This window comes from Haliotis cracherodii, unplaced genomic scaffold (assembly GCF_022045235.1).
Source record: "Haliotis cracherodii isolate W230 unplaced genomic scaffold, xgHalCrac1.p SCAF_38, whole genome shotgun sequence".
Lineage (NCBI taxonomy): Eukaryota > Metazoa > Mollusca > Gastropoda > Lepetellida > Haliotidae > Haliotis > Haliotis cracherodii.
The window spans coordinates 1575400-1647488 of record NW_027266295.1 but is presented as its reverse complement, the minus strand read 5'-3'; the positions used below and the strand labels follow the sequence as shown (position 1 = coordinate 1647488).

General features: G+C 41.8%; 5 protein-coding genes across 5 annotated transcripts; 2 read left to right on the top strand and 3 right to left on the bottom strand.

Annotated features, from left to right (window-relative positions):
• Nucleotides 1-5400: 5400 nt before the first annotated feature.
• On the bottom strand, nucleotides 5401-10925 carry LOC139477948 (ependymin-related protein 2-like). The gene is made up of 6 exons (XM_071260396.1): nucleotides 10738-10925; nucleotides 9755-9865; nucleotides 8743-8827; nucleotides 7373-7552; nucleotides 6799-6893; nucleotides 5401-5633 (listed from the first exon to the last, which is right to left on the bottom strand). Exons 1-6 carry the CDS (start codon nucleotides 10888-10890, stop codon nucleotides 5565-5567), a joined length of 693 nt encoding a protein of 230 aa, XP_071116497.1. The 5' UTR covers nucleotides 10891-10925; the 3' UTR covers nucleotides 5401-5564.
• Nucleotides 10926-14224: 3299 nt separating this feature from the next.
• LOC139477944 (uncharacterized) lies at nucleotides 14225-19578 on the bottom strand. Its single transcript, XM_071260392.1, has 6 exons — nucleotides 19438-19578; nucleotides 18844-18954; nucleotides 18093-18177; nucleotides 17126-17299; nucleotides 16293-16393; nucleotides 14225-14287 (listed from the first exon to the last, which is right to left on the bottom strand). The coding sequence occupies exons 1-6, from the start codon at nucleotides 19576-19578 to the stop codon at nucleotides 14225-14227; spliced, it is 675 nt and encodes a 224-aa protein (XP_071116493.1).
• Nucleotides 19579-28031: 8453 nt separating this feature from the next.
• On the bottom strand, nucleotides 28032-38934 carry LOC139477950 (D-beta-hydroxybutyrate dehydrogenase, mitochondrial-like). The gene is made up of 7 exons (XM_071260399.1): nucleotides 38860-38934; nucleotides 35857-36070; nucleotides 34071-34271; nucleotides 32670-32822; nucleotides 31128-31321; nucleotides 29677-29913; nucleotides 28032-28701 (listed from the first exon to the last, which is right to left on the bottom strand). The coding sequence occupies exons 2-7, from the start codon at nucleotides 36068-36070 to the stop codon at nucleotides 28630-28632; spliced, it is 1071 nt and encodes a 356-aa protein (XP_071116500.1). The 5' UTR covers nucleotides 38860-38934; the 3' UTR covers nucleotides 28032-28629.
• A 2432-nt stretch (nucleotides 38935-41366) lies between these two features.
• On the top strand, nucleotides 41367-48305 carry LOC139477949 (uncharacterized). Its single transcript, XM_071260397.1, has 6 exons — nucleotides 41367-41551; nucleotides 43326-43436; nucleotides 43955-44039; nucleotides 45673-45852; nucleotides 46518-46615; nucleotides 48072-48305. Exons 1-6 carry the CDS (start codon nucleotides 41405-41407, stop codon nucleotides 48132-48134), a joined length of 684 nt encoding a protein of 227 aa, XP_071116498.1. The 5' UTR covers nucleotides 41367-41404; the 3' UTR covers nucleotides 48135-48305.
• A 3188-nt stretch (nucleotides 48306-51493) lies between these two features.
• On the top strand, nucleotides 51494-60754 carry LOC139477945 (uncharacterized). The gene is made up of 6 exons (XM_071260393.1): nucleotides 51494-51649; nucleotides 52164-52274; nucleotides 54638-54722; nucleotides 55717-55896; nucleotides 59655-59752; nucleotides 60701-60754. The coding sequence occupies exons 1-6, from the start codon at nucleotides 51494-51496 to the stop codon at nucleotides 60752-60754; spliced, it is 684 nt and encodes a 227-aa protein (XP_071116494.1).
• The last annotated feature ends 11335 nt before the right edge of the window (nucleotides 60755-72089 follow it).

The following is a 72089-nucleotide window of genomic DNA, read 5'->3' as shown; positions in this document are numbered from 1 at the left end:
GCTGGAACATTGCTAAAAACGGCGTAAAACCATACTCGCTCTGCTTGTCCAAAAAAAATTAGGACGCATTGGAAGGGACATGCATTTCAAGACTGTCAACTCGAAATAGAAAAAAGAATGTTACGTGAGCGAGCGAAAACTGCGACACTGCTGTCATAAATGGTCTGTGTAATTCTACATAGTGCATCTTGTCTGCAATGGAGACATGTTTTCTCTGAAACTACTGAAGTTCAATTAAAACTTGTTCCCATTGCTCACACTATACATTAAATTAAATAACATGGACCAAGGGCCGTAAGTCCGCAAAAAAAAATAACATTTTTATGGAATCAAGTTTCACTTGGTCGTGACAAGTATCTCTTAGAGGAGCATGTAAACTTCTTTCATGTCACTTCAGTTGTTTCTGAGAAAAAATGCACTATTTCACGCAGTTTGCACTCAGTTGAAAAGCACGGAGCAAGGGCCATAAGTTGAATTTACGACACCGATTTACTCATTTGAGATCATAACCAGTAACATCAGTGTGTAAAATTTCATTTCTCTGGCTTTAGAATAGGTCTTCAGCAACCCATGCATGGGCAGATACAGCTTTTTTTTAAAAGGAGGTGCACAATTAAGATCTATTTATTGTCTTTGGTGGAAATGTATACAGAAATAAATATTTTCTTTATTTCGAAAAAAATCTTTATTTCTAGGTCTCCAGCAACCCGTACTTGCCGTAAAAGATGACTATGTTGGTCGTAAAAGGAGACTAACGGGATCGGGTGCTCAGGCTCGCTGACTTGTTTGATGCTTATCATCAATCCCAATATTAATCACTGGGGTGCCCCCCCCAAATAATATTCACATTGCGAAAGGAATTTAAGCTCTGACTTATCGTTATGACCCCTACAGTCTGACTATTTGTCAATATTAGTCGCCATGACAAATATGCTAATTTAGAGCCTTAATCAAGAAGGCACGAGTGATCAAGATGCAGACCCGTGAAGATTACGGGGTAGAATAGGTCTCCAGCAACCCGTACTTGCCGTAAAAGGTGACTATGCTTGTCGTAAAAGGAGACTACGGGATCGGGTGGTCAGGCTCGCTGACTTGTTTGATGCATATCATCAATCCCAATTGCACGAATCGATGCTCATGATATTAATCACTGGGTTGTCTGGTCCAGATTCGATTATTTACAGATTTGCTGAGTGCGGCGTTAAACAACCAACCAACCAGATATTTAGACTATTACCACATTGGAGACTCCCGTCATATAGCTGGAATATTGCTTAGTGCGGTGTTAAACAACAAACGAACCAACTAACAACCTTTGAGAAACCCACGGCTTTTTACGCGTTTGGTGCTGACAAACCTATCGCCCAATGTTCAAAGATCAGTTTTGTATTCGGACCCATCATCATAGGTTTTCTGCACGCCTCTGGACGCAACTCTGCACAGCGAATAGCGGGCTCGAGAAGTCTGGCCTCATGTGCCCCTATGTTATAATGAAAAATAACTCCAATGACATGTGCCCACCTCCGTGGTCTAGTGGTAGAGCGTCCGCCCGGAGAGCGGAAGGTCTGGGGTTCGATCCCCGGCCGCGTCATACCAAAAGACGTTAAAATGTGGTATTTGTTGTTACCCTGTCTGGCGCTCGGCAGTAAGGGGTTAAAACAAGGACTGGTCGGCTCGGAGTCAGTATACTATGTCTGAGTGGGGTATTCATGTTAAACTGCGGCATGGTATCTCAGTCAGCCACACACACACGCACATGCACATCGCTATATAAGTGCAATAATCTTGGACGCGACGTTAAACCCCATTTCACCTCACCTCCAACGACATGTTTCAGGTTCTGGCTGGGGCCTGTTCGGACCACAGATGCCGTCCGAAGAAGAAGTGTGTGCCCCGAGCACACGCTGGCTACCGCTGCGTCTAGACAGTGGAAGAGTTCCTATTCGCATAGACTTATGGGCGAGTTACGTCTTCGACGATATTCGGCAAGTGGCTCTAGTTCACATACTTGTCATGTCATCTTTTTCATCGGTATATATCATTCAAACGTGCGCGCCACTCTGACCTGTTATCGACTGAACTGGAGAGACCGAGATCGTTACCCGATAACGGGCGATAGATTAAGTACTTAAGTACTTAAAATACTGTATAAAAGTATAAACTTATGGAAATGAACACTTTACTTCAAAATGTTATTATCGTTTTTATGTTCAGACATTTATCTAGGGTATTTTCCGGGGGCACGTCACACCTTATGTCTCTACTGATTTTCAGTAATATGTTCATATATACACATGTACAAAAGTTAAGCGCCACCCACCATATTTGTGAGCTGTTACTTTTGGCACTAAATGATGACTATTATAACGAGATGTACGATTGTTATGAACCGTGATGTAAACATCATGTGATGCAAAAGTTGTCCCAAAGCAAGTTTATCTTGTGTTCCAAAAGAATATGAGCAGAAAGGAATTTTACCGAAGACCAGAAATTGAAGGATCAGAAAACATTGAAAAACGTCTTTTGTCATGTAACTGTCATGATATCATCAGACCATATCAGGTATAACATAGACACCCTAGGGAGTGCAGAGTCTATTGCAAGACAGAATCGTCAGTAACGTGTGTATGATCTACGGACATTGACCACAGGTTTAACCCTATGCCTCATACTCATTACAAGTCGTTGAATGCTTCTCTGAGGCAAACGGATCCATTCTTCATCCAGTCCAGCGAGATTTTGAACTGGGGGATCACGATGTCTGATTTTCCAGGCAAAAATGTCCCAGAGATGCTCAAACGGATGAAGATCCGGACTACAGGCCGGCCAAGGAAGAGTGGCAATAGCTTCTTGACGCAAATAAGCCAAAACTGCCCGAGATCTGTGTGGTCTAGCGTTGTCGTCCATGTAAACCGGTCTTGTCTGAAGAGAATGGTTGTCAAAATAAGGGACTACCACTGGACAAAGAACGGCATCTTGGCATTGTTGACCATTCAGGTTTCCACGAATTGTCACCAGCGGAAGTTTGCAGCCGAAGGAAACACAACCCCATATCATGACAGACCCCCCGCCACATGCTAAGGTCTTCTGGATGTTCCTTGCTGCAAAACGAGTGTTACGTTGCCTCCAAACACGTATTCGACCATCAACAGTTCGTAACAGCATTCGACACTCGTCAGACCAATGGATCCTTCTCCAGTTGGCCAAGTTCCATCGACTACAGGCACGATACCATATCAGACGATTCCGCATGTGCCTCTCTGTCAGTTAAGGACGTTTTTTTCTGGTCGTTATAACCAGCCGCGGTGCCTTACGGTCATCGTCGAGCGTCTCTGATGGGTAAACCGCTGCAGTCTTAAATCTGTTGAAGTGGCAAATGGATTTCGTCTGACTAACCTGAAAAGACATCTATCCTCTCTGTTAGAGGTCTTTCTTGGCCTACCAGACATCATTGGTTTGACCATGTTTGACAATCAAACGAGTGATAACACTGTGATGACGACCCATTTGTCTTGCAATGGCCCTGCATGACATACCAGCATTTTTCATGCCTATCACTTGCCATCTTTCAGCGTTCGTTAACTTTCTCCTCACCATGGCTGATTTTCAACCTCTATTGGAAGGGGAGTCTCACACAGGAGCAAAATGCAACCACGTGTCTGAAACTTGAATTTCACTATTTATAGGGTAGGGGAACTGCAGCAACACGTAAAGCACGCTTTCCTTGTGGTATCTGGACAAAGTTGGGTTCATGAAACTATGGAATCCTAATTCAGTCATACATCATCATATTTCGTATTTCTGATTCCCACACGTGAAATCAAGAGACTATGAATATGGTGGCGCTTAACTTTTGTGCATGTGTATGTATGTCGTCACCACTTTGGCTTTCACGGTGGCACGGGTGGCTCAGTCGTCTTAGGCACCGCGACCCCTTGGGCACGCCAGAAACCTTTGATTGTGGGTTCGAATCCCGGTTGGCAACGGTTATGTTTCTAGGTTTGTCAATACCATACATTTGTGGTGTCCCCCGCCGTGATATTGCTGGAATATTGCTAAAAGCGGCGTAAAACCATACTCACTCACTCACTCACTCAATACCATACCCGTCCTCGAAGGTTTCACCGAAGTGGTAAACGTCTGAGACCTGCGTCACTTCGGGCTGGAATACTGGAAAAAGCGGCGTTAAACCCAACTCAATCACTCAATCACTAAGATATTTTTTTCTGCGGGCAAGAATTCTCCAGGCACTCGTATTACTACGCATTATGCTGCTTAGTTAGAGAATGCAGAAAATGGTGTTTTGAGGCGTTTGTTTGTTGTTTAACGCCGGAATCAGAAATATTCCAGCTATATGACGGTGGTCTGTAAAAGAAAATCGAGTGGACCAGACAATCCAGTGATTGACACCATGAGCATCGATCCCAGCAATTGGAATACGATGACCTGCATCAAACAAGTCAGCGAGCCTGACCACCCGATCCCGTTAGTCGCCTCTTACGACAAGCATAGGTTGCTGAAGACCGACCCGGATAAAAAATCACCTCGTAACATCTACGTGGTATTCAGCTGCAAAGTCATGCCAGGACTTGGATCATTGGTGTCACAGACGGCGTGGATCGTTGAGCACATTTATCAATCACTGGATTGTCAGGTCTAGACTCGATTCTCTTACAGACCGACGTCACACAGTGAGAATGTCGGTGTGCGGCGTTATTCAAGAACAAATGATATGGATTGTGTAGGAAAGGCATACTACAGAGCCGGTAGAATCCACATTTGTGGATGCTAAATATGAAACATTAACTCCAACATGAAAGTGTCCATGCAAAACAACAAATTATTTATTTCGGCTTTGATATGTGTCACACACTACAGCAAGGGGCGAATACAGGCATCATCATCCACACATCACAGTGGCCACAGACACAAATATTCACCTTTTCCTCAGGTGATAGTGCTTTAGGATCTCCGCTGGTGACTATTTTTAGATATATATATTTTTTTAATCTGACAGTGTAAGCTATCTTTCAAATTGAAAGAGAAAGTGGGTCAGTTTATTCTACTCTTGTGATCATATTTTAATAATGTTTCAATCTTTAACCTATTATGGATAATACAGGAAATCAGGGCAATGTCTATGTAAGCGTTCCATGTTCGGAACAGATCAATAATGTACGTATGCATTTACGGATATAAATTTATAACATGGCGCGAGATTCCACTCACGACACAATAATGTGGTGGGAATTTTGCACCGCTGCTCGCATTCACTTTCACCGTACGCAGTACGAGGTCTGTCGTAAATGGTAATCAATTCACTTCCTTGTTTAATAGTCTGCGATTTTCAGCTCATCACATTGACGCTAGTTTGAACATATTCCGGTAAAGCATCACGATACAGCAGGGAGCATAAAGGCATATTTGTTGGCAGATCTAGACATCTTTAACAGTTTGACATACTGACATATTTGACACTCACTGATGCCACGTTATGATCTACATTGATACCAGGAGGTCACACTGAATATTCATCTCTGTGGCTGCATCCGGAGGCATCCTAGCTACACCTTCACATACTTTCCCCACTGCTGGCGAATCTCGTCAAAGGAGGGAACGTCAGTCGCCGTAGACTGTAAAAGAACAATATGATTTCTTTACTTTTTGAACTTGGAATGTTTTTTTCTTCAACATTTATGCGACCTATAACTTGAGAACTACCTCATGAATCCATTTATACCCGTGAAGATCCGGGTAGAATACGTTTTCAGCAACCCATGCTTTTGCCGTAATGGAGACTATGCTTGTCTTGTAAAATGCAACTAACGGCTTGGGTGGTCAGGCGCGCTGACTTGGTTGATACATGTCGTCGTATCCCAATTGCCAGGATCGATGCTCACTGTACGCGACGACCCGTGAATGTCCGGGTTAGAATAGGTCTTCAGTAACCCATGCTTGCCGTAAAAGACGACTATGCTTGTCTTGTAAGAGGCGACTAACGGGATCGGATGGTCAGGCGCGCTGACATGGTTGATGCACGTCATTGTATACCTTATTGCGTGGATCGATGCTCATGATGTCAATCACTGGATTGTCGTGTCCAGACTCGATTATTTACAAACCGCGGCGTTAAACAACAAACAAACAAACCTTTCAAATTTAAGGAACAATTTCTAATAGGAGATGTGCAGTTTCAAGTTTGATTTTGATGTGTGCATTTTCTGACAAATATGTTTTTTTCATGTTTTGAAGTTAGAAATATGTTGGAATATTTGCAAAATTATACGAAAAAGGGAGTTATAGAAATCACCACCTCACTCGCATTATTGGTTTTATTAATAATAATAATAATAATAATAATAATAATAATAATAATAATAATAATGCATTTATAATGCGCCAGATTCCATTCACCAAGTGGATGCTCATAGCGCTACACTTCTATTACCCCGGTTAATGGATCAGTGAGCACTCGATTTTCATTTTTGGGGAACGATGCAGTTTAATTAAGTTTTGTTTATTTTGTGTCTTTCTTTCTGTGTATGTTTAATGCCGCACTCACCAATATTGCAGCTATATGACTGCGGTCTGTAAATAATCGAGTCCGGACAAGAACAATCCAGTTATTGATATTATGAGCATCGGTTTACGCAAATGGGATACGATGACATGCATCAACCAAGCAGCGAGCCTGACCACCCGATCCCGTTAGTCGCCTCTTGCGGCAAGCATGAATGGGTTGCTGAAGACCTATTCTCCCCCTGAATCGTCACGGGTCTATAAAGCAGTGTTGCTTACCTCTGAACAGCTGGGACAGATACTTGGGATATCGAAGATGGAGTCGTCGAAGTCGGTGGTGTAGGTGCTAAAACCAGTTGATTGAAGCAAGTTGTCTGAAAAAGGATAAAAAATGAATTGGTCTCAAACAAATTTCAACTGACAACTTACATATCTTATTTGATATTGCTACTTTTTATATTTTGTTATTGTGAGGTGAAATTGGGTTTTTGGACTGCAAACCAACGCACGTGCGTGCGTGCGTGCGTGCGTGCGTGCGTGCGTGCGTGTACTAGTCTGGACTAATGCCGGTTTATGACACTAGCCCACCAGATGCCAAACCACAGTTTTACATAGATACTGACTAAGAGCCGACCAGTCCTTGGTTTATCAATCTGGTGCCGAGCGCCTGGCAAGGTAACCGTTTAACGTCTTTTAGGTGTGACGCGTTCAGTGGTCGAACCACCGATCTTTCTCTCTCCATGGAGACGTTCTATCCACTTGATCACGGACGCCAACAAATTTAGTCATGAACTAATGAACTAAAAATTCACATGAAGTCAAGAAACTCTCACGTTAGCCAAGTGCAACTTACAATCATTAAGTCCGTATATATCTGTCTTAACAGGAATGCATTCTTTCGTGACGAGCACCGCGGTGCCTATCTTGCTGTTGGGATCAGGACCAATGCCGCTGTAGTCTTCAGTGTAGACTTCTCCTGACAAGGAGTTATCCCCGAATCCAAGTTTAATGTCAAATGCTTTTTTGTATGAATCTGAAAAAGCAAAACTCAATAACTTGTCGAGAAGTCGTTGACTGGCACATGATCGAGAAGCGTAGAAAGTACATTACAAGTTGTGAAGAATAAGATGATTATTTTTGTTTTAAAAATATAATAATTAATATTATGGAAAAAATACAATAATTGCAAAAAATAATATTATGGTAAAATAAATTATTGCAAATTGGACCAATGAAAATCTCGGGTAAAATAGGTCTTCAGGAACCCATGTTTGTCGCGAGATGCTCATGGTATCAACCGAGGGATTGTCTGGTCCAGACTCGGTTATTTCAGACCGCCTTCATAAAACTGGAATGTTGCTGATTGCTGCGTAAAACACCAATAACAAAATATTGCAAATTGATTTGTTAGTTATGGTACAAGCCCACTGTGATACCATGCTGAAGTTTAACCTGGATTTCCCATTCAGACATAGTACAGTGACCAGCTCTTGTCCTTTCTCCTCTGACCCGTGAGGATCCGGGGTAGAATAGGTTTTCAGCAACCCATGCTTGCCGTAAAAGGCGACTAATGGGATCGGGTGGTCATGAGAGGCGACTGGATTGATACATGTCATCGTATCCCAATTGTGTGGATCGATGCCCCTGATATTAATCATTAATAGTTGATAATTAATAATCATATTAATCACTGGATTGTCTGGTCCAGACTCGATTATTTACAGACCGCCGTCATATAGCTGGAATATTGCTGAGTGCGGCGTAAAACAACAAACCAACCAACCTTTCTCCTCTTCATGCCGAGCGACAGACAGTGTAACAGCAAGTACCATATCTTGACGTCTTTTGGCATTAACCAAGTCAGCGAGCCTGACCACCCGATCTGGCTGGTCGCCTTTTACGGCAAGTTTGGGTTGCTGAAGACATTATTCTACCTCAGATCTTCCCGGTCCGATTATGTTTCTAGGTCTGTAGGTCTATGACGTAGCTTTCACCATTTGTGTGGTAAAAGTCTGAGACCTGCATCACTTCGAGCTTTGCTCCCACATAATTATACTGTCACGCCGTGATATAACTGGAATTATGTTAGAAGTGGCATCACAACCCAACACACTTCCTCACTCGCCTCTAAAGAATGATAATTATGTTTATTCCGGCATATAATCTAATGTGAAGTCTAAATATACATTTACAGTTGCATCGTAATATATCTAATATATTTACCTTGAATACAGAACTTGGCATATGGAAGGTTCAACTTTTTGACGGTGCACGTATTCTTCTTGAGGTCGATGGTATATTTCCGACCCTGCAATATGAGGATTTTATCTATTCATAAATTCATAAAATATTTATCCTAATACGTTAATGTTGGATAGCGATGTCATGTTAAAATGATATTTTTTCATTTATAATACCCAACAAAAGATGTTCTTCAGTCTGACATGAACTCCTTTCATGAGTCGATGAAGGAGTAAGGACATACTCAGAAACGCTGTGTTCCTCAAAATAAAGAAGTTGACATTCATAAATTATCTTCCTTATGCGTATCACTTCTAAATGCCTTTCAAAGACTTAATGTATATTGGGATTTTCACTTTAGTGTCTGTCACCGGAGTCGAAAAATGCGCATCACTTTAAATCTTGCGCGTCTGTGTTATATCCTTGCTTGACAACGGACATTGACTCAAAGAGTCGTGTACAGTATGTGTCCTGCTGGGGAAATATGATATTTCAAATTTGTAAAAAACATAATTTTAGAAAGTCCTATCCCTTCCTCTTAAGTAAAATGTGCCTGGTTTAACTGTTTTCTTATGCAGTCTAAACGATTACATCAAATCTGAATACGTTCGAACACATTTGATTTGGGTTGTTTGGTTTGTGGTTTTATGCCGCACACATTTCAGCGCTGCGGAGAGGATATTTTAGAGTGAGTGATTTTGGTTTAACGCCGCTTTTAACATTCTTCCAGTTATATCACGCCATGTCAGCTTAATGTGAGAGGAGAGCCCGAAGTGATGCAGGTCTTAGACGTTTACCACTTCGGTGAAACCCACGAGCACATGTATGGTGCTGACAAACCTAGAATCATAATTGTGGCAAACCGGGATTCGAACCCACAATCATTGGTTTCTGGCGTGTCTAAGGGACGCAACTCTGCACAGCAGGGTCACCAGTGGCCCCAGGATTGTTTAGAACCTCAGAATAAACAATAGCTCAATATGATATACATTACCTTCTTGTAGTCGGCGATAGTTTTGAACTCCCTTTGTGTTCCTTCGAGGCTGAAGTTACTGATGATGGCCAATCTCTGACTGGCGGCATCAACGTATTCTTCAGAACGCCCCTGAAACCAGGAAAGCAGCCATCTTGTCCATATCATATTAACATTGACAAGATATTAATATCAACTCCGACGGGATTCAGGGTTCCCCAAGAACCTATACTTGTTTGTTTGTTGTTTAACGCCACACTCAGCAATATTCCAGCTATATGATGGCAGTCTGTAAATAATTGAGTCTGGACAGGACAGTCCAGTGATTGACATCATGAGCATCGATCCACGCAATTGGGATACACTGACATGCATCAAACAAGTCAGCGAGCCTGACGACCCGATCCCGTTAGTCGCCTCTTACGACAAGCAAAGTCTCCTTTTAAGGCAAGCATGGGTTGCTGAAGACCTATAAAACCCGAAAAGGCGATTATTTACAGACCGCGGTAATATAGCTGGAATATTGCTGTGTGTCGTGATAAACAACGTACAAACAATAATTTATGGAGAGAGAGCGATAGATCGAATATTGTTGTGAGTCACGATAAACGACAAAGAAACAATAATATATGGAGAGAGAGAGAGAGAGAGAGAGAGAGAGAGAGAGAGAGAGAGAGAGAGAGAGATGGAATACTGATGTGTCGCAATAAACAACGAACAACAATAATTATGGAGAGAGAGATGGAAGATCGTTGTGTCACGATAACAATAATATATGGAGAGAGAGAGAGAGAGAGAGAGAGAGAGAGAGAGAGAGAGAGAGAGATGGAATATTGATGTGTCGCAATAAACAACGAACAACAATAATTATGGAGAGAGAGAGAGAGAGAGAGAGAGAGAGAGAGAGAGAGAGAGAGAGAGAGATGGAAGATTGTTGTGTCACGATAAACAATAATATATGGAGAGAGAGAGAGAGAGAGAGAGCAGAACACGAATGTACCTACCACGTCGACGAAGGGAACATTCACGCCTTCTACTTTGACCAGAGCAAGACCTGCGGAGTGTCTGTTGGCCGCCCACCTGTCGGGGGCACAACAAATATTACCCCCTGACAGACCAGCGGGCAACACGGACAACAAGGCTAAGTACACCAACATGATTCCCAGGAATGGTCAGACGTGTGGAGGAAGCGGAGTCCCGTTCCTTATAAGCAATAGCATCTACTAGGGGTCATCTCAAAAGTTGGTCCACATTTGTGTTTGTATCTTGGAATGTTTTTAGATTTTAAATCTTCTTGAGTATATGTTAATGGATCAACCGTATTCGTTTAGGCATGTGTTATTTTTTGGCACAATACACCTTATTTATATCTGATAAAGTTAAAAATACAAAATCCAGCTGAGCTCATCCCCCATGTTGAACAAATTAGAGAGAAAGTTGTGATATTAGTTTGGTTTTATTAAAAATAGTAGCGCTATCAATTACTTTTAATAACAATTTAATGAAACTATTACGATTCATTGACCTTTTACAAGAAAACGAATTTTATCCCCGGTAACCATGTTACGGTTGGTTTATGATTCATACAATCTGTAGAAATGGAGAAAAGTAATATTCACAGACTATAATAATTATATATCATTTATGATAATCATATATCATTTAATGCCAAGGACTATTTTCAAATTAATATGTTTTATATTTCTAAAAGCCGTACACGTGTTCATGAACGCTTAATCAGCGAAGACAACCATGGATGAGGTATATCTCTGTTGCTCTTAAGTCCCAAAGCAGTAATGCATCAATCACATCAATAAACTCACCGGTAATGTGATGCTTTTGAAACCTCTCTCCCTTTGTAATGCATTATTAATTTCAACAAAAAGTTTACTTTTTACTTATGTGATTTTTTGTATGTACTTTTGCAAACGAACCACGTCACACAAGTATGAATCATGCACGTATCAAACATACGAACCCGAGAAGATTCAGGTCAGAATATTGTTCTTCAACAACCCGTGCTTACCGTAAGAGGCGACTAAAGGGATCGGGTGGTCAGGCTTGCTCAGTCCCACCCCCTCCAAATTAAATTAATTGTGCCTGATTTAAATCTTTCTTATGCAGCTTAAACGATTATATCATACATCAAATCTGAATACGTTCGAACAAATTTGTTTTACGCCACACTGAGCAATATTCACGCTATATGACGGCGGTCTGTAAATAATCGAGTGGGGACCAAACAATCCGGTGATTGATATCTTGAGCATCGATCCACGCAATCTGTAAATAATCGCCTTTTCGGGGTTTATAGGTCTTCAGCAACCCATTCTAGCACCCGTCTAGGTGAAGTTAGGGTCAAAGTGGTATGTTGGGCAAAAGGTACACTCTTCTGGCTCCAGTCTATGATTGTGGGTTCGAATCCCGGTTCACCCCGATTATGTTTCTAGGTTTGTCAGCACCATACCCGTGCTCGTGGGTTTCACCGAAGTGGTAAATGTCAGAGACCTGCATCACTTCGGGCTTTCCTCCCACATTAAGCTGACACGCCGTGATATAACTGGAATACTGTTAAAAGCGGCGTTGAGCCCAACTCACTCACTCACTCACTCTGGCTCCAGTGCCCTCAATCACCAGAATCCCTTCCTCCACCGACACAGGGGCGCAGCCCACGGCAAACAGGCTGCCCAATTCGGTCCCCTTTTACGACCAGCTGTGGGTGCTGAGGACACATTCTACCCCGGGTCCACACCGGGGAGGTAAGATGTGAGATTATGTGTGTATCAGGCAAGTCGTTGTGAGATTATATGTGTGTCAGGTAAGTGCATGGTTGTGAATTTGCGTGTGTATTAGGTAAGTGGTTGAGAAATTATGTGTGTGTCATGTAAGTTGTGAGATCCCGTTAGCCGCCTCTGACGACAAGTATCGTCGCCTTTTACTGCAAGCATGGGTTGCTGAAGACCTATTCTACTCCGGATCTTTACAGATCGCTTACCCGTAATACGGAGCGGTGAAATGTAAAGGTTACAGCATTGGATAGCATGGTGCATGTCATATTAAGTGAATTCATATGAATGTCTGCCACAAGGAAGGGTATGGGCTGTTTGTTTGTTTGTTTGTTTGTTTGTGGTTTCACATTCACAGAATGAGGTGGTGAGATGGGGTTTAACGTCGCGTCCAAGATTATTGCACTTATATAGTGACGTGCATGCACGTGTATGTGTGTGTGTGTGTGGCTGCTTGTACTAGTCCGAACTGATGCCTATTTATAGCGCTAGCCCACTGAGATACCATGCCGCAGTTTAACATGAATACCCCACTCAGACACAGTATACTGACTCCGAGCCGCCCAGTCCTTGTTTTATTCCCTTAATGCCGAGCGCCAGACAGGGTAACAACAAGTACCATCCTTTAACGTCTTTTGGTATGACGCGGTCGGCGATCGCACTCTGGGCGGACGCTCTACCATTAAACCACGGAGGCAGTCCTCCACTGAATGCGAACATTGCTCCCGTCACCATGTGGCTGAGATATTGCCGATGCTATGGGATATTTTAACCCTCTCAGGCTATATTACATTTACAATCGGGTTGTCAAGCTTTGTGGCTTTGTAGATGCATGTCATCGTATTCCAATAGCGTAGACGATGTCAATCACTTGATTGTCTGGTCCAGGCTCGATTATATAAAGACCGCCGCCACAGAGCGAAATATTGCTGAGAGCGGCGTTATTCAACAAACAAAAGAGGTGTATTCATTGTAAACAATAACAACAAACTCGATGTGATGTCGACAATGGTTAACAGTTTATTCAGCGTTGACGTGTGTTATGTATTACAGCAAGGGACAGAAGGGAATGTCGGCATTGGCAGCTGGCCAGATTACAACCTGTATGAAGAATCCATCTTCCCGAGGCAAGAGAGTTAACTGACTTTAAAAGTCCAGTTTCCACCCTTGCCGAACTAGGCTGGTATTATAGAGTTATATTTCGGCTAAGGAGTCTATGCAAAGTTCAAAATCAAAATGGTGGTAAGGAAATCGAAATCCGGCTCGTAAACTGCCGTTCAATTTCGGTCGATTGCAGGATTTGCAAAGTATGTGCACTCGGCGTCAACGTATATTTTCCAAATCTTTTCATGTTTTTAATCAAGGTGCTCACGTGCTTTGATGCACTTCGCGATGTAAGACCCGTTTTATCACAATATAGATCTTGATTATTGATCAGATCGTCTTTGCTGGGCGACGCCATTTTGTTTGACGCAAATGCACGTGATACAAGAGGCGGAATCTGATTGGTCAATAGGAGGGGCATAGAAGGGACAAAACTCGTAATAACCACTGGTGGCGTTACGATCGAGCACAGAAATTCGGCAAGGGTGGAAACTGGACTGTTATAGTCAGTTAATTCCCTTGCCTCGGGAAGATGAGAGAATCATGTGCAACAATCACCACATTTCTCCATATCGGCTGTGACGCTTACAAAAGTGTTTCGTTACAGCTTCTCACTGGCGGCCTTGTAATGGATGACATCAAAGAAGTTCGTCGACATCCTTTCCTGAAATAGATAGCAACTCAACTGTTTATGCATTGTAATACAGTGAAAAAAACTTTATTCCGGAAACCTGGATGGCATGTAATAACTGATTAATAAATACGAAAAAAAAACATGAACAGTACTCGGTTATGTATCCCTGCAGAAATGCCGGGTTTAAATGGCCGTATCGCGACCAAATGGATCCAGTGGTCAAGCTCACTGACCTGGTGTATTGTCTGATTATTTACGATTGTTGTTGTTGTTGTTTAACGCCGAACCCAGCAGTATGACGGCGGTCGCTAACTGATTAGCCTTGACCAGACAATCCAGTGATGGATGTCATGAGCATCGATTTATGCAATTGGGTTGGGATGACATATATCAGCGAGCCTGACCACCCGATCCCGTTAGTCGCCTCTGACGACAAGCATGGGCTGCTGAATACCTATTCTACCCCTGATCTTCACGGGTACCGCCGACATGTAGATGGAATATTGCTGAGTGCTGCGATAAACAACGAAACACAAACACTCCGTTATCATTAATACGGGGCACGAGTGTCCCAGTAGTCTAAGGCGCCGCGATTTGCTGTGCAGATTTGCGTCCCTTGGGCACGCCAGAAACCTATAATTGTGGGTTCGAATACCTGTTTGCCTCGATTATGTTTTGTCAGCACCATACCCGTGCTCGTGGGTTTCAACGAAGTGGTGGGGCGGTCGGGTAGGCTAGTGGTTAAAGCGTTCGCTCGTCACGCCGAAGACCCGGGTTCGATGCCCGACATGGGTACAATGTGTTAGCCCATTTCTGGTGACCCCCGCCGTGATATTGCTGGAATATTGCTAAAAGTGGCGTAAAACCATTCTCACTCACTCACTTACACAACGAAGTGGTAAACGTCTGAGACCTGCATCACTTCGGGCTTTCCTCCCACATTAAGCTGACACGCCGCGATATAACTAGAATACTATTAAAAGCGGTGTTAACCCAACTCACTCACTATGATTAATACAGAAGATTTCTAAATCTGGAAAATAGTTTGGGATATTTTAGTTCTACTGGCATGGCTCCAAAGTGTTGAAGGAAACACAGTTACGTTAATGTGTACAATCAAGCCTGGCGATTATTTTATTGACCCGTGAAACCCGTGAAACCCGTGAAGATCAGCAATCCGTGTCATTCGTCACCACTCGCCCCTTTCCGTAACCATTCGTCACCACTCGCCCCTTTCCGTAACCTGCAAGAAGACTCGTCCCCCTATCGATGAATGTTATGTGCGAAAATACGACAAATAAATCAGAATGCACATATGATTTCAAGTTCTACGTCAAAGAATCCCTCAGAAATATTTTTTGATTTAACATATGTCTTGCATCTAAGAATATACCCAAGACACAGTTAAATGTGTTCAATCATATTGTATATTATCCCGATGTTCTTTAAACTGCATCTGAAATATATATAATATATGGGAAAATATATGTGAACCATAACGCAACGAGTTGACAATTGTTTTAGGTATGCCCGTTTGCGCTGAGACGGAACCCGGTCGCGAAAATGGCCATGAGAGGGGCACGAGTCGCTATTCGACTTGTCCCGGAATATCACGAGTTGGTCATGAATGAATCCGTGCTTGCCGTAAAAGGCGACTAACGGGATCGGGTGGTCAGGCTCGCTGACAGGCCGCCGTCATATAGCTGGAATATTGCTGAGTGCCATGTTAAGCAACAAACAAACAAAACAAACAATTGCGTGGATGGATGCTAAGGATGCTGACCACTGGATTATCTGGTCAAGACTCGATTATTTACTCGATATATATAGCTGGAAAATTGCTAATTGCGGTGTAAAACAACAAACAAACAAACAAACAAACAATTGCGTGGATCGATGCTGAAGATGCTAACCACTGGATTGTCTGGTCCAGACTCGATTATTTACAGGACGCCCTCATATAGCTGGAAAATTGCTAATTGCGGCGTAAAACAACTATCAAACAAATAAACAATATAATAAATTCAATCCGTACCATCGGAAGGACAACGGTGGGGCAGATCGATGGAATATCGAAGATTGAGTCATCAAAGCTGGTAGTGATTGATGCGATGATCTTGGTGTCGAGAAACGAATCTGTCAAGAAACCAATGTAAAGCCTAAGTGGAACGCTGTAGTCGTATCTTTCAGAAGCTCATAATTCAAAGCTCATTCTTTTTGTTTGGAGGCGTAGTTTTTTTGTAATATTTGTACAAACCTCAAATACTGCCTTTTAGTTTTTGTGTTTTTTACAAACCCTAATTACATTTTGAATTTGTAAAGCCGTTTTGTTTGTTGTAAAGCTATAAAATCAGTCCTTCTTGGAAGTTCGGCGGTTTGAAAAGACGTTTAAAGATGATATTTGTTGTTGCCTTGCCTTGTGTTTGGAAACAGTTTACTGCGTTTGACCATAAGTGGGATATTCATGTTAAAATGTGGTATCGCAGTGGGCTAGCATTATAAACTGGAACTAGTCCGGACTAGTACAAGCACACACACACACACACACACAAACACGCACACACACACACACACACACAAACACGCACACACACACACACACACACACACACACACACACACACACACACACACACACACACACACACACACACACACACACACGTCCGTGCAGGCCCATCGCTATGAGTGCAAAAATCTTGAATGCCACACTTAAATTTCATACAATTTCAACTCACTTTCTTATCATAATAAGATTAATACACAATTATTAATAAATCCATATCGGTTATGTTTACTTCTTGGAATATGTTCATTTTAATGACAAAATGCAGTTTTTTCCAAATGAATACGCCACCAAATACTCACGCTTGTCCAGACCAGTTCTGTCACCTTGAACAGGAATGCATGCTTCATTGACGAGGTACCATGACCCTATCTGGTATTTTCCATTCTGAAGGTTACTGGTATCATAATAAGCAGTTGCTTCGAGGGAGTTATCTCCAAAACCCAGTTTAACCTGAAACCTGTTCGTGGCAGAGTCTGAAAGATGAATGATAGATTTGTTTGTTTGTTTGTCTGTTTGTTGTTTAACGACGCTTGCCATGTGACCTCATCAGACGTTTGACGTTTTCCGTCCAAGGCAGAGTCATTGCATGTATGGAGGAGTGAGTGAGTGAGTGAGTTCGGTTTAACGCCGCTTTTAACAGTATTCCAGTTATATCGCGGCGTGTCAGCTTAATATGGGAGGTAAGCCCGAAGTGATGCAGGTCTCTGACGTTTACCACTTCGACGAAACCCACGAGCACGGGTATGGTTCTGACAAACCTAGAAACATAATCGGGGTGAACCGGGATTCGAATCCACAATCATAGGTTTCTGGCGTGTCCAAGGGACGCAACTCTGCATGTATGGAGGAGTCACGGGGTGGCCACATTCGGTATTAAAGTGACAAATTAAATGTTTAAATCATTGACTAAATGACATTGATTAAAACATGACTATGGAAACAGCTTTGTTACATGTAGTTGCTAAACAGTGATTCACGTTAGTTTTGTTTGTTTGTTGTTTGACGCCTCCCTCCGCAATATTCCAGCTATATGACGGCGGTCTCTTAATAATCCAGTTTGGATCAGACAATCAAATAATTAACACACTTGATTGATGTATGTCATCATATCCCAATTGCCGAGTGCGGCGTAAAAAAACAACAACAACAACAACAAAAAACCAGAAACATAAACATGCCGTGAATCAGTTTGAATATTTTGGACCGAAACGTTTAGCAACACTTAATTACACACTCACTAATTAGAACTGAACGACACACACATACCTGGTATACAGTAGGTTTGGAATGGGTCGTTGTTATATTCAACAGAACATATGTTCTTGTCTGTGTTGACTCTGTACCTCAGCTTCTGAAAAATGACACATGAAAGAATAATTAAATAAATGCACCAACCACGTTTCTGTGGTTTATTTGGATATAGCTCCTGCACGGAGATCGGAATGTCGGTGGTTCGATCCCCTTGCCAGCGTTATACCAAAAGACGTTAACGGGTGGCACTTGTTGTTACCCTGCCTGCCTCGGCAATAAGTGGTAAAACTAGGACATGGGTCGAAGTCAGTATACGGTGTCTGTGAGTAGTAATCGTGTTAAATTGCAGCAAGGTGTCTCAGTGGTCTAGCATCAGAGAGAGAGAGAGAGTTAAGATACGTGTCCAAACAGCTACCCCACTTCTGGCAATGTCTATGCGGTCTGAATACACACACTGCGTGGCAAAAGAAAATATACACCAGGAAATTGGTTTTGTCCAAAAAATTACAAACGTTGTCAAATGGTTACTCGTTAGGGGTCATACTAACGCTCACACTCCAATGGATTTGTTGCCTATTTATATAAATTAAACAAAGACCATCCCGACCATGACGTCAAATCATTTTTGTTAATGACGTTCCAGTTAGAGTGGTGGCACTGTCCTCCAAGGCGCCGCAATCAGCTGTGCAGAGTTGCGTCCCTTGGGCACGCCAGGAACCTATGATCGTGGGTTGGAATCTCGGTTCTAAGACCTTATATTACTTACAGTCTTGTAATCTGAGATGATTTTCAAATGTTTTACAGTTCCATAGTATCGGTTTTCGAAAACCTCAACACTTCTCTCATTGGAGGCGTCTTGGTAGAATTCTCCATTTTGCTGAAAGAAAATGAGAGAGAAAGTATCATAATCCCTGGTCTTAGTCCTCATTTTGTTATATTCCAGAACATCGTTGGGAATCGAACACGGATCTTAGGTGTGACAAGCGAACGCTTTACCCAACCGCCCAACAGTTACAAAAATATAAACAGAATCTCACCCTCTTGTATTTTGATATTAAATATATCAACACTATATGAAAAAAATGGAAAAACTCCGAGACTTTTATCAACGAGTGCTTTTCAGTTTGTATACAGTAATAAGCAGTGTCTAAGTGTAAAAAGTACTGCTAACAGCTTCAGTAGCAGAGCCATTAGTGATGTCATTTGATTGTGACGTCATGGTAACAATGACGTCACAATGATCTGAAAAGCATTGTCATGCAATTTAATTGCAGTGATATCTACAATGTAGATATCGCTTTATCTCACACAAGCGATATCTCCTGTAGGAGCCAGTTTTGGATGATAAATACAATCTTACCAAAAGAAAGTTTGGCCACTTGTTGTTTAGTTCTAGACTGGTGAAGAACGTTTTTGCTTTCCATCTCTGAGGAGGGCAGCATTTGTAAGCGGCTGATTCAGTCAGAAGCACAGCAAGCAGGTACACACACAGCTGCAACATCGTTGGTTGCCTCGAGGGAACATGGGCAGAACTAGCGATCAAATGCTTTTAAACCACGACACTTGGTCGGGGGTGTCTCAAAAACTCTGTCGTCATTTCACACCATTTTTAGGTTTGTTGTTTAACGCCGCACTCAGCAATATTCCAGATATATGATGGCGGTCTGTAAATAATCGAGTCTCGACCAGACAATCCAGTGATTGATGTCATTAGCATCGATCCACGCATTTGGGATACGATGACAGCGAGCATGACCACCCGATCCCGTTAGTCGCCTCTCACGACAAGCATAGTGGCCTCTCTGACCCCGAAATTTTTTACGGGGCTCGAAGGTCAAATTTATTGTTAAATTAGACGCTGATTGGCTTTAAGTTTAAAGTCGCGTTCAGGATTATTGCATTTACATCACGACGTGCATGCATGTGGGGTTTCTGGCTATTTGTACTCATCCAGACTGATACCGCATGTAGAGTGAGTGAGTGAGTGAGTTGGGTTTAACGCCGCTTTTAATAGTATTACAGTTATATCGCGGCGTGTCAGCTTAATGTGGGAGGAAAGCCCGAAGTGATGCAGGTCTCTGACGTTTACCACTTCGGTGAAACCCACGAGCACGGGTATGGTGCTGACAAACCTAGAAACATAATCGAACCGGGATTCGAACCCACGATCATAGGATTCTGGCGTGCCCAAGGGACACAACTCTGCACAGCGAATCGCGGCGCCTCAGTTGACTGGGCCACTCGTGAAGCCCACTGAGATATGCAGTTTAAAATGGATAACCCACTCAGACACAATATGCAGACTCCGAGCCGATCAGTCCTTGTTTTAGTCCATTAATGTCGAGCGTCAGGCAGAATATTTGTACATTTAAATATGTAAACGGTAGAATGAATCAGATGTAATTTCCTCGAGAAGTATTCCATGTGCATTACTTTTGAGAAAGCCCCCAACAAACATATTCATATCATAACCGACATTCATATATCAGCTTGTGCAATAAAGGATTCACCCCCATGTGTTGTCAATAAATACGCAGAAAAATGTGCAAACCAAATGAAGAGTTAGGTAAACACGATCATTGTTTACAAACAAATGAAACGCGTTGATTGTGTCAACAACCAGTATGACAAACCAAATTATATTTCCAATAACACGTTTATTAGATTATTAACTCACCCCAATCTATTGGCTTAGCACAGCCGTTGTTTATTTGTAAAATAATAACACAGTCCTGGTGCTCCATGTCCATGATGGGATTCCTTTGTTGGCTGTGTGACGCCACACTCAGCAATATTCCAACTACATGACAGCAGTCTGTACATAATCGAGTCTGGACCAGACAATCAAGTGATTGACACCATGAGCATCGATCTACGCAGTATGGATACGATAACATGCATCAACTAAGTCAGCGAGTCTGACCACCCGATCCCGTTAGTCGCCTCTTACGACAAGCAATCGTCCCTTATGAGTTGCTGAAGACCTATTCTTTCACGAATTTTCACCTGTTCTCTCGGATTCGAACCACTCATCAGCGGATCCTTTCATTTGATTTAACAACATATATAAAACAATCATTTTTTTCCTTCTTGTGTAAGGCATCACCTGGATAATCGGAAAGAAAAGGCGACATTGATGTACACAAATGTTATGACGTGAATATTATGACGTCACAATGAAAGTGAAAGTTGTAACGTCACAATGATCTAGCGTCAACTTTCTGGAAATGTAATTTATTTTTATCAATGTTAATAAACAATATATAACGAAACAGGTGGCGAAGTCGATGAAGTTTTGTCCACTGGTGTGGACGCTGCAATTGGCTTTGGAGAGTTGCTTCCCTTGGGGACGACAGGAATATATGTTCATGGATTCGAATCCGTGTTTTGCCGTGTTTTGTTTCTACGTTTGCCTTAACCCGCGCTCGAGGGTTTCACCAAACGTCTAAGACTTGCGTCGCTTCGGGTTTTCCTGTTATATAAGGCTGACACCCCATGACATATCGGAATACTTTTCAAAGCGGCGTTAATCCCAACTTACTCACTCACTCACGTCTACTATCTCTTTTTCATCTCGTTTCCGGTTTATAACAATTCGTTGGTTTCTCGAAATTGTTGACCTGCGGATGTGTGACAGGAGACATTGCTCTAACAATTACATAAAAAAAACTGTTCAAAACAGTGGGATGCCCACTCACTCACTCACTCACTCACTCACTCACTCACTTTTCACTTGTGGGGGGCACGGGTGGCCCAGTCATCTAAGGCGCCGCGATTCGCTGTGGAGAGTTGCGTCCCTATGGCACGCCAGAAATCTATGATTGTGGGTTCGAATCCCGGTTCGCCCCGATTATATTTCTAGGTTTGCCAGCACCATACCCGTGCTCGTGGGTTTCACTTCGGACTTTCCTCCCACATTAAGCTGACACGCCTCGATATAACTAGAATACTGTTAAAAGCGGCGTTAAACCCAACTCACTCACTCACTACACCGTTGTGACGATCCGGGTTGGAATAGGTTTTCTGCAACCCGGGCTTGTCGGAAGAGGCGACAGACGGGATCAAGTTGATGCATGTCATGGCATACCTATTGCGTAGATCGATGCTCATGATGACAATCACTGGACCGACTGGCCCAAAATCCATTATTTTTAGAGGACACCGTCATATAGCTCGAAAATTGCTGAGTGCGGCGTTTGATCAAAATGCTAATATCTTACTTCCGTCACAAACAAACTGACACTAAGCGCGGACTGGAGGTGGCAGCCTGCTTCGTCTATTTTTTTTAAAACAGGTCAACTGCAGCAATTATACAACCCAGATATTGTCAGGGATGAGTGAGTTTGTTTGTTAGACAGTAGCCATGTTGATCAACCAATTTTACTGTAAACGAGAGTGCATACACATAAAACAGAAAGGCATTTATACTTTAGGATCTGGTCAGGCTCGCTGACTTGGTTGATGCATGTCATCGATCCCAAATGCGTGGATTGATGTTCATGATATTAATCACTGGCTTTTCTGGTCCAGACTCGATTATTTACAGACCGCCGTCATATAGCTGGAATAATACTTAGTGCGGCGTTAAACAACAAACCAACCAACCAACCAACCAACTTGGAGCTGCAACAAACTCAAATCACGTGCACGTACATCCTGTGATATTTTCTTCAAAACAACGCAATTTTGAGCCCCGTGAATATCCGGCTTCAGCAACCCATGCTTGTCGTAAGAGGCGACTATGCTTGTCGTAAGAAGCGACTAACGGGATCGGGTGATCAAGATCGCTGATTTGGTTGATGCATGTCATCATATCCCAATTTCGGCGATCGATGCTCATGACGTCAATCACTGGATTGTCTGAATTGTCTTTCTCTTATTTACAGATCGCCGTCATATAGGTAGAATATTTCGGCAAACAAACAAACGCAAGTTTGGCGACGTATTCTGCAGTACTTCGTGAATAATCCGTGGATAAATTGTGAATAATTCGAGAATAATCACAGTAATTTGTACTTTGTTTTATGGCCTTAATCCGAAGTTTTATTAGATTATCACGCCGTCAACACATGGCGGCCCACGACAATTCTCTCCACTTCAATCAGTCTAAAATCTAAATAAAGGTGCTGCACTGTGAATGGACTACAGGCACTGTTTGATAAATAAACACAATTTTGTGAAACAATCCTACTGTGACAATGTCGTCCGTGAAAAGAGGGCTTTTGATTTATGTTCAACTTGAATTGTGTCTCTTGTCTTTTACAAATAAACATATATATGTTCTAGCATACAGTAGATTGATAAATACCCCTGTGTCAATGATGTTATCACAGTTGATGTGTGTACTAGGGTGTCAATGATGTTATCACAGTTGATGTGTGTACTAGGGTGTCAATGATGTTATCACAGTTGATGTGTGTACTAGGGTGTCAATGATGTTATCACAGTTGATGTGTGTACTAGGGTGTCAATGATGTTATCACAGTTGATGTGTGTACTTGGGTGTCAATGATGTTATCACAGTTGATGTGTGTACTTGGGTGTCAATGATGTTATCACAGTTGATGTGTGTACTAGGGTGTCAATGATGTTATCACAGTTGATGTGTGTACTTGGGTGTCAATGATGTTATCACAGTTGATGTGTGTACTAGGGTGTCAATGATGTTATCACAGTTGATGTGTGTACTAGGGTGTCAATGATGTTATCACAGTTGATGTGTGTACTAGGGTGTCAATGATGTTATCACAGTTGATGTGTGTACTTGGGTGTCAATGATGTTATCACAGTTGATGTGTGTACTTGGGTGTCAATGATGTTATCACAGTTGATGTGTGTACTTGGGTGTCAATGATGTTATCACAGTTGATGTGTGTACTTGGGTGGACCTCACATACGGAGAGACATCCTAATCAAGATGATCACACAGTGATAACAACATGAACTTCCTTACTCCCATCAGACTGATATATCCGCCGCTCCTGTGAGTCTGGGACAACTCCCGTTTGTCAGACACCCAATTTGTCAAACATCCCATTTGTCAGGCACCCAATTTGCCAGACATCCCATTTGTCAGATATCCCATTTGTCAGACATCCATTTGTCAGACACCCATTTGTCAGACATCAAATTTGTCAGACACCCATTTGTCAGACGCCCATTTGTCAGACATCCCCTTTGTCAGACATCCCATTTGTCAGACATCCCATTTGTCGGACACCAAATTTGTCAGACATCCCATTTGTCAGACACCAAATTTGCCAAAAGTCCCATTTGTCAGACACCAAATTTGTCAGACATCCCATTTGTCAGATGGCCAATTTGTCAGACATCCCATTTGTCTGACATCCCACTTGTCAGACACCAAATTTGTCAGACATCCCATTTGTCAGACGGCCAATTCGTCAGACATCCCATTTGTCAGACGGCCAATTTGTCAGACATCCCATTTGTCAGACGGCCAATTTGTCAGAAATCCCATTTGTCAGACACTAAATTTGTCAGACATCCCATTTGTCAGACACCAAATTTTTCAGACATCCAATTTGTCAGACATTCAATTTGTCAGACATCCAATTTTTCAGACACCCATTTTGTCAGACATCCCATTTGTCAGACACCAAATTTGTCAGAGATCCCACTTGTCAGACACCTAAATTGTCAGACATCCCACTTGTCAGACATCTCACTTGTCAGACACCCAATTTGTCAAAAATCCATTTGTCAGACACCCATTTGTCAAACATCCCATTTGTCAGACACCCATTTGTCAGACATCCATTTGTCAGACACCCATTTGTCAGACATCCCATTTGTCAGACACCCATTTGTCAGACATCCATTTGTCAGACATCCCATTTGTCAGACGGCCAATTTGTCAGACATCCCATTTGTCACACAACAAATTAGTCAGACATCCCATTTGTCAGACGGCCAATTTATAAGACATCCCATTTGTCAGACGGCAAATTTGTCTGACATTCTATTTATCAGACACCAAATGTGTCAGACATCCCATTTGTCAGACGGCCAATTTGTCAGACATCCCATTTGCCACACAACAAATTTGTCAGACATCCCATTTGTCACACAACAAATTTGTCAGAAACACAATGTGTCAGACACCCATTTTGTCAGACATCCCATTTGTCAGACACCCAATTTGTCAGACATCCCACTTGTCAGACATCCCACTTGTCAAAAACCCATTTGTCAGACACCCATTTGTCAGACATCTCACTTGTCAGACATCCATTTGTCAGACACCCATTTGTCAGACATCAATTTGTCAGACACCCATTTGTCAGACACTAAATTTGTCAGACATCCAATTTGCCAGACATTCCATTTGTCAGATATCCCATTTTTCAGACATCCATTTATCAGACAGTCATTTGTCAAAAACCCATTTGTCAGATATCCAATTTGTCAGACATCCATTTGTCAGACATCCCATTTGTCAGACATCTATTTTGTCAGACATCCCATTTGTCAGACACCCAATTTGCCAGACCTCCCATTTGTCAGACATCCATTTGTCAGACATCCTATTTGTCAACAATCCCATTTGTCAGACACCCAATTTGTCAGACATCCATTTTGTCAGACATCCCATTTGTCTGCAATCCATTTGTCAGACACCAAATTTGCCAGACATTCCATTTGTCAGATGTCCCATTTGTCAGACATTCCATTTGTCAGACACCCATTTGTCAGACACCCAATTTGTCAGACATCCCATTTGTCAGACATCCATTTGTCAGACATCCAATTTGTCAGACATCTATTTTATCAGACATCCCATTTGTCAGACACCCAATTTGTCAGAAATCCCATTTGTCTGACATACCATTTGCCAGACACCCAATTTGTCAGACATCTCATTTGTCAGACATTCAATCTGTCAGACACCCAATTTGTAAGACAACCATTTTGTCAGACATCCCATTTGTCAGACACCCAATTTGTCAGACATCCCACTTGTCAGAAACTCTATTTGTCAGACATCCCATTTGTCAGACACCCGATTTGTCAGACGACCAATTTGTCAGACATCCTTTTTCAGACACCCATTTGTCAGACATCCATTTGTCAGACACCCATTTGTCAGACATCTAATTTGTCAGACATCCATTTGTCCCAATTGCGTGGATCATTGCTCATTTTGTCAATCACTGGATTGTCTGGTCCAAACTCGATTATTTACAGACCGCTGTCATAAAGCTGGAATATTGGAATAAACATTGTTGTACATATTTGGTAATTTCTTTGTGGTGAATTTTTTTAACCCGGCATCATGGGTAGATACGTTTTGAAACAACTCGTTGTAAGATCAATTGTATCTGACAGACATTCATGTAGTAATCTCTATATCTACACTGTAGATATCGCTGCAAGGAAATTGCATCACGATTCTTTGCAGATCATTGTGACGTCATTGGTTACCATGGCGTCACAATCAAATGACATCACTAACTGAAGTCGTTAGCAGTACTTTCTACAGTTAAGACACTGCTTATTACTGTCTACAAACTGAAAAAGTTGGAAGACTGATGTTGAATGATAAACAAAAATCACCCTCGTGTCTTTTGATATCAAATATATCAACACGAATTGATAAAAGTGGAAAAGAACTTTTTTTCCACTTTATCAACTTTTGTTGATATATTTGATATCAAAAGACACGAGGGTGAGATTTTCTATGTAATTCGTTTTTTGTTCTGGTTTAATAATCCTTGCTCCTATCCTTTACAAGCCATGGGTGTGTAGTATTTTTTCGTAAAAAGAGAAACTCGATTAATTCCCCATAACGCGTGAAATGCTTCGTACAAATGTACTATGTATGTAAACAGCCCATGACAACAAAACGTCAAGTAGTATTCGAACCAAACAGGTTGTATACGTTTATTTCACGAGAAATATGAAATATTTAATATACAAACGAATACCATGGAAAACGTACAGTTCATTTCATTAGACTGTCATGGTACAAGCCAAGTATAGTTATGTTTCGACACTGAAACTCCGTGAAGTCTTTGTGTGAAGTATGACTCACTACCAATACGTTACATAACACAATCATCACATGTATATGATATATGATATATGTAATAAACTACCTCTATAGATTAATCAAGCGTTCATGTTTTGGCTCTGTAGAAATGCAGATGTATTTTCATAACTCAGTTCTGACAGAAATATGATTACTGCAACATTGCTGACTGCATCTGATGTTTATTGAATTGACATATGAGAATGAAAATTTCAAATTATCATATTGCAATAGTGACAAATGCGCATGTCAGAAATACAAAAACATACGGGTTTCTGTAAAACTTATCATAAAAAATAACTACACACACAATACTATTGTCAATGAAATTAAAGTGAGCAGTAAAAATGTTGGATACAGATCTTGTTCCTGAAGCTTTAGATGGGGATGAGGATATTTTAGTTTTAACTGCAACGACATCAATCCTCATATTTAAAGTTCAAGTCAATAAATAACTGCTCAAAGCTTCTGAAGGGTTTTTTCGACACTATACATCTTCTCCCTGAATGACACGTCCCCTGAATGCCAAATTGTTTTATTCATTGCAAACTGAAAGGCCATAGGCCCATAATTCAACGTATTTACAAGGTATGGGTGTTTCTTCTAACTAACAATGCATGATGTATGTACAGTGCAATATTTTGTAATAAAGTAATATTTGAAGTTGACATGAGTATGCAAAACAAATTAATATTTGGGTAAGTTATAATCTTCTTTGGAATATACTTGCATGCATCATGTATATGATTGAACGAGCGAGCGAGTATGGTTTTACGCCGCTTTTAGGAATTTTCCAGCAACATCACATCGGGGGACACCAGAAATGGGCTTGTACCCATGTGGGGAATCAAACACGGGCCTTCGGCGTGACGAACAAACGCTTTAACCACTAGGCTACCCCACCGCCCCGTATTTGATTGAACTTTGGGGTAACTGGGTAATTGAACTATTATAACACATATGGGGCGGACGGGTAGCCTAGTGGTTAAAGCGTTCGCTCGTCACGCCGAAGACCCGGGTTCGATTCCCGACATGGGTACATGTGTGAAGCCCTTTTCTGGTGTCGCCCGCCGTGATATTGCTGGAATATTGCTAAAAGCGGCGTAAAATCAAACTCACTCACTCACTCATAACACATATATGAGGGATGTATCAATTTGATCAAATTTTGATAACTATTTTCACATACAAAAGTCTTTCTGCAGAACAATGTAACAGTAACGTTCCCTTACTTCCTTAAAGGCGACCAGGTAAGAGGCGACTAACGGGATCGGGTGGGCATGCTTGCTGACTTGGTTGATGCATGCCATCGTATCCCAATGGCATGGATCGATGCTTATGATGTCAGTCACTGGATTGTCTGGTCCAGAGTCGATTATTTACAGACAGCCGTCATATAGCTGCAATATTGCTGAGTGCGCGTTAAACAACAAATAAACAAACAAAACAACACATGCATTCAGTGCTAAATAGAACGAATAAACGACGCTTTTCGAAATCTCAAACTGGTATTTTCTCCAACAGGTAATCCATCACCTGGTCCGGCAGAAACGATTTCAGAAATATGTAAACCTGAAAAAAGGTAGAACTGAATAAGTAATAAAACTATGGAAGGGGGGACATTAGTTGTACATACATATCTTACCTGTCAGAACCGGGATGACAGCCCTTCTTGTATTCCCAATGAAATATACATGTTAAGAAGATTTGTTGGCAAGGAGGAATTTTGGACTCAAAGTCAAATAACGTGGTTTAAGAATTCCATCAATCCTAGTGCCTACCAGAAACGGTAGATACATATCTACATGTAAAACTCAAACAACTAATTTTTCATTTAGAGTTCCTTATTTCAAATTCACATATACCCGCTTTGAAGAGCAGTGACATTCGAGATGGCGGCAAGAATGGGGTATTTAGTTTATTCTAAAGTTCATTATTTTTCGCCAATAATGGAACATACTTTGCATCCGTTAACCAACGTGTTCATTTGCTATGGTTGGTTGGTTGGTTTGTTGTTTAACGCCATACTCAGCAATATTCCAGCTATATGACGGCGGTCTGTAAATAATCGAGTCTGGAACAGACAATCCAGTGATTGATATCATGAGCATCGATCCACGCAATTGGGAACGATGACATGCATCAACCAAGTCAACGAGCCTGACCACCCGATCCCGTTAGTCGCCTTTTACGACAAGCATTGTCACCTTTTATGGCAAGTATGGGTTGCTGAAGACCTATTCTACCCCGGATTCATTTGCTATGGACCATGTGACGTCGTATCGTGACTTCATAGTATACATGCGTGAAGTACTCGTATGGCGAAAATTGTCGATAATGTTTCAATTCGACAATTTCGATAAACGTTCATTTGGAAACGACGGCAGTAGCCGCAGGTTTCATATATTAAGTATTCCGCGCCGATAACCGACAACACAAGAAAATTCGAAAATTTGTTAATCTCCATATTTTGCCATTAAACGCGTTGATTATAGATAAATTACAATTACAATGGGACCGGCAAATCGCTGAGACGCTCACACTTACCACACGGAGGTCAACAATTGAATTCGTTCCCCCGATTAGATATCTCGGGCTGACCTTGACCTCTATCAGCTGACGTTCCATGACGTCAAGGACGATGTCACATGACTTAGGTGAGTGTTTCACAGAGATGTATTTGTCCTTGACAGCCTGTTCTGCCACTTCCTGTGGGTAAGCATTCCTGACGTCATCACTGGCAGAGTTGAATCCGTCAAATAGTCTCTTTCTAAACATTTCAATCTGCATAAACAGAAATAAAGAAAATCCAGATCGGGAAAATGACAGTCGGAATGTGTTTTAAAATCATGCAACATCGAAGAGGTCAGCACGGGTCGTTACGACTGAGTCCGTCAAACTAGTCGTCTATTGCTCTTCAGAAGGACATTTGAAACAGAAGATACCCCCGATATCCCATGTGAAGTAACATTATTCCAGTTATATCACGGCATGTCAGCTTAATGTGGGAGGAAAGCCCGAAAACTACTTCGGTGAAACCCACGAGCACATGTATGGTGCTGACAAGCCTAGAAACATAATCGTGGCGAACCGGGATTCGAACCCACAATCATAGGTTTCTGGCGTGCCCAAGGGACGCAACTCTGCACAGCGAATCGCGGCGCCTTAGACGACTGGGTCACCCGTGCCCTCTGCCCGTGCCCGTGAAGAGATGTTTAATAAACATATAGAGGATTAACCACTGTGTTCTACACACGAGTGAATAATCTATCACGATTAGAACGAGGCTTTGCTCTCAACATCATTTGGTTTATTCAACGAAATTGCGCGTGGAGTTGATAGATCACTGAGAGGAGCTTATGCACACTCGATGACCCCAGCAACCTTGTTGCTAGGCTGACGTCACATGGCATTGTTTCGCCGATGGATCTTGCAAACAAAATCCACAAATTAGGTCATCGGGTATTGTGACGTAATTGTAAACTTTGAGGTGCAAGGCCCGTTCCACAAGGCGATCGTATTGTAGCGCAACGACAGTCGTTAGTCTAAGTTAAAGTATGTGAGTTGCGATAGTCTTAGCCCTACGATAACTTTGTGAATTCTAAAGGTGGACCGTTGTATGGTATTTAATTCATACGTTTCAACTTTTGACGTGTTTGAAGTATTAATCTGTTAAACTCAATTGGACTATGCCGTGGATCGTGTAGGTGTCAGTCTATTCATACTCAACAGTATAATTCTAAAAACGTTATAAATGACAAGTAATAAATAAAATACTAAACTCGCCCCCGTGTAAAACCAATTTTATGAAACTCGTGAAAAGTTGTGGTATCTGACGAGCGAAAGCTCATTTCATTAATTTGGTATTACACGGGAGCTCGTTTAGTATTCTATATTTAATTGATGGGCGAAATGTTTGGAAGTTAATCGTGTGAGATTTATGTGACACGTTTCGAAACGAAAACAGGCATCGCTTAGGTTGTTGGATAAGAACTTACGTTGTGTTCCAGAAGAATGGCTGTTGCTCCTCCGAAATGCCCCGGTTCAATCAGACTGACCTGGACGCCAAACCTCCTCATCTCGTGTCGTAAAGCATCGGAGAAGGCTTCTAAACCGTACTTGGAAATGCAGTACGTCGAGTTACCTCCCCTTGCCAGACGGCCTCTTTCACTGGACACGTTAATTACCCGGCCTGAAACAGTGCAATCTATGAACGTCAGTACACTGTAAAATGCAATTTGATTAAATGTAACATAATAAGACCTAATTTCGTGATTTCAACAGTTTAATATTGAAGGAAGTGATCTTTCATACACAACAAACAATCAAATTAAAGCTTTGTTGGCAGATGTTGTTTAACGCCGCACTCAGCAATATTACAACTATGTGACGGCCGCCTGTGAACAATTGAGTCTAGACCAGACAATCCAGTGTTTGACATCATGTTTTTGTTTGTTTGTTGTTTAACGCCGCACTCAGCAATATTCCAGCTATATGACGGCGGTCTGTAAATAATCGAGTTTGGACCAGACAATCCAGTGATTGACAACATGAGCATCGATCCACGCAATTGGGATCGATGACATGCATCAACCAAGTCAGCGAGCCTGACCACCCGATGCCGTTAGTCGCCTCTTGCGACAAGCACAGTCGCCTTTTACGGCAAGCATAGGTTGCTGAAGACCTATTCTACCCCGGATCTTCACGGGCCGTTTGACATCACAAGGGGTACACTGACCACCCGATCCACACTGTCGCCTCTGATAACAAGCCTAGCGTTGTAGGGACCTATATACCTTCCCGGAATCATAAGGGATGAATAAGTGAGTGAGTGACGGAAGAACGACAGACCGGAGGAATGGACAGAGTGATAAGGAAGTAAGCGGTCGATTTATTTTACGCCGCATTCAGCAGTCAAACTAGATAACGGCGACCGCAATCTTATTAAAATCAGATCTTAGTTCTCGCTACCGCTAAACAAAAACCTGAGGACATCCCATTAGGGGTCACGTCAGAACGACCTTTCATTCGATCAATCAGACCGTCGCTTACCAGATCATGAAAGTGACAGTCGGAATGCGATTTCTAATCATGCAGCCTCGAAAGCGTTACAACGGTGTATTCCGAACGATAGTTACGGGCTTAACGACTGAATCTATACAATCTAGACCAAATATGAGCCATTCTAGAACGTTCTTTTGTTCAGGTTTCAAATCTTTAAGCGATGATCTGTCAATATATGTTTCGAAGCGTAGTCGCCAATTTGAATTTAGTGCCATAAAGCACGAGAAAGCTGCCTTCTGATTGGCTAATGTCGACTTCTTGTCAGTAAATTCAATTGGTCGGTTAGAGTTTGCCAAAGGTCGGTCTGACATGACCCGTAATGGGATGTCCTCAGATCTTTCTTTAGCGGCAGCGAGAACTAATCTGATTTTAATGAGACTGCGGCGACCGGTTCATCCCGGCGGTCATTAGAATTAGCATCTTCTCCGCCGTGGGGTCAGGGAGTCTGACCACCCTATACCTATTGTTTCCGTCACCTTTAGCCTGCCTCACTAGCGGCAGGAACGCTTTAGACACTCTGATAGCCCCGAACAGGTTGACCTCGCACACATCCTTGTAGAACTTCATGCTGCACAGCTCGACCGGACCCCCGCCGTCAATGCCGGCGTTGTTCACAACAGCCCACAAACCTGCAACACAGACGGTAGATCTATTTGTTACACCACTTCTAGGGTGCAATGAACATTCAATGTAGCCTATGACATTCGAAGGCCAACGGCTGCTAATATGTTTAGAAATCGAGAATCGGTGATTTCTGGTTAATGTCGGACATGTCAATTTTTTTTTTTCTTTTCTCGTATTTACCTGACGTTTTCTCAATCGGGGGCCATTTTTGTTATTGGACCCCACGTCTAAGGTGTAACTGTTCATTCAATGGAGCCCATGACAATCGGGTTTTTTTTGTTATTAGTGCACGCGTTCTCCTCGTGATATCGTTGTAATAGTTTTTGAATATTCATTGCGCGTTTCAGAAATGATGTATTCTGATGTCATTCTCACAGCGATGATATAATATAGTGCTTTTTATTCACACACTAAACTCATAACAAAAATATTCGCAAAGGAAATGTTTTCTGCAGCTATTTGCTAATGTGCACAACTTATTATGATAATATATCATAATAAAAATAATAAGCATAAAAATAATCTCTCGATCGCGAATGGGACGTTTCTGTCGCGATCGTGGGACGCTCGCTCATAACTGATACATTGTTGTTGCCAAGATCTTCGCGTCTCATTCGCGTTCGAGAGATTCTTTATTTTGATCAGTAGTACAAGCGGCCTCGTTAGCGCAGTAGGTATCGCGTCAGTCCCTGCAAACAAAATGCGCAACAGCAAGTGGCCTGGAGATCCGGGATAGAATAGGTCTTCAGCAACCCATGCTTGTCGTAAAAGGCGACTATGCTTCGAATCCCAATAGCGTGGTTCATTTTATTGTCTGTTCCAGACTCGAGTATTTACAGACGAACTATTGTCGTAAGAGGCGACTTACGGTATAGGCTGGTCAGACTCGCTGAAAATAGCTAGGATCGATGCTCAGGATTTCAATCACTGGATTGTCTGGTCCAGACTCGATTATTTACAGATACCAAAAGACGCTAAACTACTGTACTTGTTGTTACCCTGCCTGGCGCTCAGCATTAAGGGGATAAAACTAGGACTGGTTGGCTCGGAGTCAGTATACTGTGTCAGAGTGATCATGAGGTACCCATGTTAAACTGTGGCGTGGTATCTCAGTGGTCAAGCACTATAAGACCAGCGTTAATCCTGACTGAGCACAGGGTAACAACAAGTACCATCATTTAACGTTATTCGGAATGACGCTGACGGGGCATCGACAACAAGCAAACAAACAAACAAACAACAAGTATTCCCACCCGTGCTTCTGCATCGATCCTGGACATACTTGAGTGCCTCCGTCACCTCGCCATCCTTTGTGACGTCCATCTTCAGGACGTGCATCCTCTCCTCAAAGGTGGCCTGCAGCGCCCGGGGACCCTCTGTGTTGTCGTTCAGACAGCCGGCAAACACCGTGAAGCCGAGTTTGTGTGCGCGGGTCGCCAGCTCATTTCCCAGCCCTCTCAGGACAAAACAAGACAACGTTACCAGTTAAGGGATTGCAGGGTGAATTAATTGGCTTTTAATGCCTCTGTGAACAGTATTTGTCAGCGTGTCAGTTCGGAGAAAGCGATGAAGTGATGCAGAACTTAGACTTGTACCACGAACACCTATTGGGAACTAAGCCTATTGGGGTCAAAATTGAAATATGGAAAGGATACGAAAAGAAATTCGTTATAACGAAAAAAAAAGGTTCGTTAGTACGGAAATAATTTCGTTATAGCGCAAAAAAAGATTCGTTATTACGATAATAAGATTCGTTATTGCGGAACTTATTTCGTTACATCGAATCTTTTTTACGAAATAACGAATCTTTTTCCGTATACGTAATAACGAAATTGTTTCTGTAATAACGAATCCTCTTTCCGTTATATCCAATTTATTTTTGCAATGAAGGAACTTTGTTTCGTAATAACTAATTTATTTTTGTAATAGCGAATCTTTTTTTCATAATTACGAATTTATTTTCGTAATAACGAATCTTTTTTCCGTCATAACAAATTTCTTTAAGTGCCTTTTCCATATTTCAATTTTGACCCCAATAGGCTTTCGTACCTATCTTATACAGCAGTAGGTTCTGTTCTAGGAAAACAAAAACAATGTGTTGCTCATTCTGAAATCAGTTCCAGGATGAGTTAGGTCTAACGCTGCTTTGAACAGTATTACAGGGAGTCAACTTGATGATGGGGGAAAGTTCGAAGTGATGCGGGCACTTATCACATTGGTGCTGACAAACCTAGAAACAATCAGGTAATCTTGGAGTCGAACCCTTCATCAGGGGACGCAACTCTGCAAAGTGGATTGTCTGCCCCTATAAAGATGTAACAGCTGGGATTTTATATTATTAGTATACGAAGACGGACACTAGTTTATTCGGACATTTGTTAATCCGGACAACCTAAAACATCAAACAACATCTACTCAAATGATATTGAAAAAAACATGAGCAAATATCATGGACACGTAATGCCTATCAGTGTGGTTATCGATCTGGCATTGATATGTACCTATAGTTTGAACGACAGCTTGACACGTATTTATTTTAGAATCCTACAGGGGGCAGTCGGGTAACCCAGTGGTTAAAGCGTTCGCTCGTCACGCCGAATACCCGGGTTCGATTCCCGACATGGGTACAATGTGTGAAGCCCATTTCTGGTGTCCCCCGCCGTGATATTGCTGGAATATTGCTAAACGCGGCGTTAAACCATACTCACTCACTCACTCACCCAATTGCGTGGATCGAAGCTCATGATGTCAATCACTGGATTGTCTTGTCCAGACTAAATTATTTACAGACCGCCGTCATGTAGCTGGAATATTGTTGAGTGCGGCGTTAAACAACAAAAAAACAAAACGTTTTGAAAGCGTTTGTAACTAATTGGTCAAGTCCAATTTTTTAATTGTATACTTTTTTTTGCCAGACAGATTCTGCACTTTTTGTGAAATATCGTGTTTATACCAGTGGGAGATCATATTCACGCAATGCCCAAAATGAGTGTGATAGTTTCCGTGCATGAATATATTATTCTTATGATATAATCTGACCTGCATCACATCCGGTGATGAGAATGGCCTTTCCTGTGGGATCGATTTGACTTGGAGCGTCGGATTTGAAGAAATACACCACCGCTGCGTAGAGAACGCAGCCTGTCACTGTGCACCAGAGTATGTAGTCGATGAAGTAGTATACAAGCGCCGTAAACACCGCTGTGGCCGCCACAGGGATATATTGCAGATATACTTTTGCCGGGGGCGCCATCTGTGAACGAAGCAAATATCAAAACACAAAATTATCAACTCCCTAAACAGTCGACTCCTCTCGAATCTGCCCGTAGAGCGAGAAATTAGAGGTTCGAACCCGGCTGCGTCATACCAAAAGAGACCCATGAAGATCCGGGGTAGAATAGGTCTTCAGCAACACATGCTTGTCGTAAAAGGCGACTATGCTTCGAATCCCAATTGCGTGGATCGTGCTTATGATGTCAATCATTGGATTGTCTGGTCTAAACTCACACAGACCGAAGTCATATAGCTGGAATATTGCTCGGTGCGGCGTTAAACAACAAACGATCAAACAAAGATACCAAAAGACGCTAAACTATGGAACTTGTTGTTACCCTTCCTGGCGCTCAGCATTAAGGGGATAAAACAAGGACTGGTCGGCTCGGAGTCAGTATACTGTGTCAGACTGATCATGAGGTATCCAGGTAAAGCTGTTGCATGGTATCTCAGTGGTTAAGCACTGTAAGACCAGCGTTAATCCTAACTGGTACCATGCAATTGCTTATTTTATCCCCAAAACACAGGGTAACAACAAGTACCATCATTACACGTCATTTGGAATGACGCTGACGGGGAATCGACTCTATTCACTAGACCACGAGGGCGGGTTGTAAATGGTCGAGTCTGGACCCGACAAACCCAGTAATCTATGTTGTGAGCATCGACACACGCCCCTAGCTGCGATGACACGCACTCAACCGAGTCACCGAGCCTGACCCCCCTATCCCGTTATTCGCCCTTCTGACAAGCGTCGGTTATTGAAAACAAATTCAAACCCGGATATCGATCTTCATGGGTGATACTCATGCTTTCACCCTTATTCCGTGAAATGTTCGTTCATGCAAACAAACAACTTAAACAAACAAACAAACAAACAAACAAACAAACAAATAACAAATTCTGAAGTCTGCACAGGGAATGACCATGTGTCACCCCTGGGGTAGTGTCTTCTGTTAGAGACGGCCTATTTGTTTGAAGACGACCGAAAACAGTTGTTTTCAAGTCATCGTGTGAACAATTTTTTTCCGGAAAATATTGGTTTTAGTATTTTCTGGAACAAATTGTTAAAACTAATCCCATGCACCGCCCCTAAATATCCAGACCGCCTCCGTTGTCTAGTGGTAGAGCGTCCGCCCGGAGAGCGGAAGGTCCAGGGTTCGATCCCCGACCGCGTCATACCAAAAGACGTGAAAAGATGGTACTTGTTGTTACCCTGTCTGGCGCTCGGCATTAAGGGGCTAAAACAAGGACTGGTCGGCTCGGAGTCAGTATACTGTGTCTGAGTGGGGTATTCATGTTAAACTGCGGCATGGTATCTCAGTGTGCTAGCACTATAAATCAGCATCAGTCCGGACTAGTAGAAGCAGCCACACACAAACACACACACACACACACACACACACACGCGCGCAATTGCATACACGTCGCTATATAAGTGCAATAATCTTGGACGCGACGTTAAACCCCATTTCACCTCACCTAAATGTCCATAATCTCTCCTTCGTGTTTAATTTCAACAAATTTCAACAAGTATATTCCACTACCATGTGAATGTACATGCGTCATTGTGGAAACAAATAAAAAACATATCTATTTAAACAATGCCTCATCCCTTGTAAAAACATGATTCATGATGTTGGGTGTCAGCATAATCTGTCGTGCCCTTTGACCTAACATTTGACCTGACCTAATTTTAATTCCCACTCCGTGTTTGGTTTCATTGATACCACCATAGGACCATAGACGACCTCAGTCACATACCAGGCTGATACACCGTGATTGTCTGTGAGATAAATGTATGCATTTCTTATCAAGCTCAGCAGGTTTCTGATAGTTACGGTGGACTTTGAAAGTGTTCGGTTAGTGTGACACATTTCTTTGTGACACAGCACGTGTCACGCTGATCTAACATAGTATTTCGCTTTCGACTTAACTCAAAAGCAACGTCGTGTCGAAATTATACCACTTTTACACAGACTTCAAACTTGTTGAAATACCGAAATACGTTAAAAATGGTGATTGTTGTTACCCTGCCTTGCGTTCGGCATTAAGGGTCTAAAACAAGGACTGGCAGGTTCGGAGTCAGTATACTGTGTTCGAGTGGGGTATCCATGTTAAACTGCGGCATGGCATGTCAGGAGAGCGGAAAGTCGGTGGTTCGATACCAAAAAAACGCTAAAGGTACGATTATACTTGGTGTTACCCTGCCTGACGCTCGGAACAGGAACTGGTCTGTTCGAGGTCAGTATACTGTATCTGAGTGGCGTATCTATTTAAAATTTGCGGCATGGTATCTCAGTGGGCTAGCACTATAAAACCGACATTAGTCAGGACTGGTACAAGCAGCCGCACACACACACGTCGCTATATCATTGTAAATACAGTAAACTACGGTTATTACGAACTCAAAGTGACCACTGACATCAGTTCGACATAACCGTAGTTCGTTATAAGCACAAATACAGCAAATTGGCCGGGACAAAAAAAATTCTTTATATCCATGAGTTCGTTATAAGCGTGTTCGTTATAAGCGTGTTCGTTATAAACGTAGTTTACTGTATCATGAACGCGGCGTTCAGCCCCATTTCATTTCACCACCTAAGATCACCGCACTTTAACAATAGCTCCACTGACAGGGGTCCCATGTCCGCGCAAGTAGCTTCGCACACTGTAGCCTCGGTGATTAGTGACTCGGCATTTAAACATGGTGGACATTCAAATACAGCATTAAAACACATATGACAATAGGTGACAAATACGAGTTACCTTCTAGGGTAGGCGTCAAGTCTTCTGTTGTATGGAGGTGTAATCACAGCGTTCCGTTAGTAATACTGAAGAAGGTCACTTACTGTTAAAGATTAAAGTCCGCTTTATGAATGTTGTAGTGATATCTCCCTGCAAGGTGACCTTGGTCGGCGTGACCTTCAGTGCAGTGTATAACTGTAGGCGATGTCTTGCAGGGCCGTATCCGTGGTCCAGTGGATGGAGCGCTACCTGGAGAGCGGATTCGTGGTTCGATTCCCGGCCGCATCATACCACAATACGCTAAACATGGTACTTGTTGTTACTCCGCCTGGCGCTCTGCGTTAAGAGGATAAAACAAAGACTAGTCGGCTCGCGGCATGGTATATCAGTGGGCTAGCACTATAAAATCGGCATTAGTCCGGTCTATTTCAAACAGACACACACATACATAGGAAATAACATCACAGGTTAGAAGGATTACTTTGAATAGATAATCGGGTCATCTTTTTGTTGTTGTTTGACATCTGTGGCAAGTATAGTGAGGTAACTGGAAGAATCAAAACAACCCTACTGTGTGAAAATGTATACAACCAAATGTCAAACGCAAGCTGTGTAAATTAAAACAATAAAATTTTAAACCTGGAAGGATTATTTTATCAATGTTCTACATATTTTCAGTCGTGTTCTGTACCTAATCCGACAGAATAATCAAGTGTTTATGACATTGTAGGATCTTGACATGTTGTTGGTGGTATGCACTAAAGTTTCTTTAGCGGTATGCTGTAATCATGAAAATACACGTTGGGGACAAGTGATACTTGTACAAATAGTTGCCCCCCCCCCGCCCCGTGAAAAAGTTAACTGCGGCCTTAATATCAATACGCACATTTTAGCATTTAAAACATTTAAACTTAGCACGCATTAATTAAACATTAACAACAGTAATAACATGGATGAGCGGTACTTAGTTGTTTTATTTGCCTGACGCCGGGAGCGCTAAATCTCGTGGCAGTGAACCGTGTCTGGGCCCTCACTGGTCGGGGCGGCGCCACTGTGAGTTTTTCTCCTAAATATTAAATTTGGTGCTCCCGGGAAGACACTTGCAACAGGAACTATTTACACCCTCTATTTCAGCAATACCGTCCAGACACCAATGATTGTTTGGATTCGCATCCAAGATTAGCACTGATAATGTTTCTAGTGGTGTACCCATGCTCGTGGTTTGACAGAGTGGTAACACATTGTTCTGAATAAACCAATCCGATAAACGCGGGGCCTCGATCCGATCAATGTGTAAACGAGATCCCTAAACTACTTTCAAGTTCCTTACATCAGTGTGACTCCTTCTTCCTCAATAAACAGTGAGTGAGTGAGTGAGTGAGTGAGTTGGGTTTAACGCCGCTTTTAACACTATTCCAGTTATATCACGGCGTGTCAGCTTAATGTGGGAGGAAAGCCCGAAGTGATGCAGGTCTCAGACGTTTACCACTCCGGTGAAACCCACGAGCACGGGTATGGTGCTGACAAACCTAGAAACATAATCTGGGCGAACCGGGATTCGAACCCACAATCATAGGTTTCTAGCGTGCCATAGGGACGCAACTTTCCACAACGAATCGCGACGCCTTAGACGACTGGGCCACCCGTGCCCCCCAATAAACAGTGAACTTACCTCTTAAATATATCATTTTAAAAACAACAGTGTATGATAAACATACTATTTCCCATGTGTGTTTTCGTGACGTAAAAGACTCACATAATACATTTTTTTATTCCTAACATATTTACGCCACAGAAACACACATTCTAATTATCATAATATCTATTCGTCGCAAATTCATCTCGAAACAAACAAACAAGCCACGCGCCATGCAGCACAGAAAACAGACGGGACAAAACCGCTACGAACAAATTAAACCCGTGAATCGGTTCGGCTTCATGTGTGAAAGTGGATCCGCCTGCTTATGACGGCAACACATGGTTCAAATTGTGTTATTAATGTACGCCGATTGCTGATTGCTCGCGGTTGAATGATACCGTGTGATGCCCTCATTCAAGACCACGGACAATTTCCAGTCAATTATCTGTATAGTTTCAAGCTGATTACACCCGAAAAGAAAATATTATCCTGTTAATAAAATCGAATTAGCGAACACCTGGTGTCATCACTATTTGATAGTGATTCATGAACACATGTTCATGATATAGTCGGAATCGTACAATGGATAATGAATATTTCTTATGAATAACGAATTGTTTTGCCGCTTCTATTTTTTCTTCTCCATATTTAATATACGATCAAAAAAGAGTCCTATATTCATATGTACCCTGACACGATAATTGCACTTTTATTATTTCGAAAAAATGAAATTAATATTCTACAATGATACCATTTATCCCCATATAAACCATTGTAATTATTAAATAAATTAGTTTAGATTAATAAAAATCGGAGGGTCACGTGGTTGGTAATTTGACTTGGTATATAAGTTAGTGATGTCGACAGTTGTTCGGTGGACCAACATTTTGTTGATAACGTCACTCGAGCGTTTAGCGTCCAGTCACGATGTTGAAGTTGATTTGTGTCGTCGCTGTGTTCGGTTGTTCCGTCGCGGAGAAGCGGTGCCCACCCAAGTCATGGCGTGCAGAAGAAGTATCCCTTGGCTTGTATCTTCCCAAAGTTGACAACGTGTACCAGCCGCGAAAGGAAGGGGTAATTATCGTCATATAAACGTCATCGTACTGTTCTCTATGTGATATTCCAGGTATTAATACACATGGAACAAATACCACTACATCAAAACAGTGTTAGACCATTCCGAACGTCCACACAAATCAACCTTAACTGTTGCATGGAACCTCGCTTTGAGTGAGTGAGTGAGTGAGTTGGGTTTAACGCCGCTTTGAACAGTATTCCAGTTATATCACGGCGTGTCAGCTTAATGTGGGAGGAAAGCCCCAAGTGATGCAGGTCTCAGACGTTTACCACTTCGAGGATCCTCCCTTTGAAAGAAGGAGCTATAGGTTGCCTTCTTACCATGCTTTCCTAAGTGTTGAATTCATGATGTCAGAGAACGACGTGATAGCCTGTACATGTGGACATAATACATTCGAGCGTCATTTTATGTCTTTCTACCTGACATCCAATGTTTGCACCCGGAGAGCGCAAGGTCGGTGGTCCGATTCCGGGCGCGTCGTACCATAATCTTTTTGTTACCCTGCCTTATCATGACGTTGGGCATTGGAGTCAATAGTGTGTATGAGTGGGGTATAAGTAGCACGCACGCACGCACGCACGCACGCACACACACGCACACACACACGCACGCACACACACACAAACACACACACTCACGCACGCACGCACGCACGCACACATACGTGCATGCATGTCACGGTTATGTCATTCTAATGTTGGATGAACACCGAAAGTAACGAATATCTCGGACGTTGACTACTTTGGTGAAACCTACGAAAACGAGGTGTTGACAGACCGCGGTTCATGTTCAAGTTGAAACTGGGGTTCAAACCAACATTCATCGGATCCTGGCACAACTGAAGGGCATAGGTCTGCACTTTGAATTGCAACGAAAGGTCGTCATCGTAATGTCAGCAACCTTCTTACCAAGTCGTTACGTTGTTTGGTTTGTTGTTTAACGCCGCACTCAGCAATATTCCAGCTATATGACTGCGGTCTGTAAAATAATCGAGTCTGGACCAGACAATCCAGCGAATAATATCATGAGCATCGATCCACGCAACTGGGATACGATGACATGCATCAACCAAGCCAGCAGCCTGACCAACCGATCCCGTTAGTCGCCTTTTACGACAAGCATAGTCACCTTTTACGGCAAGCATGGGTTGCTGAAGACCTGTTCTACCCCGGAATCTTCATGGGTCCCAAGTCCTTACGATCACAATAATAAACATACCCATGTTAAATTAAACTGGCAACTGCTATACGTTAGTGTAAACAGAAAGTTGTGTGAGTCAAGTGTCCGATGCATGACACGTTATCTTGCACTACAGCCTGATCTAGCATAGTTGGAGTGACTTTTCATTATGGGTATTGTTGTAGTTCACTAATGTGTTTACAGTAAACTACGGTTATAGCGAACTCAAAGAGTCCACACATTCTTGTTCGTTATAACCGTAATTCGTTATAAGCATATATACATCAAATGGCAGGGACCTTAAAACCAGTTCGTTATATCCGCCAGTTCGTTATAAGCGTGTTCGTTATAACCGTAGTTTACTGTACATGTGTATGGCACTAGATCTAGCACTGCACTCCCAGGTAGCATATAGTTGACATGACATTTGATAATTACTATTGTTGTGTTTTTTATCTTACGAACGTGTCTTTCTTACGATTTCGGAAGGACTTTCTTGACATCTATTAATTTTGGCATCCTCGGTATTTTTATATTTAAGTGTTTTACCGTAAAGCAAGGAGACTATATAATGAGTGTTTTCAACCACAGGACCACAGCCTGGTGTACTATGACGCTGACAACAAAAGGTCCGCCATCATCTCGAATTTCACTATTGGCTCAAAGACAGGGGATAACAAATACATCTTCGACTACACTGCAGTAAGTATACTCTGTATATAACGAATTTGGATGTAACGAACTTTTACTATGACGAAATCATTCTAACCTAACATGAGTGGTGATTGAGGAGATGGACATTCTGTGTTTCAAATAACAGCGTTATTTAATTTTGGACCTGAACATGCAGCGCTAAACTGAAAACTCAGTATGCTTATCATTAATGTTCTACTACATTCTACCATGATACAGTGAAACCCGATCTCTTTGGTGTTAGTAAAGACATATGCGTGAGGCCGTATGGATGGAAGCCAATGGTTTGAGTCGATTGTCGATGAGACTGTATAATATCTTGCTGCTCTCCATTTTATGAAACATGTTTTCCTTCCCTCCCCCCCCCCCCCTCAAAACCCCTCCTCCCCTCCCCTTTGTTCATACCCCACACCTGACCCCCTTCCCTTCACCCTCACCGTCCAACCCCGCTTTATTAAATGACCAGTCCCTAACGTCAGTGACGCTGTGACGCGTATATGTTTTTAAATAATAATTTATGTCCCCAGGGAAAGAAATACATGATCGATTTGAAGGCAAACACATGCAAATCAGAGTCGTTAACAGGAATGTTCAAAGAATGGTGCATTACAGGTAGGTTTTGAGGACCGTATCTTCTAGTGTGAGTGAGTGAGTTGGGTTTAACGCCGCTTTTAACAGTTTTTTTACTTATATCACGGCGTGTCAGCTTAATGTGGGAGGAAAGCCCGAAGTGATGCAGGTCTCAGACGTCTCAGGTCTCAGACGAATGCTTGTCTGTTGGAATCCCGGTTCGCCCCGATCATTTCCAAGCTTGTCAGCACCATACCATGCTCGTGAGTTTCATCAAAGTGGTAAACGTCAGAGACCTGCATCACATTGGGCTTCCCCCTCAATCACGCTGACACGCCGTGATATAACTACAATAATGTTCAAACGGCGTTAAATCCAATTCACTTAAAAAATCTCTAGAGAACGATGCCGTAATGCGATATAAGCTGGGCACTCATTGGTCTGAGTACTCTCTTGTTTCCAATTCGCTGGAACAAGGCCGTTGTTGATTGGCTGGTTATGAAGCGTCTGTATGTATTTCGGGTGATTGAGGAACATGGTGTTTTCACACAGCCTCGGAAGTGGTGAGGTGAGGTGAAATGGGGTTTAACGTCGCGTCTAAGATTATTGCACTTACATAGCGACATGCATGTGTGAGTTTGTGTGGCTGCTTGTACTAGTCCGGACTGATGCCGATTTATAGTGCTAGCTCACTGAGATACCATGCCGCAGTTTAACATGAATACCCCACTCAGACACAGTATACTGACTCCGAGCCGACCAGTCCTTGTTTTAGCCCCTTAATGTCCAGCGCCAGACAGGGTAACAACAAGTACCATCTTTTAACGTCTTTTGGTATGACGCGGTGGGGATCGAACCCCGGACCTTCCGCCCTCCAGGCGGACGCTCTGCCATTAGACCACGGATGCGGTTTGTCTGTATGTATTTCGGGTGCTTGAGGAACATGGTGTTTTCACACAGCCTGGGAAGTATGTTAATATACATGTATATATTCCAATATAATTACGTAGAAATAGCGTCTGATGTCAAATGTAATATTTCTAATTGAAAGAACTGCGATGGTTATCAGACTGATAAAAGCCTTCGCGCATACCTGGCGGTCTGGGTTCGATTCCCGTTATAATTACTGTGTGGTGCCGGCTCGACTATCAAATTGAAAACTCGAGCAAGTACATATTTATTTTTACGAATCATCGAGACAGTTCAGGCGTCATTTAATGTCAAAGTCTGTTTCATTTCGTAGTTGTCGGAAGTGTTTTGGGCAAGTAAAATATGACGAGGGCTTGTAACTTCTTTTGGGTGACATGCTCTCCTGGACAGTGCACGTTGGAAACTTATCAATACGCTGCCGCCTTTGTGCCCAGTGATGACTCAACGATGTGTTGACTCAATGTTTTATATTTGGTAATATTCAAGAACAGACATGTACGTGCGCGCACAGCATCACTCTGAACCAGACTGAGGTCTAACGGTCATTCCATCACACAGAATGCTACTTACCAGTAACAGTACCCTGACGACATCGAACGCGATCGCTCATTAGGGGCCGCCATCTTGAATGGAGTCTCGCGCTCGCGAGATCTCGTTATATATTTTGATACTAACTTTTAACATTTAACAGCTAGAATATTTCCAGTGCAGGGATAACAACAGGCAAACATTAATATGATTTCAGACGACGCCACATTCCTATACGACGCCAAGTTAGGATACACAGCTGACGGCACGGACACCGTGGATGCCAAAGTCTACTACACAGAAAACGTCGTCAAGAGCCACACTGTCGGACATGTTACGGCCATCACCAACGACCTCAACGTGCCAATACAATCCTATACTTTCGGACGCGGTGGGGGTACGTACATAGAGCAAGCCGACCTAAGTTCTGTTTGCATTCCTTACCCAGTCCTGTTGTAACTTTCACCCAAGACCCAAATGTAGTGTCATGTAGTTATTTCTGTGGGAATGCCTTTACAGCCAATTGTGAACATGTTTATCTGGTAAACACTGAATTAGCGTTTACCTGATGAATTGTCTATTGCGTTTGTTTGTTTTTTGTTTAACACGGCACTCAGCAATATTCCGGCTATATGAGGGCGGTCTGTACATAATCGAGTCTGAACAATACAATCCAGTGATTGATATCATGAGCATCGATCCATGCAACTAGGATCCGATGACACGTATCAACCGAGTCAGCAATCCTGACCAACCGATCCCGTTAGTCGCCTGTTTCTACGAGCGTAGTCGCCTTTTACGGCAAGCATGGGTTGCTGAAGACTTATTCTACCCCGGATCTTCTAGCGTTTGTTTCTGAATCCAAGATACGCCCTGATATGTTTACAGGTTTATCAGCGCCATACCCGTGCTCGTGGGTTTCGCCAAAGTGGTGATCAGCATCACAAGGGCTTTCCTCCCACATCAGGCAGACACGCCGTGATATATCTGAAATACTGTTCAAATCAGCGTTAATCCCCAATGATTTCAGAATGAGCAACGCATTGTTTGTGTTTATCTCAGATATGTACCTGCTGCTGTCTCTGGTAGGCAACGTTGCATCTCCGATACCTGCTGCTGATGCTGACGTCTTCACTCCCCCGGCCAGCTGCAGCAGCTCGGTATGGCGTTGTTGTTGTGTTATTATTATTATTATTAGTAGTAGTAGTAGTAGTAGTAGTAGTAGTAGTAGTAGTAGTAGTAGTAGTAGTAGTAGTATGACATTTCGAAAGCGAGGTCCGCATATTTGCCATGTTTTTCCCCAATCTTGTCAATCACATTAAAACACATTCAATGATATAAATGATTTCATTGGATTGATCAAAAAGGACAAGATCTGGTTTATTGGCCTGGATACGCCTGAGGCTGTAAATTGGCCTATTCCAAAGAATTTATATTTATCATTTTCCATGACGCCCTCTACATATTCCGAGTCGTACCATGGTGGACCTCTGTGTCAAAACCGCAAGCATGGCGAACACGGTAATACAATGATCGTCGAGCTACACCATTATGTCGTTTAAGATACCGTGTTTGGGCCAAAGCTGGGCATCCACTGACAATGTGTTGGACAGTCTCATTAAATTCATTACATAATCGACATTTCATATATACATTTAATGCAAATTCACACATTATTATTATTATTATCATCATAATCATGATTATCATCATCGTCGTTATTATTATTTTTATTTTTATTATCATAACATACATTTATATAATTTTCATAAGATAAGTAACCATTTCTCGGGCACATTGTGCTCTCAAAAGTAAGAAAGGAGGTAGGACAGTTCTATTTTTATTGACAACCAAACTGATGCGGTAGTAAAACCTGTCAATGTATTTTCCTATCAAGTATACCCACAAACACAACTGGGTACTAACTGAACTCGGCTCTATTACAGAAAACGAAAAACGTTTATGTTGATTCATGCTCTAACAAGAAAAGATTCAGAGAACAGTGAAATGAAAGTAGTTGTCCCCGGGGTTCAATCCCCGGCCGCGTCATTCCCAAAAAACGTTAAAAGATGGTACTTGTTGTTACCCTGTCTGGCGCTGGGCATTAAGGGGCTTAAACAAGGACTGGTAGACTCGGAGTCAGTGTACTGTGGCTGAGTGGGGTATTCATGTTCAACTGCGACATGGTATCTCAGTGAGCTAGCACTGTAAATCGGCATCAGTCCTGACTAGAACAAGCAGCCACACACACACACACACACACACACACACACACACACACACACACACATGCATGGACGTCGCTATATAAGTGCAATAATCTTGGCCGCGACGTTAAACCCCATTTCACCTCACCTCACATTTGATTGTGACGTCATGGTAACAATGACGTCACAATGGTCTGAAAAGCATTGTGATGCAATTTCATTGCAGCGATATCTGCAATATAGGAGCCAGTTTTCGATGATAAATACAATCTTACCCAAAGAAAGTTTGGCCAGGTGGTGTTTAATTCTAGACTCCTGAAGAACGTTTTGGCTTTCCACCTTCAATTGATCAACCCTAACACATACGCCTTTGATTACTTAGTATCTGATGGAGCAATGTATGTTTCAGTATCTCCCAGATGCTGAGCTGGACCTGTCTGCTGGGCCTTTGAGGAGGCTGTTGCTGGGCTGAAGTGTAGCAGAGTCTGAACAAGAATGGCCGCCGTTCCCAAAAGATTGACGATGAGATTTATGTTTGAGATTCGTCTCCGGCTTTGATATGTGTCACATGCTGCTGTATCTGTGTGTTTATATACCTTGTTTATATATCTTTTGTATCGTTGTATTGTCAATAAAAATTACTCAGTGCATTAAATGTATTGTATCTGTTTTTGTGTATTTACCAGCGACAGCGCCCTTGCCACATTCCAAAGAAATCTCCACTGTACGATTCTGTATTAATAATAATAATAATAATAATAATAATAATAATAATAATAATAATAATGTCACGCTTGCATCCCAAGTACCAAGTAGTCCGACTCCTCATGGTTCTTGGTGCCTTAGGTTTGGTACCTCCCAATCTGTTGACTGACATTGGGAGAGTACCCAGTTTTCCTACCAGGAATACAGCCCTTCTGACAATCTGGGTAATGCAGACGGCTGCAGAGTTAGGGAGTCTTCACATTCTCCGAAAAGTTCTGGGTGTGTTTGACTAGGCAGCGCTTCCTGGGAGAAGTCCCATTTGCTGTCTGGGCTGCATGTAGAAGGGGCAAGGGCCCTGAGCTGATGATGAACATAACCAGCCTGACTGTGCCAGGATCACCCATACCCTCTTTGCATCATTTTTTAAAAATTTCAATCTGTAAATAATAATAATAATAATAATAATAATAATAATAATAATAATAATAATAATAATTCCCTGCTGGGTGAACAGAGACACATTTCAAACAAAGTCACTTGCCTTAGGGGGCGGTCGGGTAGCCAAGTGGTGAAAGCGTTCGCTCGTCACGTCGAAGACCCGGGTTCGATTCCCGACATGGGTACAATGTATGAAGCCCATGTCTGGTGTCCCCCGCCATGATATTGTTGGAATTTTGCTAAAAGCGGCGTAAAACCATATTCACACACTCACTTGCCTAAGGGGGCACTACATGCGCTTCAGTGTGGAGCAGGACCGAAGCCCTAGAAACTCTAAAGAGTCGAGATGCTAAACGCGGTCACCATTCCAACTGCTCCCCACGACCAAAGTTGCTAAACTGCCGGTCACCAAGTAAGCATTTGTTTCTGGATCACTATCAAGTAGTGATAACACCAGGTGTTCGCGAAAAGGTGAGCGTATTTTGCCCTGCCCTTTAAAATATAATACTTATATTGGCATTCTTTTCGCTTAATTTTAATTGGCTGAATCGCGGAATGTGTGTTTTTGCCATTAACTTTGCCCGTAGTGACTTTTTACGCAAATCAAATACCATATACCATCCATCCATCCATCCATCCATACCTGCAGGCATTAAAGTCGTATGCTACCTACCTACCTACCTACCTACCTACCTACCCACCCACCCACATACGCCTGCATCGACTACCACGAATGCAACGTCTACAACAACTCCAACGTCCACAACGAATGCAATGGGTATGCGAACGTATGCACCGCCTTCCAACTTTAACTACAGTCTACAGTTGAAACCTAAAAGTATGATATGAAAGATCTGGGAATGTCTTGATTGACCACTTAGGTCAATTCTGTCCTATTGTGCACTGACATCAGATCCATTGTTGGACTTAAGAAAAACTGATCCTCCAAATAGCAAAACAATTATGCTTTTACTGGTGACATGACACACTGACTGCATATCAACAGTCATCAACAGGTGTTTTGCAAAGTGAATGAGAAACATACAGGTTAACAATATTACCAAGGCTAACAAAGGCTAACAAGGCTAACAAGGCCAACAAGGCCAACAAGGCCAACAAGGCTAACAAGGCTAACAAAGGTTGCTAACAAGGCTAACAAGGCCAACGAGGCTAACGAGGCTAACAAAGGCTAACAAGGCTAACAAGGCCATCAAGGCTAACAAGGCTAACAAAGGCTAACAAGGTTGCTAACAAGGCCAACAAGGCTAACAAGGCCAACAAAGCTAACAAGGCTAACAAGGCCAACAAGGCTAACAAGGCTAACAAAGCTAACACGGCTAACAAGGCTAACAAAGGCTAACAAGGTTGCTAACAAGGCTGAAGTGTCTTGATACAACGTGTAAGTTCGATTCCAAGTGAGTGGATGGCAACAGGTTGTTTGTTTAACAGTGGATGAGAAAAGTGAGGTACAGTCGAACCTCGTTATCTCGAACACTGTTATCTCGAATATACTGATATGTCGAACCTGTTGAACAATATACATATATGTCCATGCCTCGTTATCTCGAACATCGTTTTCTCGAATATACTGATATGTTGAACCTGTTGAACAATATACATATATGTCCATGCCTCGTTATCTCGAACATCGTTATCTCGAATATATTGATATGTCGAACCTGTCACTTACAATACATATATATATGTTCATGCCTCGTTATCTCGAACATCGTTATCTCGAATATACTCATATGTCGAACCTGTCACTTACAATATACATATATGTTCATGCCTCGTTATCTCGAACATCGTTATCTCGAATATACTGATATGTCGAACCTGTCACTTACAATATACATATATGTTCATGCCTCGTTATCTCGAATGTCCGGATATCTCGAAGTTACAATAGGGCTCCACTATGTTCGAGATAACGGAGTTCGACTGTAGTTAGTGAGTGTCGTCTGATCTGAGATAGAGTTCGGTATATTACCGATGATGTAAGTCAGGTATTGTACAACAGACGCTCATATGTCAGACATTTCATGAAATGGCAAGGAACAAATTGTCATTTCATGAGATGACTGCATGTTTTAGCTATTCACGAAACGACTGATTCACTGTGTGACTGTGACATGTATACATCCCTGTCGATGTTGTTTTATGTCGTGACAACACATATTCATTCAATCACTGTTTATCTATGTTCTATCTGCAATATTGTTAGGCATAATAAATATCCATCACATGAGGACTGATTATTCATAAAGTATTTTTTCACTACCATGTATTATATATGTTGAGCTGTGTCAGCCAATGCTTGGTTGAAGGTTCTCAAAACACCACTGCGACTAATCGCAGCGGTATTAAATCCATTTTCAATAACACATCAGAATACTCCAGAAATAAGAAACAAAGTGTATATTTTTTTTCATTAATTCTCTGTATTCATTCATATATATTGCTCTTAATGTTGATCTGATCATTCAATCATCAGGACCCAAAATATTGCATTGACAATATGTACGATTGTTATTCTATCGTATTATCTTTCAAAATACAAAAAAAATACACAATGTAAACAGGGAGATGTTGGTTCTCATTGTTCGCCAAGTGTGCATGTTTCTGTGCAGTATATAGGCTCTACCGGCAGCCGTTATAAGCTCTACTCCACTGTCTTCAGGAACTATGTACGCCCTGACGCTGTTAGATGTCGTCATTGTTACCGTTGTCGTGGCTGCAGCTGACCGACGATGTGCTCCGGTGTCATGGAAAGTCCAGGAACGAGCTATTGGTTTCACGGTTTCGGAAATGAATAGTTTCCACAAAGGCTTCAATGATCTAGTAAGCTGCTTTTCCACTGTAGGTTGTTGAGAGGAGGGGCGTTGGGGTAGACTTGTGTTGGCTCGTCACGCCGATTCCCAATATTCATATATTCATCATGCACTATTCTGATACAGATATATTCATCATGCACTATTCTGTTACAGATATATTTATCATGCACTATTCTGTTACATATATATCAATCATGCACTATTCCTTTGCAGATATATTCACCATGCACTATTCTGTTACAGATATATTCATCATGCACCATTCTGTTACAAATATATTCATCATGCACTATTCTGTTACAGATATATTCATCATGCACCAATCTGTTTTATTCATATTTTGATCATGCACTATAATGTTACATATATTCATCATGCACAACTCTGTAACAGATATATATATCTGTGTAAAAGATATATTCATCACGCACTGCTGTTACAGATATGGTCATTATACGCTAATCTGTAACAGATATATCCATCTGTGTAATAGATATATTCATCACGCACTGCTGTTACAGGAAATGTCCACTGTGTACTACGACAAACTCCACAACAGATCAGCTCAACTGCTCAACAGGAACGTAGGGGCCGAAAATGTACACCTGAAAGTGATCACTGATTACAACGCTGTAAGTACCTAACTGTAACAATATCATACATAATGGTTTTCTTCCATTGAACTGCAGGATTCTCCGAAACACAAGTGCAGTAAACTACGGGTATAACGAACTCAAGGGGACCACTAACTTTTCTTTGTTATAACCGTAGTTCGATATGAAGCATATATACGGCATAACTATAGCACAGTCATGTCATCGATCCCAATTGCGTGGATCGATGCTCATGGTGTCAATCACTGAATTGTCTGGTGCAGATTCCATTATTTACAGACCACCGTCATATAGCCGGAATATTGCTGAAGGCGGCTTTAAACAACAAGAACAAAAAACAAAAAATGCAAAAAGTCGGGACAAAAAAATAAGTTCGTTATATCCGTCAGTTCGTTATAAGCGTGTTCGTTATAAACGTAGTTAAATGTATAGTTGATTCTTTATCTGGACATTTTTAGACGGCCTGGGTCAGCCAGGGTGTAATCGCCTTTAAGACGATGTCGTTAGCGGCGTATGTAGACATGAGGCATTGTCCGTGGTTATTTCGGCATCATATTGCTCCAATGTCCTCATACAAGTCTGCATGCATATCACTACAGTGGCTATTGGACGACGTGATTACCATCGGCTGCAGCCTGAACGACAACTCATCTATCGCCAGAGAGAAGTTAACCTCTCACCCAGCAACATGTCTGGGTATTTTAACAACAAAAATAGATTACCGGAGATACTGATGTTTCTGAGTGATTTTCTTCAATTTTTCGAATTTTAATTCACGGTCGCGTTCATTTCAAGATTTACAGTACATGTTTTAAAACATCTGTCGCTGATAAAAGCCGGACAGGGTTAAAGATGTCGAACAAGATGTCTGTATCACTTCAGAGTTTCTGATTGGTCAGTCATGTTGCTTGATGGACAGGTGGCGAGAGATCAGGTTATTTGGACCTCCAGCACAAACTATAATAGCAGATTATTAACGTCGCTTCAGTATTCAATTTCGATTTTACTCAAGTTTTGAATATCAATTGAAATCACTGTATGTTTAGGACCAACCATTGTTTACTTTGAGTGTTTAATCCGTTTTACATACATGTTCATATGTCATTGTGATCAAAACGTGCCGTTTTAACTTGCAAAACATTCGTGAGATGGTACCGTCAATCTGAGGGGGCACGGGTGGCCCAGTCGTCTAAGGCGCCGCGATTCGCTGTGCAGTTGCGTCCTTTAGGCACGCCAGAAACCTATGATTGTGGGTTCGAATCCCGATTTGCCTCCATTATGTTTCTAGGTTTGCCAGCACCATACCCGTGCTCGTGGGTTTCCCGAAGTGGTAAATGTCTGAGACCTGCATAACTTCGGGCTTTCCTTCCACATTAAGCAGACACGCCGTGATATAACTGCAATACTGTTAAACCCAACTCACTCACTCACTCACTATTTAACCCTGCCTGGCGTTCGGCATTCAGGAGGTAAACCAAGGACTGGTCACCTTGGAGACAGTACACTGTATCCAAGTGGGATATCCAGTTAAACTGCGGTATGGTACCTCAGTGACCTAGCACTATCAAACCGGCTTTTGTCTGACTGAAAATAGCCTTCAATAATAAGAGAAATGGAGATGGTGACGTCACTTCCGGAGCGAATCTTTTGTGGTGACTGGGTTCTGGATAATGGATAGATATATCGCAATAGTGCATTTGATAAAACTTCATAAACATCCCTTTGGGACTCATTTTTGGGGGACCCGTGAAGTTCCGGGATAGAAGAGGTCTTCAGCAACCCGTGCTTGCTGTCTAAGGCGACTATGCTTGTTGTAAGAGGCGACTAACGAGATTGGGTAGTTAGGTTCGCTGACTTTGTTGATGCATGCCATCGTATTCCAATTTCGTGGATCAATATCAATCACTGGATTGTCTGGTCCAGACTCGATTATGTACAGACCGCCCTCATATTACTGAAATAGGGCTGAGGGTGGCGTTAAACAACAAACAAACCAAGAAATGAGTGAGTTTGATTTTACGCCGCGTTTAGCAATACTCCAGCCATATCACGGCGGGGGACACCAGAAATGAGGTTCACGCATTGAACCCATGTCGTGAATCGAAACCGGGTCTTCGGCGTGACGAGCGAACGCTTTAACCACTAGGGTTCCCCGAATGCCCAACCAAAAACAAACCAAAAATATTTGTGGGTATGTTAATTAAATAACCGTTACTATGTGGTGTAAATATACTACTCAAAATAAGTTAAGGATCACCCGATTCTTTCATATTGGTAATGTTTATCTGTCATGGCATGAGAGATTAACTATTGTAATATGAAAGAATTAGGTGATCCTTAACTTCTTTTGAGTAGTATATGTTCTTTTTACTTGATTTTAGGGACAGCGGTACATGATAGACTTGGCGGAATCTCAATGCCAGGTGCAGAAGATCACGTGGGGCTTCCCTGAAATCTGTGTACCAGGTAAACAAACAAGTCACGTCCGCCTATGTCGTTATGAAAAATGTACTTTTAAAAGTTAGTTCGAATTGCGATGACTGTATTTTTTTAGATTCATAATGAATAAAATAATAATAACAGGGACATATACTGACGGGCAATAGAAAGTATACACCTATGTAAAATGAAGCAAACAAGAAATGGTTATTCGATGGGGATGCAGACGTCCTTGTATTGACTTGCCTGGCATGTGTTTGTGACCTGTGACGCTCAGCTTCCTGTCAATATTTGGTATTATCACAATTTAATATTCTGGTGTCCCCCGCCGTGATATTGCTGGAATATTGCTAAAAGCGGCGTAAAACCATACTCACTCACTCACAATTTAATAATGATCCATACAGACAAGCTGATGATGTCGGAATTGTAAAATGGATTCTGCTTTTAGTAGAGCTTTCTTTCGAGCATGCGATTTCTTCAAAGATTTCAAAGAGCATCATACAACTCCGGCTCAAAATTGTTTGATCAAGGTTACAATATTTCCTAGAAAATGATAACCTTAAAGTTTTCAATACGTTGAGACATGTGGTGGGTATTTCCAAATTTGATGCATCAGTGACAAAAAGGATGTCCGACACAGTTCCCCATTTTGTATCATATGTTTCCGTCGTTTATTTCAGGTAAACAGTTGACTTGCCTTCGCATGTGTTTGTGGCAGGTGCCACGGGTGGGGCAGGATATAATAACTTTTTGATAGTGATTCATAAAAAAACATTCCATTGATACAATCGGAGCAGAATTTTCTTGTAGCAACGAAAAGGGTTCTTTCACTTTAATTTATAATGATTATGAAAACCTTTAGTTCCTTTATTTATTCCAAACACATGACCCAGTAACGAGTAAGCTATACACTGTGTAAATCATGAGCAAATTATGTCCGTTGATTTCATTCCAGCCAAGATTTTAAGATAAAAATGCTTTTAATCTATTACTTACAATGTCAACATTTTTTATCAAGATAATGCGGATGACGTGTTTGACTACGTCCTTGGTATGGACACAAACGACGGGAACTACATCGACGCTGTAGCGTTTGACCAGAGGCAGGACTATCATGGAGATCACGTGTCTTTCACCGTCACTCTCACCAACGACCTCTATGTTCCTGTTCGGATACTGAGACACGGATTGGACGCAGGTGAGTGTGGTGTAAAGAAACAACACCAAAGTTAACGCTGATACTACGCTTGGCACCATATTTAATTTCTGGCACCCATTTAATGAAATAAACCGTTGAGCAAAAGATTGGTTATTTCGTTGTTTAACGCCGCACTCAGCAATATTCCAGCTATATGACGGCGGTCTGTAAATAATCGAGTCTGGACCAGACAATCCAGTGATTGATATCATGATCATCGATCTACGCAATTGGAGCGAGCCTGACCATCCGATCACGTTAGTCGCCTTTTACGACAAGCATAGTCGCCTTTTACGGCATGCATGGGTTGCTGAAGACCTATTCTACCCCGTAATCTTCACGGGTCACTGTCCACCCGATCCCGTTGGTCGCCTTTTACGACAAGCATAGTCACCTTTTACGGCATGCATGGGTTGCTTAAGACCTATTCTACCCCGGAATCTTCACGGGTCACTGACCACCCGATCCCGTTAGTCGCTTTTTACGACAAGCATAGTCGCCTTTTACGGCATGCATGGGTTGCTGAAGACCTATTCTACCCCGTAATCTGCACGGGTCCCCGGGCAAAAGAAAGAAAACACTTGAAAATTGAATCTCACAAAAAAATACAAAACTTATCGAAACGTTACTCGGCTGAAAACAGTCGCCGAAACAATGGAAACTTAATTTCTGAAACACGACTGTGATACCCCTATCGAATGCACGACTATCGAATAACCATTGTTTGTTTCAATTATTAGCCACCATCAAACAGAGGTGTAACCTTCTTTTGCTCGGTAATTAAATATAGAATACTAAACGAGCTCCCGTGTAATACCAATTTTATGAAACGAGTGAATAGTTCTGGTATCTGACGAGCGAAAGCGAGTCAGATACCACAACTATTCACGAGTTTCATAAAATTGGTTTTACACGAGAGCGAGTTTAGTATTTTATTTATTACTTGTCATTTATAATGTTTTTAGAATTATACTGTTGAGTGTAAATAGGCTGACACCTACACGATCCTAATGGCATAATCCAATTGAGTTTAACAGAATAATACTTCAAACACGTCAAAAGTTGAAACGTATGAATTTAATATCATACAATGGTCCACCTTTAGGATTCAGGCGTTCGTCCCACAAACGTATCGTAGCGCTAAGGCTATCACAACTCACATAATTTAACTTAGACCAACGACTGTCGTTGCGCTACCGCACGATCGCCTTGTGGAACGGGGCCTTGCACCTCAAAGTTTACATTGACGTCACAATACCCGATGACGTAATTTGTGGAATTTTGTTGCACGATCCATCGGCGAAACAATGCCATGTGACGTCAGCCTAGCAACAAGGTTGCTGGGGTCATCGAGTGTGCATAAGCTCCTCCCAGTGATCTATCATCTCCACATACAATGTCGTTGAATACGCCAGGGGATGTTGAGAGCTTTCAATATTTGTTCGTGAAACGTGTTCCGAGAGTACATAAGCACGCGTTTTGGTATTACACAATGTGTAATAAAGCTGTATGTTTATTAAACGGGTGATCTCTTCACGGGCAAGTAATAAAAGAACGTTGTTGTTTTTTATTGAATGGTGCCTTTAAGTTATTGTTTGTAAGATGTAATTAATAATTATATTAAGAGCAGCTAGGTGAACGTTGTATTTCGCTCTATGCTGTATGGTAGTGGTATGGAGATAGTCTAGCCTCTGCCAGGTGTATCAACTGTGTTGTCAGCCAGATCATTTATTATAATCATCCGACTCGAGGACAAAGGGACCCATCCATTTAAGGGCCGCAACTCGTGTTGCGGGGTGGCCAGGTCATCTTAGACGCCGCGATTCGCTGTGCAGAGTTGCGTCCCTTAGGCACGCCAGAAACCTATGATTGTGGGTTCGAATCCCGGTTCGCCCCGATTATGTTTCTAAGTTCGTCAGCACCATACCCATGCTCGTGGGTTTCACCGAAGTGGTAAACGTCTGAGACCCGCATCACTTCGGGCTTTCCTCCCAGGAAGAACACAAGGACACAAGTGACCGATTCATCTAAGGGCCGCAATTCATGTTGCGTCTCTTAGATCTACCGTAAACCTAAATGATCGTAGGTTCGAGTCCCAGATTCACCCTTATAATGGTTCAATGTCTCCACCATGCCCGTGGTCGTTGGTTTCACCGAAGTGGTAAATGTCTGAGACAAATGAGTATTACTAAACGAGTTTCCGTCATATATCGAGTTTATTACATTGAATGTATTTCAAAACGCTTTCGCTCATTACATACTTTATAAAAAAACACAAGTGTGTAATAAAAACGTTCTCTAACGGGGACGAGAGTAGTAATTTGTTATTACTCACTTCAAGCTTGCACGTTATGGACATGCACGTTACAAAAGACGTTTGTTTGTTTGTTTGTTGTTTAACGCTGCACTCAGCAATGTTCCAGCTATATGACGGCTGAAGAGTGAGTGAGTGAGTGAGTGAGTATGGTTTTACGCCGATTTCAGCATTGTTCCAGCAATATCACGGCGGGGGACACCAGAAATGGGCTTCACGCATTGTACCCATGTCGGGAATCGAACTCGGGTCTTCGGCGTGACGAGCGAACGCTTTAACCACTAGGCTACCCGACCGCCCCGGCTGAAAAAGACGTAATTGGTGTAAGCGCTGCGTATGAATTTTTAGCTGATGAATCGATCAGAGACTGTTCTCTCATGTTGCAACCACGCAAAAAGAGTTCGCAATTTCCTCTTACTCGATATTAACAAATGATAAAATGCCGATTCTAAAATCGTGCTCATAATAGTATTTATAAACGCAAACATCACAAATATATAAACATTCGCATTCGAACGGAAAATCGAGTTTTCGGCGAAACGATCAACTCATCAAGACATCATGCCATGTTGGCTTTGTGATTTTATAGGAGTCAGTAGAACGTATCTCTCTCATGAAAATAGTTCTTATTACTGATAAAAATCCCAATGTCACAGGCCCGATTACTAAGGGCAGATAACTCAAAATTAATTTTAGAAAATACAGCAATAATTTTCCAAACGACTTCAAAATGACTTCAAAATTTGGTATGGGGCAGCGGAATCAGATGCCCATCATTTTGTTACAAAGAGTCGGTCAAAGCCAATTTGAACATTATTTACATTAATTATATTATATCACAGCTTGTCGTGCAGCTTGATGTGGGAGGAGAGCCCAAAGTAATGCAGGTCTTAAACGTAATGATTCATGAACTCAAGTGAACTCAGTTAATTTGATACAAATAACCCTATATGGCTATGCCTAGCTTGTTAAAAACTCACACTTGTGAAGATTTAATCACCTGTTGTTTGCCTTGAGTCGGTGATGACCCCACTCAACTTTGTTCTACAGATACCTAGTATCTACCTGTGAAGATTTAATCACCTGTTGTTTGCCTTGAGTCAGTGATGACCCCACTCAACTTTGTTGTACAGATGCCTACCTATGTAGATTTAGTCACCTGTTGTTTGCCTTGAGTCGGTGATGACCCCACTCAACTTTGTTGTACAGATGCCTAGTACCCACTTGTGGAGATTTAATCACCTGTTGTTTGCCTTGAGTCAGTGATGACCCCACTCACCTGTGTTGCACAGATACCTACTTGTGGAGATTTAATCCCCTGTTGTTTGCCTTGAGTCGGTGATGACCCCACTCAACTTTGTTGTACAGATACCTACCTGTGGAGATTTAGTCACCTGTTGTTTGCCTTGAGTCAGTGATGACCCCACTCAACTTTGTTGTACAGATACCTACCTGTTCGTCTCCCTGCTGGGTGACGTCGTATCTCCTGTGCCACCAGAGGATTCAGACGTATTCACTCCACCCAGTGACTGCACGACTGTGGTAAGGGACGGACCGTTGATATTTCAAGGAAAGGGTGGCAGGATAAATATAATGTTGCCTCAGGTCGACCAGATAGACATGATTGGTGGAAATGTAGCACGGAAGTAGTCCAACTAGGGACTAGTCAAACAGCGGAGAAGTCAAAGTGAGGCGTCGTCAAACTGGGGTGTAGTAAAAAAGGGGAGTAGTCAAACTGGGGAGAAGTCAAACAGTGGAAAGTCAAACTGGGGAAAAGTCAAACAGTGGAGTAGTCAAACTGGGGAGTAGTCAAACTGGGGAGTAGTCAAACTGGGAAGTAGTCAAACTGGGAAGTAGTCAAAGAGTGGAGTAGTCAAACTTGGGGATTCTCATCATTGGAGTGATCAAACAGGGGAGTAGTCAAACAGTGGACTAGTCAAACAGTGGACTAGTCAAACTGGGGTTAGTCAAACTGGGTAGTAGTCAAAGAGTGGAGTAGTCAAACTGGGGGATTATCATCATTGGAGTGATCAAACGGGGGAGAAATCAAACAGTGGACTAGTCAAACAGTGGACTAATCAAATTGAGGAGTAGTCAAACTGGGAAGTAGTCTAACTGGCGGATTCCCATCATTGGAGTGATCAAACGGGGGAGTAGTCAAACAGTTGAATAGTCAAAGTGAGAAGTAGTCAAACAGTGGACTAGTCAAACTGGGGAGTAGTCAAACTGGGAGTAGTCAAAGTGAGAAGTAGTCATGACGGAAAGTAGTCATAACTGGGTGACTTGATTTTCATTTAATAATTGAAAATGTTTTCAGGGGAACATTCTGAGTAACGATTAACATCAAAAGCAACACGAAAATGATGTTATTCCATTTGTCCTCTTCACTCAATTATGCAAATAAGTGTTATATATGAGTGCAAATGAGTGATATAATATCATTTCTACCTGGCAATAATTATAATAATATTTGTTTTGAATCTGTCACAGGAAAGTATTCCCAGCGTGTTCCCCGGGTCTATGGCAACTTTAATGCATCACTAAAACACACGCACTACAAGATGGCTGCCATATCCACCTGACAAAGAAATCGCCTCACTTCGAGTCTCCAGCGTTGACGTGTTCATGTATTACTGTATCTGCGTGTAAATAATAAACATATGCCCACAAATCGTTTGATGTTTCACACCTGTACTTACCTTACGGGACATATCCATCATGCGCTACTGTTCCATCTGTATCTATCATCCGCTAGTGTTACAGACTGTATGTATCATGCGCTAGTGTTACAGACTATATCTATTATGCGCTAGTGTTACAGACTATATCCATCATGTACTACTGTTACAGAATATATCCATCATGTACTACTGTTACAGAATATATCCATCATGTACTACTGTTACACACTATATCCATCATGTCCTACTGTTACAGAATATATCCATCATGTACTACTGTTGCAGAATATATCTATCATGTACTACTGTTACACACTATATCCATCATGTCCTACTGTTACAGAATATATCCATCATATACTACTGTTGCAGAATATATCCATCATGCACCACTGTTGCAGAATATATCTATCATGCACTACTGTTACACACTATATCCATCATGTACTACTGTTAGAGAATATATCTATCATGCACTAGTGTTAGAGAATATATCCATCATGCACTACTGTTACAGACTATATCTATCATATACTACTGTTACAGAATATATCCATCATGCACTACTGTTACAGAATATATCCATCATGTACTACTGTTACAGAACATATCCATCATGTACTACTGTTGCAGAATATATCCATCATGCACTACTGTTGCAGAATATATCTATCATGCACTACTGTTACACACTATATCCATCATGTACTACTGTTAGAGAATATATCTATCATGCACTAGTGTTAGAGAATATATCCATCATGCACTACTGTTACAGACTATATCTATCATATACTACTGTTACAGAATATATCCATCATGCACTACTGTTACAGAATATATCCATCATGTACTACTGTTACAGAATATATCCATCATGTACTACTGTTGCAGAATATATCCATCATGCACTACTGTTGCAGAATATATCCATCATGTCCTACTGTTAGAGAATATATCCATCATGAACTACTGTTAGAGAATATACACATCATGCACTACTGTTACAGAATATATCCATCATGCACTACTGTTACATAATATATCCATCATGCACTACTGTTACAGACTGTAACCATTATGCACTAATGTTACAGACTGTACCTATGATGGTGGCAATGGTGACAAGAGGGCGTTATACTGACGAATCATCATTCCCGTGTGTAGCGGGGATGCTTAAAAACACATTAGTTTCCATGACAATGACGCTGTCAAAAGGCTGAGCATTACAATCCCCGCCACGGAGTTCATAAGTCCGTCCGCCTGTCCTTCGGTCAGTCCATCAGGTTCTCAAAGGTGACATATTTTCGCAAAAACTATTTTAGTCAGAGAAATGAAATTTTGAACACTGGTGTTACTGGTCATGATCTCAAATGAGTTCGAAAATTGATTTCGTAAATTATTTTTTAACAGTTGCTCCGTGATTTCAGCTTTAGTGCATACTTCGTGGACAGGGTACAAGATGTCTCAGATACTAATGAAGTAGCATGAATGAAACTAAGAGATACTTGTCAAGACTGAGTTCGAAAATTGGTCCCGTCAAATATTTGTTTACAGAGTTATGGCCATTGTCCCGTGATTTTTCAATTTTGTGCATGGTGTGCGTAACGTCGCGTTCAAGATTATTGCACACAGTTTGTGTGTGTGTGCGTGCTCGCGTGCGTGCGTGCGTGATTGCGTGCGTGCGTGTGCGTGTGTTCGTGCGTGCGTGTGTGTGTGTGTCTGTGTGTGCGTGCGTGCGTGCGTTCGTGCGTGCGTGCGTGTGTGGCTGCTTGCCTGTTTTACCTCACCGAGAAACCAAGCTGCAGTTCCCACACACAGTATGCCGACTCCGAGCCGACCTGGCCATTCTTTAATTAATTAACACCAAGCGCCAGGCAGGGTAAAAACAAGTGCTATACCTAACGTCGGGGATCGAACCACCGACCTTCTGCTTTCAGAGGAAACGCTCCATCCACTAGATCACTGTGGCGTCATTATACGGTAGGTAAGACGAAGTTTAATTATCATGAGAAACCATTTTATTTTTCACTTTCTCATACGTGTATTTTATTGAATTTAGGTTGAATTTCCGCAACCGGTAATCAAGTAGAATTCGGCATGGCAACTACCGCAACGGTTATTCCTGAAAATAAAGGACAAGATTTAAGAAGCGAATTAAATCTCATTGTCTGTATTAACGAGAGTGAATATGGATTAACGCCGCGTTTAACAAGATTCCAGCAATATCACGTCGGAGTATTTTTTAGGAAAGCATTGAAGGGCAACTTGTTGAAGATGAATATACGATATTACTGTCCATAATTTATTGGTTAGAATAAATAGTGTTATCAAAGGGAAGTTGACAAGTAAGAACATGACATTCAAAACCAACTTGTTTATATCTGCTGATTCAAACATGATTATGATTCTCCTAATTACACTGTGAGTGAGTATTGTTCACGTCGCATTTAGCAATATTGCGGCGGGGGACACCAGAAATGGGCTTCACAAACTTTACCCTTGTCTGGCATCGAACTCGGATGTTCGGCGGGACGAGCGAACGCTTAAATCACAGACCGCCCCGTTACATAGAGACGATATATATGTTGTCTCCCCTGCATTGAGAAGTCGTGTGCGCGAGCTCGCAGAAAATATTGCAAATATCTGCAAATATCTGAAGGGCAAAGAGTTGAACAAACTATGAACTATCTGTGGTGTGAAAATTACATCGATCATGAACACGGACATTGACTTCGTTCAGACCGTCATTGCGGCGGCCACTCTCCTTGTCTCGGTGAATGTTGAACGTTACAGGTGTCAGAAGAAAGATTCCCCCACACAACCTTCACAGACTTAAGTAAATAACAAAGTGCTAGTAATGGTGAAACTAAGACACAGATTTCTGACAATGGGTCACATGAACATTCACAAAATGACGGAAGTGAGGTTAAGGGTTTCTTCACATCACTGCTGTCAGAATTCAAAGAATCTACACTCACAAGTAGAATATGGGGCACGGGTGGCACGGTCGTTTAAGGCGCCGCAATTCGCTGTGCAGAGTTGCGTCCATTGGGCACGCCAGAAACCTATGATTGAGGGTTCGAATCCCGGTTCGCCCCGATTATGTTTCTAGGTTTGTCAGCACCATACCCACGCACTACTGTTACACGTCTGACACCTGCATCACTTCGGGCTTTCCTCCCACATTAAGCTGACACGCCGTGATATAACTGGAATACTGTTAAAAAGCGGCAATGTTGTTTCTAGGGTTGTCAGCACCATACCCGTGCTCGTGGGTTTCACCGAAGTGGTAAACGTCTGAGACCTGCATCACTTCGGGCTTTCCTCCCACATTAAGCTGACACGCTGTGACATAACTGGAATACTGTTAAAAGCGGCGTTAAACACAACTCACTCACTACCTCACTAAAGTTGAATAGACAATTTAGAGGCATCGTTCGAACAGAAAATGGATGCACGTTTGGTGCTTCTGATTGATGATGAAGTAAAAGCAGAAATTAAACTTAAGAAATCTGAACTAGATTCAAAACTCTGTGAATATGAAAGAAAAATTGAGGGTTTGCAGCAGTCATATGCTGAGGTCACTAACACAGCCACTGAAGATAATAAACTTGCCAGAATAGTGATAACTAAGAATCTTCCAGAACATCCAGATGAGAGTTCTATCCCAAACTTAACTGCAAACAAAATCTCGGCTATGCTTAGAGAAGGACTGAAATTAACAGACATTAAATTCAGGAGTACAGCAAGGAAGCGGTCAAGAGGGAAAGGCCCTGGAATAGCAGCTGGTGTAGAAACCATGGAACAGAAAGAGAAAATAATGAAAGCTGAAAGACAACTTAAGAACAGTAAGAAATATGCCAAGGTCTTTATAGAGAACCACACTCTGTTGGAAGTGCGCGTGATCAACGATATAAGAGAACATTACTACTTGAACTTAGAAAGCAGGAAGTGCTTACTGTTTCTAAAAGTGGTTTCATAACCAAGTAAACCCGAAATTCTTGGAAAGAATACCACGGAATACGGCTTGGACTATGGAACATTGAGGGATGGTCCACTTCGAGCAATGAAAATGCATGTTTTAGAAGTAGTGTTATTGATTATTTTATTTATGACATTTTATGTGTTTGTGAAACTTTTCTCAAGAATGATGAGGAAGTTAGTAAAGATGGATTCACATTGCATGGATACAACAGGCAGCAGTTACACTGTTGGGCTCAGGAGGCGTATGTGTGTTGGTGAATAATGGGTTTCTATTAACTCATCAGATTGAAATCTTAGACAAAGATACTGAAGATATTCTGTGGCTAGCCATCACCAATAAGAAATCAAATAATAAAATGTTCCGAAGTGTTTTCAATATTTATCTCTAATTGGATCACAAAGAGCAAATGACCCACAGTTATCCTTCACAAAACTCTTGGAAAAAGTGTGTTAGTACCAAAATATTGGAAAAATGTTGGCAGTGGAAATTTACAAGATTATATTGAGAACGTTGATAATGTGCCAGTGCGAGATTCTGCAGATAAAGGTGTCAATTCATCAGGTCAACTATTGTTGGACTTTCTAATCGAGTGTAACGATCTTGCTGATGAAATTAATAAGTTATAGTGTAGGGTGCAATTTGACGAAGTTACCCTATCAATACTGCTTTATGCAGATGACATTGCCCTCATTGCACCGGACGAAGTGCCACTACAAGGAACGCTGGATGTTCTGAGTAAATGCTGTCAAAATGGAGACTGGTAATCAACAAGGATAAACTAAGGTTATTCACTTCAAGAATTGATCTACAATAAAAACACATGCTAATTTCCACAGTTGCTCTGATTACCTGTGTATCACTGACAGCTATAGGTATCTCGGTATGGCAAATGAACATTTAGATATGAAAAAGACAGTTGAGGAATGATGCAACTCTGCTGGGAGAGCACTATCAGCTTTATACACTAACTTTATGAGTGCTGGGGGTATGTCCTATGAGGTTTATACCAAATTAAACAACTCACTTGTTGAACCAGTCTTGTTCTAATGTTGCAGGAGTATGGGGTGCAAATGTGCACAAGGAGATCTAAAATAAAGCTTGTAGATACTACCTTGGTGTTGGTAAGTATTCTTCTAATCTTGCCACAAGAGGATATATAGGGTTAGACATCTTGTTCAGTTCATGAGTTATTTTGCATGACGTTTAGAAATCGCATCTAGCCGGAATACCTCGTAAAGTGAATAACTTGTCCGTTGCAAGAAGTAAATCATGGGACAGTAAATTCATAAAACTGCTGCGTAATTATTATGCTGGAAGGATTTTAACAGAAGATTGGAGCATTAAGATGAAAACCAGGGTTCTAAAACAATTTCTGACATCTGAAGATCAACTGAAATTATTTCAAGATGTCTGGGATAATTCAAGATCAAGAAGTGGAAATAAATTAAGAACCTATAAAAGTTTTAAGCATTATTGTAATCATAGCTCTTATGTAAAGAGCGTGAAGCGTGAGAAGACAGAAGTATCTTAGCTAAGTTCAGATGGGGATCACTCTCTATATCTGAAGAGACTGGTCGGTACTCCAAGCTTCCCATTCCACTACAGGATAGAATATGTACATATTGTGCTGATAATACTACTACTTTAGTAATAGTAGACGAAATGCATCTCCTTATTGAATGTAATCAGTATGACGACATAATATTTGATTTATACAGTGATGCCACTTCAATAAATCCCTGTTTTGAAAATGATAAACAACGTAAATTAGCATTCCCTGCTCAGTGTGACATTATACAGCCGCATCTTGTCACATCAGTGCTACTGTGCTTCAAACGGAGAATCCGCTAGATTTTATGTGCGCTTAAGTGCACTCATGTTTGATGAGGTCAATGTGATTTTTGGGCTGGGCGTCATATTTTATCCATTCTACTTTAAAATAATCATGATAATGTAACATATCATAAGTGACACACAAATACATATTACTTCTTCTTTTTTCTTCTGTATTACACATGGCACTACAACAACAGTTAGATCAAGACTGGAGTGAAGCCGTCCATGGTGTAGAGTGTCTACTTCAACGTGGAACACTACACCATCATGTCGCGCCTTAGACATCTCGGCAAGGTGATGGTTTCCTCATACTTGGCGCCATCATCACAACTTTCAGTTAAATGCAAAATGTATGATAAGATTAAAAATGAGTGTGACAGGGTGAGGTGTGTGTGTGTGTGTTTTATTTCTTTGTTTTTGTTTGTGTGTGTGTGTGTGTGTGTGTGTGTGTGTGTGTGTGTGTGTGTGTGTGTGTGTGTGTGTGTGTGTGTGTGTGTGTGTGTGTGTGTGTGTGTGTATTCGTCTGTTTCTGTGTGTGTTTGTTTGTGTTTGTGGGTGGGTGAGTTGAGCGTGCGTATATGTGTTTGTGGGCGGGTGTTCCTCTGTTTGGTTTGTGTGTGTGACTGTGTGTTTGTTTGTATGTATGCTTCTGAGTGTGTGTTTGTTTATTTGTGAATGTGTGTTTGAGTGTTTCTGTGTGTATGTTTGTGTGTGAATTTGTGTGTGTGAATGTGTGTGTGTTTGAGTGTGAATGTGTGTGGGTGTTTATATTTTAGGTTTGTGAAAACCAACAGCACCAAACCCCCACAAGCACACCTGTAACACGGACATTGTACATGCTCCTACATGCAGAATATGAATAGTTTCACCACATTATTAATCTTGTAACACTCTGCTGTCAGATTACTACTTACATGTTCCCCGTGAGATTCTGGCAAAAAACGCTGGTCCCAGCGACCTAGCACAGATTCGATGATTACGTGTTTTCGAGCCATAATGGATTGGCTGGTCGAGACTCGGTTATTGCCAGACCCGCTATATAGCTATCATATCACCGATAGACTACGTATACCACAGTGTTATAGACGGTTGTTTTACATTTCCGATATAGCTGATGTATGTGAATTGTGAAGGACACCGACTTGTCTGATCCATGATGTTTCTTCGTACCCGAGGATCCTCCACACGCTGTTGGACAGCAAATCTCATCTGAAAGAAAATTATAAACTTGCTTCACTACTGGATCGTTTACACGCATGTGGTACTGATTTGTAGAAACGAGTTTTGTACGCCATGTCTTTACCCAGTCAGGGTGACGGTAATACATGAATTCTTTCACGAATTAAATTAGCAGAAGTGTAATAATTCTTTATCACCCATTATTCCTTTATCTGTTTGAGCACACCTTTAGAAACATACTTTGATCAAAAACTGTCTTGGAAAGCCAACATTGTCGAATAACGTCAACGATGTTCAGATATGACGCCATTTCTAGTGTGACGTCATTCCGACTTTACATCTCGATTTGAATCATGTTGTTTGGATGATGGTAAGAATATACTTGTGCGCGTGAAGTAATATTTGCTCTTGTGCACAGAGAATTTTTAATTTATTTTTTTAATTTTGTAATCCTATAAGTAATAAACGCGAGTACATCACCTGTTTAATAAACATATACAGTAAACTACGGTTATAACGAACTCAAAGGGACCACTTATTTTAGTTCGTAATAACCGTAGTTCGTTATAAGCATATACAGCATATATACATTAAATGGCCGGGACTAAAAAATAAGTTCGATATATGCGTCAGTTCGTTATAAGCGTGTTTTTTATAAACGTAGTTTACATTGTGTAATACCAAAGCGTGTGCTTATGTACTGCGGGAACACGTTTCACGAACAAATATTGAAACCTCCGACACCCCCGGGGTTATTCAACGACATTGCATGTAGAGATGATAGATCATTGAGTGGAGCCTATATGCACACTTGATGACCCCTTATTAAATTATTAATTTTATTCTTCTGAAGAGCAAGCAGTTGATGGCGTAGATGTTTTCACACATGACAGTGAAACAAAAAATATGAACGGCAAGTTATAAATAAAATACGAATTTCGCCCCCGTGTAACCAATTTTTTCATAAACTCGTGAATAGTTCACTGAGTCTCGTTTAAAAATATTGGTATTACTCATTTACCACATGGGGTGGTGCCATTGCTTCATTGTTGATGGAAATAGATATGACGTCCGAAATTGATTGCATTGCATCATCTGAACAAATAATATAAAGCTAATAACTTTGTTTGTTGTTTAATATTCCAGTAATATTCTATATTCCAGCTGTGTGATGGCAGTCTGTAAATAACTGAGTCTGGATAACACAATCCAGTGACTGACATCATGAGCTATAAATTGACAAATTTGAGATACGATGACATGCATCAACCAAGTCAACAAGCCTGACTAATCGATCCCGTTAGTCGCCTCTAACGACAAATATGGGTTGCTGACGACCAATTCTAACCCGGATCTTCACGGGTTACGTCATTAACTAACGAAAAGGTGGAAGATGCGGTTTGAGCCATTCCTTCAAGATAAACATTATATTTCGATTTTAACTCGCACGTTACATATGTGCTGCACACGACAGTGTTTTCGAATAATAATTTAAACAAAAACTTTACACGTTTACTTGTAGTGTGAATATGATGGTGCCGTTATGAATCATCACAATAACCTGGGCTAGCGAGAGCCACAAAAGTTATTATTTCAAAGATACTTAATTGTTTAATTGTTCAAAGCAGTGTTAAATAATCTCGTTACATCGGATGGGTTGGAACCAGGAGTTTAAATATTTATTAAAGCATGCACGTAAGTTTGATGGTGGCTAAGAACGAAACATACAAGAAATGGTTAAACGAAAGTGATGTATTGGATACGTGTATCATAGTTGTGTTTTGGACATTAAGTTTGCATTATTTCGGAGATTATTTTGAGCCTTATAACGTTTTGATATTTTGATGAAATCCAGGTTGCAAATGTATAATTTCTTTTACCTGCAGTTTATATCACATTACATGTATGTGTTTAAAATCCATGTAGCAATAACTACTCACGTTAATCAAAAGAGGCAAAGCGTTTCATTATTCAATATTAAACTAGTGGGGAATAGATATTACGCGTTTTGTTAATTCTTTATGCCGTTACCCAAGGGATTGGTCGTCGTCAGGCTAGGTGACTTTGATCATTGCGTGTCATCGTACCCCGAAAGCGTGGATCGTGACCCTCAATTTAAATCACCGGATTATATGGCCCTGATCGTATTATTTTCAAGCGGCCCTCATACAGTGGGAATATTGCTGAGCGCGGGGTTAAATAACAAACACATTTGAACCGTTGTATGTATTTTAGCTATGAAATAGGTCAATAGGTCCGTGTTTCCTGTACCGTTATCTAGTTTCGTGGATCAACGACATCAGGCACGTAATCAGCATGTCTAATCGCACATCTGTCATGTTAAGTATTCTCCCTGTTGGGGTAAGTTTCTGGTCAGTGCTAATGAAAACCATGAAGGTTCTGTTGGTCTGTGCTGTGTTCCTTGCTGCAGCTCTGGCTGGTGACGTGATTCATTTCTACTGTGTGAGTGAGTGGGTGAGTGAGTGGGTTGGTTGGTGGGTGGGTGGGTGGGTGGATAAGTGAGTGAGTGAGTGAGTGAGTGAGTGTAGCAATATTCAGCAACATCACGGCGGGGGACACATGACATAGCTTCACTCAGTGTCTCCACCATACCCGTGCTCGTGGGTTTCACCGAAGTGGTAAACGTCCGAGACCTGCATCACTTCGGGCTTTCCTCCCACATTAAGCTGACACGCCGCGATATAACTGGAATACTGTTAAAAGCGGCGTTAAACAAAACTCACTCACTCACTCACTCACTCAGTGTCTCTGTGTGGGGAATTGAACCCTGTCCTTCGTCACGATGAGCATACACTTTAACCACAAGGCTACCCTAACGGCCTTTGTGTTCTGTACATTGAATGTACACACACAGAGGAGAATAATATCATAGTCATTTGTTAATTTCGCAGTGTTTCACGGCAGACACAATTTATGGATAACAACTTCTTTATTTTATTGCATGGCGACATTTCACCGTACATCCAGTATTACATTGGAACGGTATAAGTATCTTCATCGAAACGTCGCTACAAAAAACATTTCTCATTGTAGATTTTGTGTACTTGTGTTTAACTGGCTTTTGACTTTAATGATTTCTTTACTACTATCCTAACAACATATGTTAATTGCAGTGAATGTAATTTTTCCTCAAGGGACACCGGGTGGTAAGTATGCCTTTTTTAAAGTTTAATATAACTATCTAAAAAGGTGTGAAAAAATGTGTACCTTGAGCTGGGTTTTAACTCCTTTAAGCACTTTCCCCGCCACGTCACGTTGAGGGGCACAAACAATGAGTGCTCCACCCACTGTACCAAGATATGGAGTCGAACCCGGTCCTTGGGCTCCACGAGCAGACCGTAGCAAGTGTAGACCACCTCCCGATATCCGACAGTGTGTTACTTCCAGCATATTGTTTTTCATTGGTACACTTGTGCTGAGTAAGCTCGGGAAGTGAATTGTAGATTTTTTAAATTAATTTCATGTGGCAGAAACGATCGGCTGAATCATTGCCCATTGTGGCTATTAACACCATCTATATAAGTGTCAATATTTCTGACTTGGTGCAACATCAATTCGGCAAATGCAAAATCCTAAGTATTGACTTGTAATAATAAGGTACCTTTTTAATGCAAGTCATCTAGTCAGTTCGTCCAGTCAGTGCGTCCAGTCAGTTTGACTAGTCAGTTCGTCTTGTCAGTTCGACTAGTCAGTTCGTCTTGTCAGTTCGACTAGTTAGGTCGTCTAGTCAGTTCGACTAGTCAGTGCGTCCAGTCAGTTCGTCTAGTCAGTTCGTCTAGTCAGTTCGACTAGTCAGTTTGACTAGTCAGTTCGTCTTGTCAGTTCGACTAGTCAGTGCGTAGTGTCAGCCTCGCAGTGACAGTGTTGTACAGGTAGTATCAGCCTCGCAGTGACAGTGTTGCACAGGTATTATCAGCCTCGCAGTGACAGTGTTGTACAGGTAGTGTCAGCCTCGCAGTGACAGTGTTGTACAGGTAGTGTCAGCCTCGCAGTGACAGTGTTGTACAGGTAGTGTCAGCCTCGCAGTGACAGTGTTGTACAGGTAGTATCAGCGTCGCAGTGACAGTGTTGTACAGGTAGTGTCAGCCTCGCAGTGACAGTGTTGTACAGGTATTATCAGCCTCGCAGTGACAGTGTTGTACAGGTATTATCAGCCTCACAGTGACAGTGTTGT

Coding starts and splice junctions, on each gene's coding strand:
- LOC139477948 (XM_071260396.1), bottom strand. CDS start 10,890: ATGTTGGTGTACTTAGCCTTGTTGTCCGTGTTGCCCGCTGGTCTGTCA. Junction 9,866..10,737: donor ATGTTCCCTTCGTCGACGTG/GTAGGTACATTC, acceptor TCCTGGTTTCAG/GGGCGTTCTGAAGAATACGT. Junction 5,634..6,798: donor TCTGTCCCAGCTGTTCAGAG/GTAAGCAACACT, acceptor GTTCTTTTACAG/TCTACGGCGACTGACGTTCC.
- LOC139477944 (XM_071260392.1), bottom strand. CDS start 19,578: ATGTTGCAGCTGTGTGTGTACCTGCTTGCTGTGCTTCTGACTGAATCA. Junction 18,178..18,843: donor TCATCTCAGATTACAAGACT/GTAAGTAATATA, acceptor GTCATTTTTCAG/AAGCTGAGGTACAGAGTCAA. Junction 14,288..16,292: donor CCACCGTTGTCCTTCCGATG/GTACGGATTGAA, acceptor TATCTATTTCAG/GAAAGGATGTCGACGAACTT.
- LOC139477950 (XM_071260399.1), bottom strand. CDS start 36,070: ATGGCGCCCCCGGCAAAAGTATATCTGCAATATATCCCTGTGGCGGCC. Junction 32,823..34,070: donor GGATCGATGCAGAAGCACGG/GTGGGAATACTT, acceptor TCTGTGTTGCAG/GTTTGTGGGCTGTTGTGAAC. Junction 28,702..29,676: donor CAATTGTTGACCTCCGTGTG/GTAAGTGTGAGC, acceptor ACCTTTTTTCAG/GTTTACATATTTCTGAAATC.
- LOC139477949 (XM_071260397.1), top strand. CDS start 41,405: ATGTTGAAGTTGATTTGTGTCGTCGCTGTGTTCGGTTGTTCCGTCGCG. Junction 41,552..43,325: donor ACCAGCCGCGAAAGGAAGGG/GTAATTATCGTC, acceptor TTTCAACCACAG/GACCACAGCCTGGTGTACTA. Junction 44,040..45,672: donor CAAAGAATGGTGCATTACAG/GTAGGTTTTGAG, acceptor ATATGATTTCAG/ACGACGCCACATTCCTATAC.
- LOC139477945 (XM_071260393.1), top strand. CDS start 51,494: ATGTACGCCCTGACGCTGTTAGATGTCGTCATTGTTACCGTTGTCGTG. Junction 54,723..55,716: donor CCCTGAAATCTGTGTACCAG/GTAAACAAACAA, acceptor TTTTTTATCAAG/ATAATGCGGATGACGTGTTT. Junction 59,753..60,700: donor CCAGTGACTGCACGACTGTG/GTAAGGGACGGA, acceptor AATCTGTCACAG/GAAAGTATTCCCAGCGTGTT.